Source organism: Petromyzon marinus, chromosome 5 (genome assembly GCF_048934315.1).
Source record: "Petromyzon marinus isolate PM22_M1 ecotype Great Lakes invasive population chromosome 5, UKy_Petmar_22M1.pri1.0, whole genome shotgun sequence".
NCBI lineage: Eukaryota > Metazoa > Chordata > Hyperoartia > Petromyzontiformes > Petromyzontidae > Petromyzon > Petromyzon marinus.
The window spans coordinates 10081788-10153876 of record NC_133671.1 but is presented as its reverse complement, the minus strand read 5'-3'; the positions used below and the strand labels follow the sequence as shown (position 1 = coordinate 10153876).

Genomic DNA, 72089 nt, shown 5'->3' with positions numbered 1-72089 from the left:
TATCCCAACCACGAAAATATGTTGTTCATCTGCAGTGGTACACGTTTGATTTCATCATTTTTTTCAAAGAGATAATGTAATATTTTTAGTGGTGATCTCTGCAAGGCAGGCTATTCATTGCACATAATTACCCCAAAAGAAGAAGGCCCTACCAGGCGTTGTGAAATTCCAAGCCAATCAAGCAGTGGCATTGCAATTATTACAGTACAGGCTCACGGTGAGTAATGCTGAGTCCAAGTGTATTTTTAGTCATATCGGATAAATGCAGTTTATTAGTGTTATCGCATATTACACTGCATTAGATTCCTATTTAAGGCATTTATTGCAGTGTGCGGATTAGTGAATGTGCACTGTAAATAATACTCTTAATTTCCCAGATCACTTTTACTATTGCTTGCTTGTTTTGAATACTTGATTTTTAAAAAAATTCACTAAGTTTGTACGATAATTACACGTTGGCCTTGTCTGAGCTTTCTGTAACTTGTATTTTAATTGGACACTCACGTAGTTTTATATAATGATTGTCATGCAAAGATGCATAGATTAAAATCAATTCGACATTCATGATATAAATCCTGCTTTTCAGAATACAGAACTCCTCTAATCCAGAGTGATGTGTGGGGATTACTCGAAAAATGTTGTCTGCATTTCCACAGGCACCTTATAAAAATATTAAGCAGTGCAGTAGGCAACTTTTGGTATTCTCTCGAACCACAGAACTGACCACTTAATTTATTTTACTCAGGAAACACTTGCGAATCTCAAATGAGCAATGACGTGACACCCATCCTCACTGGTGGTCCTGAATCAGTAATGAAAATTCTAAATTCCCATGGCACTTAACAGTCTATCTTTGGAACAACCACTGTTGACCTCCCACAAAGTGGCACTTATTTCATCAAACCCAGAGACATAGATGACTGGGTCGGATCCTCACCCGGGACATGATCTCACAACCATCTGGTTGTGAGCTAAGCACTGTCATCGCATGCTGGGTTGTAAAAAGTGGTCGCCTGTAAAAACGGATTGCTACCTGTGTAGCATTTTGTACGTTTGCTCCAAAGGTGCGGATGGCAGCACATGCAGCGTTATTCATTCTGATTGTCATCACTGCATCCCATATCCCCTCTCCATGATCGACTGCAGCATCGGTCAGCGATAACGACCTGAGGCAAGTGAACCTTGACACCACAGTAGACACTGGACCGACTGAGTGGCCGTTCGCGACCAACTTTCCGCATGTCGTGAAAGTTGGCAGTTGGTGCCCATAGACACGTACTGGCGAAGACAGATGCAGGTGACTTGTGCCCTCCCACATACAAACGTGGAATGTTTTATAATACCGTAGGGAATGAACAAGCGTGACACTGCAGATGAGGCGCATAAGGTCAAAACGATATTCAGAGATTTATTGCTTTAAAAAAATCGTTACTGGATAATATTAGTTTGAGAAATCAATGGGCCGATGTACTAAAATTTTTTATTTATATGTGAAGACACATATTCTAGTTCTGCTTTTATATACGTGATCTAACCATAATACCCTACGACACATGAGTTTGTCTACAATGCGATCTTTTCGGTGAACATGGTCCGATTGTATAGGTGCAATGCACCTGCTGATAACATCTGCAAACCCAGAAGCATTTGTTTAACAAGCATGACTTTCCTGATGAGACCCAGAAAGTAAAAACCGGTCATGAGTATACTTGCTTAAATAAATACTGCGGTACAATATTGGTCTGGAAAGCCAAAAGGCCAATAGACTAAGACATATTTATTTCTAAGTGGAAACACAGAACGGAGTTTTACTTATGCAGCGCTGCACTGTGTATTATATACGTGGGCTCACACGCCCAATATGATTCATAATTGGCGTCCCTGAAGCAGTAATAACTTTAGCACGTTCAATTCACGTGACACTCGTATTCATGGCTGTGCCGGGTGGAGGAGGGTTTACTCCACATTTTTACACGACTCACCCCCACCCCCCCCCAAAAAAAATGCATGATACTCTATATGTTTTACCCATAATTCCCCACAAGGCGTAAATGAGTTTGCAGTGAATTTAGCTGACTCAGGGCATACACAGACAGCTGCAAATGTGCACGACTCAGATAACAGGAGCATAAAGCAGAGCGCCTCATCAGCCCCCACAGGTCACGTGCCCTGGCGGATCAATGCATGTAAACAAGAACAGCGGAGGGCACCTGCAGTGCGACTGAGTCAAAGGCGGTGCCACGAAATATATTTAATGCATGGATATTTAATAATTAAAATGAAACACTTTAATAAGATGACACCCCTCGGTGTCTATGACATGAGCTGCATCTGTCGCTCGGTCACAAAGCAACACTTGATTATAATGTTTCCCACAATTACAATTGTGTTTGCTTTCGCAGACCTTTACTGCCATGACTTAAAGTTGCAGTTTATTTGATGTGCTCTATTATGTTATTTCAGATTGAGAATCCCTTGAGATGGAACATCTCGTTTGCGAGGGTGTCCACGGTGTCAATTCAAACGTACATAGCAAACACATAACCAAACATACGCAAACATTTTACATCCATAACTTGTAAATATGCCTTCATAAATGAACATCAACCCCAATCATACACATCGATAAGTATGTAATTAAATGGTACACAGCACCAGTTCAAATCGAAAGTACTCTGATGAATTATGTAATTAGATTAGAATGTTGCGAATGACCCATTGATCATAACCTGCCTGCCCTGCTCTGAAGAAGGCACAGACTCTAATGCGCAGATGAGCGCCACATGCCACAATGCCCACATTTACGTCTCCCCCTTTTACGTCGTTTCGCAAACACGTCCTCGTCACTTTTTATTGACACCATGACCCGATTTACGTCGCTCACAGAATCGTCCGTCCTTTCTCGTTATCCGACGAACTCTCAGCCTTCGCCTCCATCTGCCCTGTACACCAACTACTTTGCGTCACGCATATATACATTGAGTGTGTTCTAGAGTGAAATATATCATTGACGTGCCGTATTTTGAGTGCGTGTTTTCTGTCTATAGTGGACTGTATCTTTTTTCGATTCAAAGCTTTCGTGACTGCAATGATTCATCTTCTTTGGTTCTTTCGGTAAAGTCACGTAGAATGAGAATAAAATAATAAATTGATAAAATATTATTGTGTTATTTTATTTTATCAATTTATTATTTTATTCTCATTCTACGTGACTTTACCGAAAGAACCAAAGAGGACTGTATCTTGTTGTACTCTGTATAATCTGTGCTAAAGGTTACAGCTGTACACTTTGAGTGCAGTGTTTTTTGGTCATTTCATTTAATTGCAACGTTGTGGGTACGCGATCCTCCTAAGCGTGCTTTAAGCGATAAGGGTGTCTATGTTGCTAAGAGACGGAATAAAAAAAAAGTGTTCCTGTACATATCGTAGACGTGAAGTTAGATGTTTTAGATGTTATTCGCCACTGCCGGTGACACACGTGCGCGCTCCTGTGAGCGAGTGTGTGGGGAGCGGTGGCGCAGTGGTTAGCGCGCTGCGCAATGACCCCCGGAGGCTCGAGATCGATTCCCGCTCAAGGCGGCCGGGCGTGGTGTTGGTCACCCACCGACACGTGTGCCGTGTCGGCCTTCATAGGTGCTCGCTAACAGCACTTGCCCCAACAGTCTGTTAAGGCTACACAGGGGATCTTTGTCTTTGTTTCGGATATACGTGTGATTGTTTTTAGTTTTTTTTTACTGCTTCTATGTTACCATTGCTTGCTATAACCCAGAACTTCCCGAACTATTGTCAAATATGACCCCATTTTTTTTACGCAAGAAAATGCCTACGTATGTACTATATGTTGAACTTCTTTCGCACCGTACGTAGCCAACCGTGCTAATCGGAGGTGCGGGGAAAGGACAACATACTGAACGTCAAAAAATCCGTTTTGAAGAAATGAGTTTTCAAATCTAGCTTTATAAGTGCAAAGCTCCAGTGGCGTGCTAATATCTAAAGGAAGAGCATTCCAGACGGCCGCAGAAGCGCATCTAAAAGCGCGCGATGCATTGCCCGTGTTTGTTCAATGCCTAGACAAAAGGCCGCGGCAAGGATCACCGCAGTTCGCGTGATGGTTCTATGCTGCTTGACGAGATCAGCAAGGTATTGTGGTTTATTAGTGGCAAAGACGATGTGCGTAATGGTTGCGACCTTATCTGTGCCAGGAGATGGCAGTAACGCTCGTGGATTTTCACTGGCCAGGCAGAAGCATGAAACGGTTGCCTCGATGCATGCACGTCTACATCCCATCTGTCCCTCCACGTAAAAAAAAATACGTATTTTATACGCATCCAGACAGCTACATTGCTTCCTGGTAGTGCGTAATTTCAGGAGCACTTGTTCAACTTTTGCAATAAGGATTGTTTTGTACTCAGATAATGGCTTTTTATCTAGCAAAGCCTCAAACAGGTCCCTGCAGGGTGGGCTGGTAGGAACATTGGAATTTTGCGCAATTTTATTTTTACACCCCAACAGCACGAGATTTCACTTCGTTAAAGTATTGAAAGGGGACGGACGGACGGACACATTAATCTATTGCAGGCTGGTACACTCAGTTTACAACTTCGTTCCTACCAGTATAAGTCTCACTACTTAAAGCAGTTCCTAGTTAGATTTTCTCTCGTGGCCAATTCCTTGTTGGGTTAGTGTTAATATGTTTTTAATCAATGTTTAGCAACAGCTTGTCCTTTGATTAACAAAAATAGCTAAATATGCAGTTTAGTTTTTGAGGTTTGGAGTACTTTTTGAAAATAGGCTTACATTGAACTATTTTAAATGAATGTCAACATGATACATATTGGTGTTGAAATGATAAATGCATTTTTTCATCTCTTACTAGTACTTCTATTATCTACAATTTATATTTACTGTGCTCCTCGATCGATCCGTCATTAGTATTCGCGACCTATTTAATTACATTTTAACGAAAATAAATAATATTTAAATTTAAAAAAAAATTCAAGCTAAGGCCCGCTGAGCTACATAGCTTTTTTTTCACACGCGACCTGGTCCCCAAATGATAAATCAACGAAGTGGCTTATCATGTGGAAATTTGTAGCAGCCAAATACTCTAAACGCCTGTTTCTAAATGTGGAGGGGATGACCCGAAGAAAAATCCACGCGGCCACGGGGAAAACATGCAAATGACAAATATTGTATACAGGCGTAAGGGTTTGGATCGATCCCACGACCTCCTTGCATACCAGGGGAGGGAGTTATCATCTCGCCACATCGGCACTCATGAGAGGAGTAACCTCCCCACGAATGACAGGAGTGATGACTAAGTTGTCCCATTGGTGGTTAGGGTGGTGGCCTGGTTCCAGCCACCGATGATTCAGCTACATTTGATGGCCTCAACCCATTCACATCAATACAAAAGGCATCACACTACACAGTTGTTTCTCGTAATTCCGTCTCGGCAGGCTCCGAAGGGTAAACTGTCTGCATATCCATCATGAGATTAATATGCAGCAAACCACTTACATATTATGTAGGAACACCGTCATTTGTTTAAGGAAAGCCCCCAATGAAATGACTCAAGGTTTTTTTTTCAGAGGCATCATCTGTTGGGGTCATTCCCTGATGTGCTAGAAAGCTTTGCTTACTCTCAGGGCATCACAGGACATGTCCAATGCCTCGTGACATGAATTAAAATCCTTAATTGGGATGTTATTTCTGGACAAAAATCCAAAACACTCATACTCAACAGATGCAAAACAATCCATACAATATGGACCATTTGAATCCAGTAGGTCTCAATTTAATTTTAAATGCACGTGTTGTATAATGAATGTTCTGTTAGAACAGCAAACACTGTAACTTTGACCCATTTTTTGTAATTATTATTCCCACAAGTGTTCAGTTTTAATCTCGCCAAAAAAAACCTGTTTTTTGTAAGAAAGAAAAAAATTGCTATGTTCTTGAAATTCCACTGTAAGCTTCAAAATACTCTGCATGCCAACAACTTAATAAGTCAAATAATATAATAAAATGGAATCATTTAAATCAGCGAACTGTATTTCTAACTTTAAAATTAACAAACTTTTCTGTTTAATTCACCACACGCAAGTGCTTACATTAATACGTAACAAGAGCTGACAGAATAAAATGCGTCATCTATTTATCTTGTCGTTTTAAATACATCGGTGGTTATGCTTTGCAGCAAAAGCACCACGCTGTGTACACGCCCTGGATGGAAACTTGTTTGTAGTGATGCCATTATTGCTTTTATACATATCTGTTCCTGATATGTGATACAGTGTTAACCCCTTCGCATTCGTGTTTTTCTCAGCGTCCTCTGGCTTCCTTTCACATTAATTGGCTTCAAATATCTCAATGCATAGACTACAGAGCTTGGGCAATTGCTGTCAGGACCTGGCTGCCTTCCAGATTGTCTGCGGTCCCTCACTGTTGTGTGATCCAATGTGCATGAAGGACGCTATTTCAAACTCAACATAGTTTTATTTTGATGTTAAGCTTTCGTGACTGCAGAGATTCATATTCTTGGTTATTTCGGTAAAGTCACGTAGAAGGGAAACAATAAAATGATAAAATTATCAAACAGTAAAATTCTCAGTTTAAATCCTGATCGCGGCTAACATCAGTGCCGAGTGACACCTGAACTGGCAATGGACTACGCCCTTCATCAACCGAAACTGACCAGCGTGGTGAAATAGGTCTAACAGCATGGCGCGAGAAGGGGGCCTTCAATCCAACACTGCATCGATGAAGGGCTGCTCATCATTAAACGCTGCAAGTGTTTTTTTTTTTAACACGTAGGCCAGGAAATATGCAAACACTTTATATTAAGCTTATATAGATGTTGCAAATTCGTTTAGGTGTACGATGTAGTTTAGTGCATATACGTATTTTGGATAGTCTTCAAAACATGTTTTTAATTATTAATAATAAATATGTATACAGTACAACTTTTAATGCCCCATTTCATGTAAGAAAATATTAATAATCTGTATTTTTTTTGCATGACTCATTTAATTTTAATTCAAATAAACAGTTTTGTAATAACAAAATATCTAAAAATATACAATACAATAGTGTAATTTCAATTCATATAAAGCGTCTAAATACAACCACATCTCAAAACACTGGACAGAAACAGAGGGCATATTTATTTTATAGACCACTAGCTTTACTACCCGGCTTCGCCCGGGACTTGGGTTCTTGTCTTGGATGCGTGACGTCAGCAGGCACACTGCGTGACGCTGCCGCATGCGGGTGACATCACAGATGTGACGTCATCGCTCACTTGTGCAAAATATATCCATCATTGCGCCCCCCCCCCTTCCCCAAAATACAAAAGTCTATTTTTTTACTTTTTGCATTGTGTACAGTCTGGAAGCTACCCACATGCCAAATTTCAAGTTTGTTGCATGTCGGGAAGTATGCTAAACATTTTGAACAGACACACATAATCACAATTTTCCATTTTATATATATAGACGGAAAGTCAAAGGGAGAAACGGAAGCTCTGGAGCCTTTGACTCGAACAAGGGTAGGTATTCGACAAGCACGGACGGTTGGGGGAAATTATTTCCAGACTGTGGAGGCAGCAGCACAATTAATCAATGAGCCCAGACCAAATATTACATTCGTCAGTACTACCTGAGGTGGCTTCACCTTGGTGGACCCAATTCATTTGTGTGGCCATTCACAGTGAATTGTTATAATAAACCGTTGGAAATTTGCGAGGTTATAGAGTCATTCTCTCTTATTGGCCACACAAAATGCATCGATAAGATGAAAGTTGTGACACCGATTAATGCTCTGGCCCATGGACTAAATGTGTTTCTTTCTGTACTGTACAGCGGCAGGCAAATATCATTGTTGTGGATCAGACCACTGCATTCCACTCCGTGTTTTGAATTCCACTACTGCTCTGGACTGCACACTGTTTTATAGGCATATAAATAACCGCTGTGGTCTCATTACCCAAGTTATAATTCATCCGTAGAGGACCTGCACTAAACTGCCCTGGGTAATCAAGTTCCACCGTACACCAGACGATTGACATGTGATGAGCCACTGTTGCAGAGCGTTAAGTGTCTCTATTTATCCGTGTAAAAGAGCCGTATTTAAAGTGATTAAGATGGTTACCAACTGTTGTGATTTTCCAAGGATCGTCCTCGTTTTGAAGTAGACATCCTGGGAAATGTTGTAAGTCTTCTCGGGATATTAAAAGTCCTGTGTTTTTTTGTCGAGTTGTGGAGTTAAACACCGCTCAGGACAATGTGTTTGCAACGTCGGCCGTTCTCCCCTTCTCCACGATTGTGAGATTTTATTCTTCCTACTCTCAATGGTATGTCCTGTTATTTTCCTGCTTTAGAATTGCCAACCATGGTCGCCTGCAGAAGTGCAAAGTTCTCTCGTGTTGCCTTCAAGAGCCACCCCCTGACATGACGGAAGTGTGGCTCTCTTGAGGGAATTGCAGAAGTATATATGTCTGGTGATAAATAAATAAATAAAAAGTGGAAATGTTACAATAACAACTCAGCAACAGCATAACCTCAATCGCAGCCAGTAATCTTAATATCTAAACAACTACATTGTAAGGGAAGATCTCACCGAAAAGATGCTTCTCCGACAAAAGTAATTTCATCTCCGGATGCTTCGACAGCCAATCCTAAAACATTGCATTTCTGCCCGTCCACACCCCACTTTCCTCGAGTTAATTCCTCAGGAGTTCTCCATGATGCACATGCTATCCTCTTCTGCAGAGAAAACCACATTGGTTGCCAATCTACCTTTATAACGGTACCAGGGTACCATAATTGTCCTATAATGGCGCATGGTACCATTTGTTAAAACGTTGTTTAATACAATAGTGTATGTGAAAGCTGAACACAACTCCTTTGTAAAAAAAAAGACAAATGAATACTGTATTCATAACGCGCATAAAACATTTTTGTTTAAACCTGCAGTCGTATGAATTCCACCATGGACAACTTTTAAATTCAGTACTTTCACGTGTTTCCATTAAGCGAAGCCAATATGGGCCATTGTACTTAAACTGAAAGTGAGACAATGGAAGCGTTTCTGTTTTCAACGCTGCCTCCAAGGAACGGAAAAGGGTGGTGGCGATGGTGAAATTGTAAGGGATAGGAAACTCTCCTGCACGGTCTCTAGGCTCAACAGCCAGGAATAGACGCACGGGTGTGTAAGTAGATGTATGGTTTGCAAGTTGTGTTTTGCGGCATCGCAAAGCCTAGCACATGCGTCGTTAGCATCCGCAGCCGCATGCGACTCTTTAAGGGCTGCAAAGTAAACAAAAAAAGCCACCTAATTATTTTAGATGAACGGTGAACGTCTAAAAGCCGAACAATAATTTGTAATGCGGCATTTACACATCACTGTGCTTGTGCTGTTCTTAAAATAGAGATTACAAAAAATATGGGTTGACGTTATTCGTTAAGTACCATCTTGTGTTCATATTCTTGGTTCTTTCGGTAAAGTCACGTAGAAGGGAAATAATAAAAATGAAACATAATAAAAAAATTATCACGACGTTTCGATTGCAACACAAGCAATCATCATCAGGTGTGAAAACTACAACACGAGCATTTTAGCTGATGATGATGGCTTGTGTTGCAATCGAAACGTCGTGAGAATTTTTAGAATGTTTTATTTTTATCACTTTATTATTTCCCTTCTACGTGACTTTACCGAAAGAACCAAGCACATGAATCCCTGCAGTCACGAAAGCTTTAAATCGAAATCTTGTGTTCAACTTTGTTGTCATGCTGGACCCCTGGCCTAGCATGGCAACATTGCACTGTCGAGCTTAAATCACACTGCCGAGCGAGGAGTCAACTTTTCTCCCTTTGCTCAACCTGATTAACTCGGTGACGTGAACTCAGGATGTTAAGATTTTTCTGTTCCTAAGAAGTCTTGGCAAAATATTTCTTAACTTCATGTTAAACGGATGGAAAATTCGCGTGTGCACTCGTGCGTTAAAAATGGGAAGTAAATTATTCAATTTGCTGCTTCACCCAGCCGCCTCCCTTCCAAGTGATTCGATTAACAATTCATCAATTCGTCAATGAGTAGCGGTCCCCGCAACCTCACAGCATTCCCTTAGGGGTCGTCCATAAATGACGTCACGCGATTTTGGACGATTTTTGCCCCCCCCCACCCCCTTGGTCACACGGCGTCACAAAAAGTCAGACCCCCCCCCCTCAAATATGACGTCACAAAGCTCTGCCCCCCCCTCCCCCCCAATTATTTTTTTTTATAAAACATGCTTCACATCGCTTTAAACTATTGTCATTGTAGTGCGTATATAATGTGGTGCTGCGCTCTGATGTTGTAGGAGAAAACATTTATTAAAAGTCTATTTAATTAAGTAGAACGTGTTGTCTATATTTATTTAATGTTGCGCATTTTGATGTGACGTCACGTTTCTCAACCCCCCCCCCCCCCCATCGTCACAAATATCTGACCTCCCCCCCAGGTGCGTGACGTCATTTATGGACGGCCCCTTACCCCCTACACGCTGACGTCAATCCCCGCACCTACATGACCGGGAGTAAGCTCGCCATAGGGCGATAATTATACCAATTCCATTTCTATTAGCGATTCTCATCAAGGATCTCAAAGCGCTGTACAGGACACAGCAGCAGCAGATGAACATACTTATATTATAAATACATTTTAATAATCCAATTACTAAGTTAACTAAAAGTTTAAGAAACGGAGGCATATAAATGTTATTAAGACGCATTTTTTTAATGTCCACAAACTCAGAGATTGTGATATCTGGTGGAAGAGCGTTACATAGACTGGGGGCTACACTGAAAAAAAAAGCTTGGTCACCCATAGACCAAAGCCTCGACCTGAGAATGCAGAGAAGATCTGCCTCCCCAGATCTTAGGGACCCCTGGCGGGACATTGGTGGTGGGAGATGTGGAAACACTGTCCGGGATGTGACAATGCGTGATTGGAGGCTGGGAATGAGGCAACAGCGATGGGGGGGGGGAAGGTGGGGTGATGGGGATTTGGGAGAGGGGGCCGTGGGGATAGGAGGGCACGTCGGAGGAGGGACGAGAGAGGAGAGAGCTGTGCATGAAGGAGGGAGCTGGGTGAGTGACCAAAATCAAATAAATGGACTGGAAGCCTTACCTCTCTCAGCGTGTTGGTGACTAGAGTTTCCCCGACAAATGTCACAATCATTGGAGGCCGGGGGAGGAGGTAAAAGGTAAATATACCGGTGGGAGACACAAGCCCGTGGGAGCGAGAGAAGGGGGTGCGAGGGTATATACGAGCCTGTAAATAGTATTGAGTTGATTTTCTTCTTTGGTTCTTTCGGTAAAGTCACGAAAGCTTTAAATCGAGAGTTGTTTTTTCCTTTATATCTTTGCACTGGTATATGTATTCAGCAGTTCATTGATTAGTATCGATTGTCAAGCGAATTGTGGCTGCATGAAATATCGAGTGTAAACATGTAGTATTCTTTTCAATTCACAATAAGTGCGTCTTCCATCAGTTAAACCACACTGCAGACAGCATTGACAGAGTCGACCGTGACCAATCATTTCAACTCACAACCTGAAGAGGCACTGTTTATGCCCAACTGAATGGCTGGATCAGTGGTCCATGCAGCAATACACCGGCTATTCTAACAGGTCTCGGTTTTTGTTAGTTATCCGTTTACATTGAGTGGAATTTTCGTCATATAACCCTCATGTCAAATAAATAAACATTGTCCGAGAGTGTGAACAAAGTAGATCTTTAGCAGATGTAGCAGGTCCGCCCTGTCCCTCTATTCCCTAAAGAGGTGGAACAGGTCGGCTAAATAGACAATGAGACAAAGTTCGGAGGCTTCAGAGTAAATACTTCGCGTCGTGTTCTGTCCTGTGGGCCACTCCACAACAGCTGAGCACCAGAGGTTTGTCGAACGGCAAAACTTTATTTCAAAGTGTTGTGCAATAGCGACCACTCACCCTCGGCGCCACAACACCGCAGCTCAATCTCGCCAGCACGGAATCCGGCCAAATCTAAATTGCGGGGACGTGCCTCGCAACTCGACTGTGCACGTGGAGCTCCGAGTGCAATTCCTGATGACCATTGCATTCACTTAAAATTAAATAAAAGCCGCACCTGGCTACACGTAACTTAGATTCTCATGGCCAGTGTAAGGTGAGATACTGCAACCGGCACATTAAATATGGCCTGTAGCGGTAAAGACAGTGGTTTTAGGGCACAACGCTCTGAACCAGACGACCCGAATTTGATTCCCTGCCAACGTGAGTGGCGGGTGATAGCTGAACCGGGCCAGGGCTCCACTTTTACAACCTCACATTGATCAGTGTGGTAAGGTATGGCCAAATCAGCGTGTGACACGATCAAAGGAGTGTTATGGTCATTCGTGACACGCCACAGGAAGTCTATCGTCCAGCAGCGCATTGGCAAAGGGTTTGCCTAGACATTCCACAATCACTGCCAATAGATTTAAAATCTAAATTTGACTATGCTGATCAGTTAATATATCAGCAATCACACTCCTTCAATTTCAAAAGCCCCACTCGTTATTATTGTACAGGATGATACTACAGGACGTAGGTCGTGGCCTCTTACACACTTCCTCCACCTGCAACACCAAACTTTTTTCTTGTTTTACAACAATATCGTAAGCTTTGTGTTTATTACACGAATGGGCTTGTGCAGGACACATAGCTGATGGTCAAGAATAATAAGTGGCAGCTGAGGTATAGAATGCAACCTGAGGATATTCATCTCGATGGAGCAATGAAATTAGCTCATGTACAGGTGCTGAGTGGAGTGCTACATTATAGGCTTGGGGAGACCTTGTTCCAGTAATGGATTTACCATTGCTGCTACTATTGATAATTTATTCCATGTCTCAAGGTTAAAAAAGGCATGCTGTGATATTAACCTTTGTGTGTTGCATGTTTGGCCAGCATATGCTGCCTTTGGCAATACTCCGTGTTTGACAAAAGTTAATTGTCAGACACATAATTGTGACCAAGCTTCTGTCATTACTGCTCAACATGCATATACTGCACTAGAATATGTACAGTATAGTCATAACTTTTTAAAAAAATTGTGGTCTACTGTCATGACAATCACACAGAGATCGACTAAAATGTGAACACAGTTTTAATATTTATATAAGTGCAACATTACAAAGGCAAAAACAAACCTTTCAAATAAAACGCACACCTACATACAAACGATACCCGACTTTAGTGACATTTTATTTTGCTGACCATTCCTAAGAAATTCTATATCAATGTAAATAAAACAATTACACAGCGATGTACAGCAAATCTAAAAAAAAATACGAATCCTTGTAATTCGTGGATTACCTGTGGTCCGTGACCACTTCCATAAATCAGGCATTGCCTTGGCTTCTAATCCAATCACTCAACCAAGTCTCTCTGCGTAATGCAAAGATGTCTCTCACCAGTGATTTATTTTTTTGTGAGAGGTGAAACTGCAGAGACAACGCATCTGCAGTGGCACAAGGAGAACTGCAGAGACACAACGGATCTGCAGAGACAACAACTGTAGAACCAAACGGAGCCGCAAAAAGACAAACTTCGATGCATTGCACAGATTTTTTTTTTATAATTTCATTTCAATTAAAATTGTTAAATCATAGACCAATATGGCAGATTTATCATCGTAGATAAAAAAAATATCTACTATAATTCACAAATGTATATAGGATGGAGTCGTTAGTCACGCGCCGTTCTCCCCCGATCATCACACATTTGATGTGGCTTGACGGAGTTGCGCAGCACTTTACCGGCACAATCTGTGGCACACCGTGCCGACATGAAATATTTTAATAGATTTCAAGATTAACCTCCGCGGTGTGCCACGGGTCACATGATCCACGATATGGTCCCCGAATATTAATGAAGATTTTTGAACTCCTGATGTATGTCATAGCAGTCCTTTACCAGCCGGCTGCTACATGCCATGTCAATCCCCCAGTCCCCACAGTGCAAGATCCTTAGCAACCTATGGGCTCACCATCTTCGATATTATACCAGGTGTGATTTCTTAATACAGCAAGTCGGTATTATTTGGTTAACCAAGCCATGCATTAAAAGCAAAACTACTTCCTATGCAAGCAAAACTATCATTCAAAAAATGTAGCGAAATTAGTTTCACAAAATCTGCCGATGCATGCGGCCGAATGAAACAGCACTTGCACAAGTCCAACCACAAACCCAGTGCATACGCACCTTCATTGTTATTAACAAATATGAATCGGTCATTTTCTATACGATGAAAGAGGTTTAAGGTAATAAATAACAGGGACATTTTCACCAGCGATGTTGAGGGTCATAACGCCCATCGTCTTCTGAGCAGTAGCCATCCCTCGTGTATTCAGCACCTCCATACGGCGCGAGGAATTTCGCTGTAACGCAACTATTACATTGCGCAACAAATTCGATATACAGTTACGAAAATATTCACATTTACGGAATTTCTTTTATCTCTGAATTATTTTTTTTAAAGAATGGGGGTGGGGGGGTCGACCAACGCACAGTCTGGCGTTTGTCCCGATGCACGACTTGCTCCAGATAGCGTTGTACGAGGCGCACTAGTTTCAACCTCGACTGGTTTCCGGCATTATTCACGTCGCTCAAGCTCGCCTTGTTTTTCCCGTTGTGTTGATCACGCCCAGTGCTGTACTCACTGGACAGGATTTAACCATTTCATTTTTAAACGTTCTTCGGTGCAAGTCCAGATGTCTGGAAAGAGGCCATTGAGTGCAAGTGATTGCAGAAGTACAACAAAAAGAAACCAAAAAGCAATTTCCTCCTAACACGGCAATCACCAGCTTCTGGCAAAGGTTTGCTGCATTCTTAAGTGAAATTTTACGTCGTCTTAGGGCCCAATGTTTTTCTGTTAGTAACGCATCTCCAATTATAATTTAAAGTGAATGAGAAAATAGGGTGCGATTTGTGGAATTTCGCTTTAGAGACAACATCTCAGGAAAATCTGTTCTGTATACCGAGGGATGCAGAAGGCAAATGGATGGCCAGTCTTCAAGACACAACTTCCCCTATTGTACAATCCAATTTCCCTTGCCACGTAATCACATTAGACATCTTCTCACCATTCATGACTCAACGCTGATGCACAACCACAACTTCTTGGAAAGTACACAAATACTGAGTGGTAATATTAAAAATGGAAATATGTACACACACACTTTCCACTTGGACACAAACTGAATAAAAAAATATTAATGCAGGTTTACAGACTAACCAAGCTGCAATTATACACACATTACGTAGATTGTTGGGTTTGTGCTGTATAGCTCCGGTGTTTTCAATATTCAGTTCCTGAAGATTCTCCAAGCACGGTCAGTGAAATGTCAGGCATCTAGCTGAATAACACATGTAGCTGAATAACAAATGCAAAAGTACATTTCCTGGTGACTTCCTAACCAGTGACACCTCAAAATGATAAGTCACATATGGCCGGGTGGCTCGGCAACTGTTCCAAGGGATGTCAAGACGAACATCTCTTAAAACTCTAGTTCAGAGCCTGACTTTTATGCGCAGTGATGTCAATCAAATCAGCCCGTTAAATCATAGCAGTGTGTAAAAACCAGCATTGCAGAAGAACAGCACTTAAACGTACATGCAAATGGCCTGTGGGACTGTCCACCAACACCCTCGTGCGCCGTGCCAGCCTTTCCAGGTGCTTGCCTACAGCATTTGCCCCAACAGTCTGTTCAGGCGATACAGGGGATCTTTGTCTGTCTGTGCGGATAGAGGGCAGCACCTGGATGTTAAATTGAGTAGTGTGATGTCTCAAGTCTGGAGCCGTTGCCTGGATGGGTTCAGTTCACCATCAGGAGGCTCAAGCATGCAGCTTCTCTCTGTAACCGATTTCAGCAGCTCGAATGCCAACTAATTTAATACATTAAGGTGATTTCTGTATGGACAATGATATTAAAGCTACAGCTTTCCATGCTTCCCCTACAGTTAAGAATTTAGTACCAGCCATGCTGAGATCCAGGGGCACCTGAATCATTCCCACCACGATTGCCAAGAGAGGCCATCAATGTGTTCACTGTGGCACTAAATTGCCCCCCAAGAATTAAGATTATTAGCCCAGCTCACATTTAAAGATCGACATTTGTAAATGGATGAACCATGTAAGGCAACAAATCACGGTGCACAAACAACGATCATTAATATGCATGTAGTTATTTGTTTTAGTGCTGGGTTAATCAAGACTTTGAGGAATGGGGAGAGCTTGGGGGACGCCTTCATCCAGCAGCGCATTGATCTTGGCTGTTAATGGTGATGAAAGGTCTGCTGTAGAGATAAACTTGAAGTAGTTCTGTTGCATCATCCCCCAGTGGCTTCTGTGGCGTATCACATGATTCTCTTCCGACTGTTGGGAGTTGAAGATGGGCATTTCCTCATCTCAGTCCTTAACTCCAACGGCACAGTTTGCATATTGGCAATAAATGCATACATCATCGCCAACACAATTCAGCTGCAGCACATGATTAACAGACTCAAATGTGAATTTGTTATATATTAATGTTTTCCCGTCCGCAGACATGCAACATTCAGTGCAAATATTTAGTCGACATTGTCAGTGGCCATCCATGGTCTCCAGGCAGGAAATTCTGTTGCCCCAATGCCATGGGCCAGGCAACAGTGGGAATGGAACCTGGTACAACTCAGCAGTGTAAGTCAAGCACACAATGGCTGAGCTATCAGACGAGATCCAACCTTGAGGTGTGTAATAACCGCCACTTTTTCAAATTTTCTTGCTGTGGTTTTCACACCTGATGATGATGATGATTTCTTGTGTTGCAGTCGAAACGTCGTGAGAATTTTATTGTTTTATATTTTTCTTATTTTATTGTTTCCCTTCTACGTGGTGACTTTACCGAAAGAACCAAGAATATGAATCCCTGCAGTCACGAAAGCTTTAAATCTAAATTTGAGGTGTGTTGTTATGAAGGTAATCCTCTGCTGACCATCATTGTGGCTTTGAGTTGAGCACAACATATCATGTATTAATGATGACATCTGTAAATAAATTGAGAAGAAAAATGTATCTCGTGCACAAACTTCACAGCATAGTAATTTGAAATAACTATTTTAGGTATGAAAACGAATATGCTTCTGCTTTTCTGGCAATATATGCTTTTAAGATGTTCAAAAAACAAATAAACACCTATCACAAGGCATCACGTCAGCATTAACCAAACATGCTCTTTTCTACTATTTATGTATGTCCAAAATTATGTATATTACAGTAATGTAATGTATATAACTTTATCGATCCACCGCTGGATGAAGCCCTTCCCCCATGCCTTTTGGACACAGAGGTATACTTGACCATAATTCACCACGGTCAGTACAGGTTGGTGAATGAAGGTGGTTGCCCAGGAACAGTTCAGATATCCCTCGCCGCTGGTGTTAGCCGTGGCCAGGAATTGAACGCGAGTTAACGGGTTCATAGCTCACATTCCAATGGGTTATTTATTGCGCTACCCCTCCACCCCCATATATATATTACAGCGAAAATGTCCATTTGTAGTTAATACATGCACGCGTACGGTTTGTACGTAAATATTACTATTTCCTTATTGAAACGTGTATGCACTCGCGCGTATTAGCGGCGTAGTTACACGACGGCGGTGAAAAAGTGTGCATTTGTAAAGGTGCATATGGCCACTGTGCGCCAATAACTTTCTGTACTTACAGTTACGTACCAGGTATACCTGCTGGGATTTCAGCGTCAGTCGTGGAATCCTTCTCTCCTGCACCATTTTCTTCAACTGATCTCAATGGAATCCCTGCTGCCATGGTGTCGCTGTGGTCTTCGTTTAAGTTCATCTCACCCCGTTTGCTACGCACATGTGCAAGCACGACATTAGCAAGAGCTCCACCAGCAGAACGCGTGAAGCGTTAACGCAGAGTAACAGGCCAAGATGCAATAGGCAAAAACAACAACGTACAAAGTAGCTCATCAATTTGTTAACTAAAGCTAAATGGAATTTTTATTTTTTTTATTTTTACCAGGTAAGGCCCACTGAGCTAGATAGCACTTTTTTTAGAAGCAAGCCGGCCACAAATGATAGCCCAATTAAGTGGCTTATCACGTGGACATTTATAGCAGCCAAATACTCTAAAGCATATTTATAAATGTGGAGAGAAAAAACGGAGGACCCAGAAAAAGATCCACAAGAGAGAACACGCAAACTCCACATATATAGGCGTCAGGGTCTTATACCCATGGCCACCACTGCGCTAGATACCATACGTCTTACTCACTCCGTGAGTAAGTAGCAAGGTAATTCTAGATTTGGTCTTTTCACAGATCAGTGAAAATAAAGTGTGCATGGCTGAAGGAAGGTGATACTCACTTTTTTCTGCAAATAACCAGAACGGTTATTAGCACTATTAATATGACAGCAGCAGCAGCAATACATGCTCCTATGATCCATATCGCTAAACCTAAACATACCACACAGACAGGCACAATGTAATCAAAGCTATTTCACATTCTAAACACGTGCCATACAAAGTAAAGGAATGCACAAAAGAAGGGAGAAATGAAATTTCATGAGGTCATGTTTATAATTGAATCTCAGCATACCTGATGAGCATTTACCATCTTTGAAACTCGATATATTTTAATTGTAATGGAATTTTAGAACATTACACCTCCGAATTAAAATGACACTATCACTTCCACTACCCCTTGTTTTCATCCTTCCACTAAAACCAATCATCCATATGGTCACTTCCCAAATGTGTAACAGACCGATGTCTGCCCACGTAAAAATACTATTCACCATGCATACTTGACTGCTGAAAGTTTCTTGGAAAACTTGTTTCAAAATTGTCACATTTCTTCAGAACTGCTTTATGTGTTTAAATTTGTTGTCCTTCTCCCCCCCGCACCTCTGATTAGCACGGTTTGCCTCGTGCGGTGCGAAGGTTCAGCATACATACGTACGTATACATTTTCCACACCAGAATGGTTGTCTTGGGGTGAGAGGGCACACATGTACAAGGCAGGTTGAGTTGTGAGCTGTGCGTACCCTTCACGGTGATGGTCACTGTTTCGTCCACAGACATCGAGCCTTCAGCCAATTGAGCAACACACGTGTATGACCCAGAATCGTATGAGGTCACGTGTAGGCGACTGAGAATGCGGCCATCTTCTTTCCGTTCGCCATCCTTCACAAGCGAAAATCATTACAAATGAGCCTCATTCATACATATTTTAGCAGTCGTTAAATGCATGCTAACAATTCATGTCCTATATGCACAATCAAATCTCAAATAACTTGCGAATATAAAAACTACGTTAATAATTAATACATTAATTCAGGCATGGCATTCAGACATGATCAAATGAAAGACCAGCAAGGCTTTAGTCACGGAAGCAAGTTCAGTTCTTCGGGATTATAGAATTAATCCCCTCCTCATCCAATCAACCCCATTAAAAAAAACATTGATGAAGGTGTTACAAATCATTACAATGATGGTTATGATGTCATTGATGAAACCATGACTTAAGATGAACAATCATAATGATAATTATCACTAATGTTGTAATATCAGTATTTGTGTAAATTAGACGTTGAACCGGAGTTAAAATGACATAAGATAATACTGGTAGAAACCTCCTGGTTACACCAGCCCACAGGGGATTATTGTGTCCGTCCGTCGTGCATCCAAAAATGGGAGGGGTGGGGCTGGGTGGAGAGGGGACGGTGGGGAGGGGCTGGGTGGGGAGAGAGGGAGGGGCTGGGTGGGGAGGTTGGGGAGGGTGGGGCTGGGTGGGGAGGGTGGGGCTGGGTGGGGAGGGTGGGGCTGATTGGGGAGGGGAGGGTGGGGAGGGTGTGGCAGGGTGGGGGGTGGGAGGGGTGTGACTGGGTGGGGCTGGGTGGGGAGGGGCTGGGTGGGGAGGGTGGGGAGGGTGCGGCTGGGTGGGGGCTGGGAGGGGTGGGGCTGGGTGGGGAGGGGCTGGTCACCCCGTGGTGCCCTTATAAAACTCAACGTTTCACCTACTCACGCCGACTTGTGCCCGCCCTCACAGTCGGGCATATTTGCGGAATACACCACGTGGTGCCGCCGTTGACCCTGGCCATTGACCGAGCAACCCAACGTTCCTACCAGCTCCCTCCGCAGGAATGTGTTAATCAATGATGACATATTGACAATTGTGATGTTCTGATAGCTGAACTAAAATAACACCCAGAGCTTAAATTCTCATTGGATATTTTTCAGGTCGCTGATAGACTTAAGTAAACACATGATTAGTAGCCAAACATTAAGAGGTATACTGGATGAGTTGTGACGGGTGCGAAAATGTTTTCCAGGTTGCAATTCTGGACAGATCCGACTTAAATGAGTCCATGGGTTGTACCTTATTCCAATGGTAGGTGATATTCCCAGATGAGCTTGCGCTGCACGTCATCGTGATGTTATCCCCTTTGTTGACTTCCCCATCGGGAATGCCCATTATTCGTAGTCTCTCAATATCTGGGGTAAAACACAGACAAGACGCACAGGTCCATTTATATTACCACCGATGCATTTATAATGGACACAGAGTGTTGTTGTGTTAAACACGAGTACTTACAATGCACGTTTATCTGGCGCTCTGCCTTGGCTGTGGTCTGCATGGGTGAGGACGTGTAACGAGCCTCGCACTTGTAGACTCCGCCCTGACGCCGATTGATGTACGGCATCTTGAACGTGTTCTTATTACCCGTCTCGGCAAGCAGAGTTTCCCCCTGAAGCAGGAATGAAATTCATGTTTCAAGTTATACATACAGTCCTCGACTTACGAAAACCTGACTTACAACACCCGCACTTAAGAACCAGCTTCCATGCATTTTTTTGTTTTTTAAACATTGACTTAAAACACGAACTCTCACTTGAAAATGGAACCGCGGCACTTTTTTGTTCGGCTGAGCGATCCTCCGCAAGATGCGATGAGTCGGCCTCGTGCCGGGAAAGAGTGTTTGTGTGTGTGTGTGGGCATTTAAATACAGTCGATTACCATATTCCGACTTACGAGCCGTTCGACTTACAAACGGGTCTCTGGAACGAATCATACTCGCAAGTCGAGGACTGTCCGTATATATATTTTAACAAAACAAGTTTCCCAAGTTATAATCATCATGAGCCAGGATCAATCCACTGCTGTATTAAAGCCTCACAAAGCCGCTGCCATCTCACAGTTCTGTGATGTAGTAATATTACACAGTACACACACATGCTGATTTCATCAATCAATTTCCTTGGTTGACAGCGTCTCGGATGCATTCCATTCTTTAGCCGACGGTCCGCCACTATTGTTAACCATCAGCCATCATCTAGTGACAAATCCTGCCCAAACCCACGTACGTTTCTTAAGAGTTGTTTTAAAGTAATAAAAAATAAAAAATATTGTTTTATATTTGTAGTATTTTATTGTTTCCCTTCTACGTGACTTTACCGAAAGAACCAAGAATATGAATCCCTGCAGTCATGAAAGCTTTAAATCAAAAGTTTTAATTTTGTCTTTAACCTCCGTATGTTGCCAAGTCTGCAGAATTTAAATCTATTCCATGCATCTGCAATTTTAACAAAGTTGATGGACCTATTGCCACACCTGAAAAATATTGTTTTTTGTCCATTCATCCATCCATCTGAGAACACTTCACAAGCTTTCATGAAAACTACTAAACCAATTACTTTGGAAATTACCACACAGCTTTGACATACCTATTCTCATATCTGGAGGCTTTTCTTGCAAGACTGACAATAAAAAAGGGTATTTCCCAAAAAGCATTTACATTTTGCATACCAGCACACACGCATAAGAATTAATGCCCATGTCGGTGCAAGCTCACACATTTAACTGGCCCAGCAGGAGAAATCCTTCGCTCAGGGTGCAGTACCCAAACTGCCACAGAACATGCTATTATTGATCACCTGTAAAGCATTTGTTTCATGACCATGCATGCGTATGTCCGTGTCTACTCATTTGTATGTGCGAGTTTTTAATTTCCTAGGAATCCCATTACTAAAAAAAGGCTCCATTCATTGACTGGTTTGCCATCCTGCTACTTTATTTCACCCACAAATTCTAGAAAGCATATTTGATAACAAGCCAGCACCAGAATGTCATATGCATAGGGTCATTCGTTTGCTAAACTACAATCCTTAATAAAACTATACTGCATGAGTGCGCTGAAGCATGGCTAGGCTTTGCTCTCAACCACCCGGGTCACTTGTGACCTCTCTGTATGACAAAAACGCTGTGACGAACTGACAGACCAGATCTACAGATAAAAGTTATTCCATATTAAGGACTGCATTTTTTTATATAACTCACCCTGTCCGTAGGATGGGCTGGTATGGGCTTGTATCACAAATATTAAAAGTCAAAATATGCCGCTCTCTTCTGGTGGAATGAAAGCATAATGCATCTTGAATTCCGTTTTTTTTTACCTGCGTCATGTCATGTAATAAATAGCAACACCAGAGGCCCCCTGCTTCTTTCCAGTCAGAATGAATCGTTAACTTGAGGCCGCCACGGAAGCGAGATTCTAACTACCTCGCTTGGTATGCAGGAGGTCGTGGTTTTCATCCCGACCCTTACACCTGTATATTTGGAGTTTGCACGTCTCCTTCCCCATGGTCGAGTGGATTCTTCCCTGGGTCCTCCGGTTTTTCCCTCCGCGTTTAGGAACATTGCGTTTTACATATTTAGCCGATATAAATTTCCATGTGAGAAGCCACTTCGTTAAGCTATCATCTGTGGCCAGGTCGCTTCTGAAAAAGAGCTATATAGCTCAGTGGGCCGAACTTGGTAAAATTAAAATAGTTAATAGTAACTCTCAACAATAAAAAAAAAGTGGAGAGCTTGCTTTATTGGACGATGGATACATTGTTATTTATAAAGAAGGATGCATACTTTTTAACCAATAACTGGTGGAATTAAATTAGCGGCTTCATTAGCAAAAGAATCAACAACAGAAGATGCCCAGCACACGCACCTGGAAGAAGGCGTAAGTGGGAGGTGGGAAAGCATCAGTGACGCAGGTCAGCGTGACGGTGTCTCCCTCCTTGATGAAGTTCGGAAACACCTCGAGGCTTACACCTTCGGGAGGATCTGCAAGTACGGCATAAAGAAACGGGTTACAAAATATACCTGAAGCAAGCCACTTTTATTTGACCAGGTAAGGCCAATTGAGCTATATAGCTCTTTTTCCGAAGCAACCAGGCCACAAATCATTGCTCAACGCAGTGGCTTATTACATGGAAATTTATAGCAGCCAAATACTCGAAATGCACACACGTCGATTCTAAACCGAAGGACGCCGAGAAAATTCCACGCAACCATGGGGAGAACGTGCAAACTCTAAATATACACAGGCATCAGGGTTGGGATTGAACCCCCCCGACCTCCCACATACCGGGCGAGGTATTTAACATTTTGCCACCATGGCGCTCCAAGAGCCCTGCATCAACTTGCTCACGGCACTGCTGGCAGGATAGTCTCAACTAGAAGGAACTCTTAAAAAGCGCATCTAGAGGGTGTTTGCTCCACTCTTGCATGCTGGACAGACCCTCTTGGAAGAAGGTGGAATACTTACACTTTACTCCACCACACGCGACCTGCCAACTGTGATCGACTCATTTATACTGCCAGATTGACAGAGGCCCGGGGGTTGGGGGATTTTAGTAATTTGGCCATTACTTCAACTGCTACACCTGGAAATCGAAGTGGAGACATCAGATTGCAAAGCAACTGTGCCAACCATGGCACCATCTGCAATATATATTTACTTGTAATTACATCGTATCTGCAAGAGGCAATGAAAGCACGCAACGTATATCTGTTGCTTCAGTTTGTGCCCTTGAGAAACAAGTGGAACATGTCAAGTTTAAATCCCAGGTAGAGATCGACTTGGCACATCATCCTTTTGGTATTTATTTAAAAAAAAAATTGTAACAATTTACAGGAATTTTGTCACAGTTGCATTATAGACTAAAGTGCCCCATATATATTTGTACTGGCCTTTGACCAAGTCACCGGTAATGCACCCGATCTCAGACCTTGCAAGCTAATCAGGTTTGAACTCGGAACTTGCTTGGATGGGCAACCATTATACTGGTATGATAGGCTGCAAGGCTATGTGGTGGACAGCAGAGGGCAGTGCAACAACATCCATTGTTGTCAATGCTTCCCACCTTAACCATTCCACACTGACCTGCATGGTGAAGTATGCTCGAATAAATCCCAAGACCTACATGGCATGGGGAGGCCCTCATCCAGCAGTGGATTGACAAAATGGCTGTATACATTAATTAATGCATCATTTTGCACTCAATTGTATCCCCTTTCACTGGATGCGAAGGTGGCAAACCCACACGACACAGGGATCGGATTTTAAACCAGAACAAAAATGCACATCTTTACAAAGAGCGTTGGGATACCGGTAAAACCTTTCTGAACCCGTGACTGTCCTTGGCTAAACCACGGAAATTAATAGCCTTATCCATGACCCCCAGGGCAAGATATCCAACGTGGTGAATATGCGAGCAGGAAACGTACAGTGAATTGTGACCATCGTTGCCAGCGGAGCCTCTATTTCAGTGTTTCCACCACCGGTCATGACACAGCAGTTGATCAAGCTGCCCTTGTCAGTCTTCTGGGGTCGCATCCTCAGCACAGAGGTCACCGTGAACAGACCTTGATTGTTCTTTGTCACCACCGGCATGACCTCCGCATCTGACCAGAAACAAGTTCAGTCATTCGACAAAGCTCTTGATCAAGCCTTTTGTGATATTTATCTCTCATTCGGACTTAAAAATTGTATACTTGCCAACCCTACCGATGCATCTGCAAACTGACGATTCTAAGCCCTTTTACCGCCTTTGAAAGCAGAAAGCTTTGTGAAGTAAAAATATAAAAAATAAAGTGACGATTGATTATCTTTGAAAATCAGTATGCGGTACAAGGGTTTAAAAACTGGCAGCTTACTACTTACAAACTACACTTTGTCATAAACCAAAATAATTATAGATTTGAAGTTTTCGTTACTGCAATGATCCATACACTTTGGTTCTTTCGGTAAAGTCACGTAGGTAAAAATAAAGTAAAAAACGTGACTTTACCGAAAGAACCAAAGTATAAACCAAAATAAACATAAGTCACGATTTTCCATGAGTTAAATTGATTGTCAAGTATGTAATTTGTGCTTTAGTTAAATAAGTTTCATAAATATTATACAGGACTTGACCATGGTGAATAATAACAGCAACATCGCTACACTTTCTGAATGACAAATAGGAATAGATATAATAAACATATAAAACATTTTCACATGTATTGTATAAATGACATGCTCCTTATTATTAAAAGTCTCAGAATTAAATCAAATGATGCTATGAACACGTAATGCCTGTTTTAAGTATTACTCATTTTCATAACAAAAATACACATTTCCACACAGAACATGAATCGCACACACAATATAAAACATTATTCATTAAAAGGAAGAAAACATATGCAAATTCTTGAACCCTTTCCAACATGTGTCTGTCCTCGGAAGTAATTATCCATAATAACCTAACTTTCCAAGCCGCAAGACGAGCTGACATCACACGACGCATATTGTCATCACCTTGGCCAGAAAAGCAAATATTTTTAGCACCGATTTTATCGGAAAGTTTTGAGCAAGTTTTTTTCAAATTGGTCTGATTCTAGAGGGTAAGCCTCGAATAGCGACACAACTTTATTATAAAAAAAAGTTATCACATTGAATCACCTTGAGCAGTTATTGTGACCCCATTAGACAGATGGAGCCATGAGCTAATACATTACTCTCAATTTTAATTGAAAAGTACCTAATGAAATTACGCATAAAAGTGCAAACACTTTATCTTTCAGACACACTTGGCAGTATATAATTACTACATATGCACAATGAAAATGTATTACCTTCGATGATTGGATTCGAATTTTTAAACCAAACAATCTTGGGCTCAGGATATCCATCTTTAGCAACACAGTCTGCAACCTAAAATAAAAAAAATCATCAATTCAGACGAGGGTAGAGCAGTGGTGCATTGGTTTGTGCACTGCGCTACAAACCCAGCCATCTGACTTCGATTCCCGGCCATGGCAACATTATAGAGGAGAGTGACATCTGAATTGGTCCTGGGATCCCCTTCACCAACCAACACTGACCAGCATAGAGAAGTATGGTCAAACAAACACGGTGTAGGGAGGGGCCTTCATCCAGCAATGGATTCACAATAGGATGTAAGTTTTTATTTCATTATATATTTTCATAAACATTAATATTGTGGGTAGAGCGATTCTCTACAACCCATTCCATCTATACACCTGTAATTACCATGGTTTTTATAAGCAACTCACAAACTGCTACCATAACATTTCATTATCTGCATCAGTTTGTACCAATGCTATCATTGTTTACAGGATACAGTGAAACGTTGGATTGCGAGTAACTTGATTTGCGAGTGTTTTGCAAGACGAGCAAAAATTTTAAGTAAATAATGATTTGATAAACGAGCGATGTCTTGCAATACGAGCAGTACGTAGAGTATAACGCTTTGTCTGCCGAGCATCACGTGATCACAACTGAGCCAATGGTTCTTCTCTCTCTCTCTCTCGCTGCGGGATTGTGGGTAATCATCTCCCATGCTCGGTCTCAGTCGGCGTGCCTCACTCGTATAGTCAACATCCGTGCGAGCGTATACTGTTTACTATAGTACTATAGTGTTGTGACCACGTGTATACTGTTTACTATAGTACTATAGTGTTGTGACCACGTGTATACTGTTTACTATAGTACTATAGTGTTGTGACCACGTGTATACTGTTTGCTATAGTACTATAGTGTTGTGACCACGTGTATACTGTTTACTATAGTACTATAGTGTTGTGACCACGTGTATACTGTTTACTATAGTACTATAGTGTTGTGACCACGTGTATACTGTTTACTACAGTATAGTGTTGTGACCACGTGTATACTGTTTACTACAGTACTATAGTGTTGTGACCACGTGTATACTGTTTACTATAGTACTATAGTGTTGTGACCACGTGTATACTGTTTACTGCAGTACTATAGTGTTGTGACCACGTGTACACTGTTTACTACAGTATAGTGTTGTGACCACGTGTGTGTGCGTAAAGCATTTGTTTTATTTTGTGTCCAAGTGTAGTGACTGTTCTTTAGTAACTGTACTGCAAGTGAAAGTCGTCCTACACAATAACCCTCCTCATCCTCTCCTCTCTCTCGTCTTCCTCACACCAGCCACGATTAAATGTAATTAATACATTTGATTACTTTATATTAAATTTAAATAATAAAAATATAAAAAAGTATTTTGTATTAATCATTTTTATACGAATACAGTATTTTTGGGTTGTGGAACGAATCATCTGAATTTCCATGATTTCTTATGGGGAAATTCGCTTTGCTATACGAGTTCTTTGGATAACGGGCACGTTTCCGGAACAAATTATGCTCGCAATCCAAGGTGGTTTGGAGAAAACGAAAACACAACCAAAATGTGTCTGTGCTCAATGTAACAATGGGATGGCAACTCCTCTGCAGTGGTCAGCCCTGAACCAGTGATGTAAATTACACATTGCCATGGCAGGGGCAAATTTATCCCATAAGACAACCACTGTTTAAGAAAGCTGGAGATATAGGCAAAGTGGACCCCCTGAGTAGGATTTTATTTCACAGCCTTTGATAGTGATTTGAAGACTTCAAATCACACCATCACCCAACAAAATATGCCATTGCACCAACATAAGTTATACTAATGTACAGCTCCTTGTCAATCCAATGCTAGCTGAAAGCCTCTCCACACCATGTTGGTTATGGGGGGTGGTTTGACCATACAGCTGTGGCTGGGAATTGAAGTCAGGTCACCGGTTTCATAATGCTACACCACTACAAAGTATATGTCCAGAAAGGGTTTAAGTCATGTTTTATCAGTATAAAAGGACATACAAAAATTACATCATATCATACATCATTATTACAAAATTATTCAAAGATGATTTTCTATGTTGAGATGTCTTCTAAAAGACGTTTACCAAAACATTAGCTTCTACAATTGTTTAAATTGCAAGATAAATATTTTCTTTACCTTCTGAGACTCCTGCTGAACCATCTCCAAAGTCACTCATTGCGTCATAATTGAACTCTTACGAGTTCGTCTAAAACAAGCTGTGTGCAGTATGCACACAGTGCAGTGATGTCATGTGACACGCAATGCATGATGGAAAGAATGATCCGATGGCAACTAATTGTCCCTTTTGCAGTCCAGAAAGTACCTTTTGCTAATTATCACAATTATTTATTCGCAGCCCTAACACTCTTAACTTTCCAATGAGTTTCTCAGAATTTACACAGGAAGCGTTAGAATGAGTCCACTACATATTGTTACCCATTATGCTAAAGCAACCACTTAACACTCATCGCGCAAGTGCAATTGTGACTCAAGGTTTAAAAGCGACGTTTCCAAACCTGTTTACCACTGCGAGGTTGCATGTTCTAACATCCTCTGTGCCAAAAACATGGACACCTCTTTGTGATTATTACGTTTGGTCTATGCTGCCTTAACTTACCAAGAAACATAAAGGGGGATATACGGCACAGTCTAGGCCACTGGAGACACTTACCTTTTGAAATTTGTTGTTCACGATAAGTGGCTCTGTACTTGGAGACAATTCCAGGCGAGGATTTGCTAGAAAATGAAATGAAATATGCAGAATACACAACACTTAGGATATGCATATGACCAGGTAGCGCTGTGTTTAAAACACTTAACTCAGTAAATGATCCATACTCCATATAGTGGGTACAAATGAGCATCACTTTTATTGTGGGAAGTAAAAAAGTGGTAGTCTAATGGAGAGACTGGGCTCTGCCCACAAAATGTGGAATTTACAACTCTAGCTCGGGGGGCCACCAATGGAGAGGAGCGCCATTCCACTGCTCATTTGAATGTGGAAGACATCTGGGGTTCAGTTATCAGGTTGGCAGAGGATTATTCAAATCTGGCAAAGTGCTACGTCTTGGAGAAACTAACGAAAGCACAAATTTACACCTCTTCATCGCCGTTTAACCGTGCTATGGGGGCTGTACCGAGGCAGCCCAGGACAGCTCAGAAGGCGCCAGGTTGTTTTCCACTGTAAAGCCAAGCCGTGCCATTGACGTCACATGCAGCGAATGAGCTGAGACACGTGTAGATGACGCGGTCACATTGTGTTCTCGCAATATACTATGTTGAAACTGCTTTCACACCGTACGAAGCCAACCGTGCCAATCGGAGGTAGCTAACCATGCTAATCACATGCAGTGACGTCATTAGCCTATCCCCCGGCCTTGCTTGGCCGAGCCAAATTTAATGTCTTGTGAGGACAACGTATCACAATTTGTTTACAACTTGGCACAGCAAATTGCTGGTGGAATACCACAGCCTGCTACAGGCTTGGCTCAAATGTGTACATGGAACAGGGGGGCATTACACTGGGCTAAAAACGTTAGCCTGCTACATGTCTTCTGATAAAAAACAGAGCCTTGAATATCGCGGGTTTATCGTTCGCGGTTTTTACCTATCGCGAGCAACCTCCCTATATACCAACCGAGCTATCGCGTGGGTCAGTTTTGGACTTTCGCGGGCATACTGTACCCGGAAGTACCATATTCTATGGCTGATGCCGCAGTGCAGGAAGGGGCGGGCGAGGAACACGAGGCAGTCAGTGGCACCACAACCGTTGCCGTGAAAGCATCTCGCGGACAAAGACAACCCCCGCAGGACTTGGTAACAGCCTGCTGAGCGAGGCAAGTGCCGTTAGCGAGCACCTATTAAGGCCGGGGCACGGCACACGCAGGGGTAGGTGGCCAGCACTACGCCGAGCCACATTTGTCTTGCTTGTGGCGACATTTATACCCATCGCACCAGGTACTCATTTAAGGTTGAGTCGACCTAGGGGACGCCCATGACCGGTTCAGATAACCGTTACTGGTGTTGGCCGCGAGCGGGAATCGAACTCGGGTCGCCGAACTCATAGCGCGGCGCGCTAACCGCTACACCACCGCTCCCTCCAAGCATCTCGTGGACAAAGACAAAGATCCCCCGTATAGCCTGTATAGCAAGTGCTATTAGCGAGCACCTACGAAGGCCAGCACGGCATACGAAGGGAGTGGGTGGCCAGCACCAAGCCCGGCCGCCTTTGTCTTCCCAGTGGCAATGTTTACACATCGCACCAGGTTCTCACTTGAGGCCGAGTCGACTTAGGGGAGGCCTGGGACCGATTGAGATAATCGTCACTGGTGTTGGGCATGAGCGGCCCGAGTCGCCAGGTTCGTAGCAGAGCGTGCTAACCATAGCACTCCCGTTCCCCACTTGTGGACAAACACACACACACACACAGCCCCGCGCTTTGGATCATCATCATTGGTAATACGGTATTTATTCAGTATTTATTCTATTTGTCTTGGAAAGTTTTTGTGTAGGGCTTTTAGATGTTCATTTCAATTATATTGTTTTAAATTTGGCATACAGTACAGTACTTATTTCAAACGTGATGTGTCTATTTTTGGTCGCAGTGTACCTACCTAACCCCATTATTTAGGTACAGCTTAAGTATTGAATATCGCGGGTTTTGGCTTTCGTGGCACTTTCCAAGAATGTAACCCCACCCCCCGCGTCATTAAATGGTGTCCTGTAAGCATTGTTAAAAGCAGCCAATTTCTGCACTGCTGCACCCACCGTAGACGTTAACTTTGGTTGACTTAGCCTCCGTGGCGGCCAAGGTGATGCTGCAAATGAATTCCCGCTGGTCAACCAGAGACACATTCTTCACAACAAGTGAGACGCCATCAACAATTGAGAGCCGACCCTGGTATAGGGGATCCTCAGAAGGAAACGTCACGCCTGCTTTCTTGAAGTACACCCTTGTTCGTCCCTCTGCTTTGACCTGGAAGAGTGACACAAAGTAGGGGTTCATCAAAAAAGCGCATTTTTGTATGGCAATACAAGACGGTGCAGTTGGTGAATATGTCGTGATGGGAGAAGATACACGTAGACAAGATGTCGTGACATTGAAGAGAGATGCGTAACATGAAAAACCATATGCAGACAAGCTAAACGCTGTTGTGTTACAGAAGATACAAACAACAGAGGTGTAGTGAGATGAAAGACTAAACGTGGACAAGCACGAGAGACAGGCACCAGAGATATCGTAAAGGTAGAGCTGTAATGAGATGAGGGGCGATGTGAGTTGCCCGAGGTAATCCGCAGAGCTAAAATGGGCAGAGATGTATTCATACAAGAAGTGAATTCAGAAAAAACACACACCTTGGAGAGAACAGCGACGGAGCCTTGCCCAACAGGTGGTTCTTTGTTTAATGTTTACAGTACACAACCCTCTCACATCTGACCTTCAACCACATGGCACCTCATCAGAATACAAAACCCACATGCTTCTCAAGTTAGGATATTTTAATTATCTAACAGTTGTGTAAAAGTAATTATATTAATTTATAAATAATGACAACGATGATTTTATATTATCCAGCATTTATGCATTTGAGTGCATATTATTAATCAATATTGAAGTGCAGTAGCAGAAAAACAGTGGGATGTCCATCAGTGCCTGAAGCAAAGCCAATATATCCAGTGCCCCCTTATCAGCAATGTCCTCTTTAATAATTGTGTAAGGGATGCTGAGAGGCGAACAACTCCATTCATAAATATATACTTGGTCAAAAGGTGTGCGAGTTCATATAGCGTGCTCGAATCCCATTGGTGAGTTATCACAGGGCAAGCCGACGTAGGCGCATAATCTGATTAGAAGCTGCGGAACCATTCGCATTGGATTGGCCATTGGGGTAATTTGAATGAGCCCAGGAAATTACGTAGATAGAAAATAGATCACAATTATTGATCTGTTATTTATTTTTCTATCTGCGTGACTTTACCGAAAGAACCAAAGAGTATGAATTCCTGCAGTCACGAAAGCTTCAAATCAAAATTGAGCCCAGAAAATTTTAGAAATGAGGGGTAGGTTGTTGGGTAACCGTTAGAAGAAACAAAGGGGATTGGTGTAGAGTTAAAGAAAGTTCCGGAAAGGATGGGGAAGGAGATACGAGGCGAGAAAGTGTTCAGGGTGGCTGAACGGGGTAATTCCCCTGCAGTGTTATGTGCTCGTCCTGACCACGTAACAAAGGTCCAAGTTCAAGAATAACCCATAATGAAACTCATTGACAATTGTAACAACGACGAATGCATTCACCGAGGAAAACCTGGCTGTTCGAGTAATGTCGGGTGTAGATGGAGGAATCAAATCTGAGCAGTCGACTCCATGCAAGAATGGGACTTTTGGGATGAGAATGATACAAACCCGAATGTTAAAGATTTATCTTGAGGATTTGCATTAATATACAGTCACACTCTCAGGGAAACATACACGCAAAAGTCAGATGTACAATTCATAATAATTACCATATTCTCCAGATTATGTGTGCTCCAGAAAGTAAGGCATACACCAAAATTGTGCTCGGTGTCAATAACACAATACAAACCTGGTTACACACAGATGCCTACCAGATTTACAGAAGCACCCCCCCAACCTTTGCTTTGAAATTCAGGGGGGGGGGGGGAAAGGGTGTCTTGTAATGCACAGAACATGGTATAGTTTGAATATAGTCAAAGGGTACTTACAATGTACCACTGAACAGCCAATTTCATTAAATCAGCATCTGTTGTACACGGGATTGTCAAGTCACGGCCAAGTTCTGCAGACAAGGTATCTTCCACAAAAACAAAGAAAGCGCCACCTGCATACGACACACATATTAAACAAGCAATGTGAAACAGATGGGTAATCGAATGACTTACATAAAACATTCTCCACCAGATCACCATTCATCCCTCAACATCGACCCGTCCGCATTACTTCCACCAGAAAATGTTTTAACGTTTTGCATCCAAAAGGACGATAATTGTTCTCAAGCCGACTCCAGAGCAGGTACAATACATCGTCCTAAGTTAACCTAAATATGTGGTGGTCACTCTGTAAACACGCACACGCTACACGGTACCTACCAGAGCGGGGTCAGTGATAACCCTGACCAAGACCCCGCCTGAGGGGTAGAGGCTGTGGAGTGTGAGTGTGTGTGTGATCCCCCAGAACCCTGCCCCTAGGCAGAAAGTGAGATCAAACAAACAGATTGGTTGGGCTTCCTGTGGCCAGAACCCCTCCTGAGGGGAGGGGGTCCCGAGGGATCACAGATCCCTCGGAACCCCGCCCCTCGGTGGGAGAATCGAATAAAAGGCTGGCTCCTGAGAGAAGAGGGCAGTTCGCCTCAAGCCGAAGTCGAGGAGCCACCTGGAGACGAGACCCTGGACCCCAAGCCCCGACGTCCTTCTAAGGGCCGGGGCTCAGTGCGGTGCCAGAGGTCGAGAGGCTAGGACCCTGAGGTTCCCTCAGCCCGACGTCCTTCTCAGGGCCGGGTCTGGACGGGCCAGTGGTCAGAGACCCACCGGTGCCAGCGGTGGGTCAGCCTCCTTAGCTCCAGCCAGCCGGAGGACTATAGGAGTAGGCTAGGATAGATAGTCCAGAGGCTGTACCTCCACAGGTTGTGGGTAGAAGCGGCCATTTCCCCTTCGTGTTAGGGTCTTAGTGAGTTGTTACAAGATATAAATAAAAGAGTTGCTTCCTACTACGACTCCGTCTCCATATACGACTACTGCATATGTATGAAAGGTCAGGTCAAGACGAATAGGTCAGGTCACAAAAGGTCAACACCACCACCAGTTGTACACTTTTTCCTACTCAAACCACACAGCATTAAGCAATTATAACTGCCACTCTAGAACAGATACAAGCAGTTATAACTACTTAACCAAAGTTTTTTATGCTTTGGTGTTTGTATTGTCCTAGTACTATATTCTTGGTTCTTTCGGTAAAGTCACGTAGTACTGTTCACCTTTTGGTGGCCTATGTTCCAGCATTGGTGCGACAAAGCCTCTGGTGTAAGCGAATCAGTTTCAAGAAAAGTGTACAAATTATAGAATCATTTTTATTTGCATTTTTTACCACAAGTATGTTAATGCAGATTTAATACCTTCTAATATGCGTCTATTTGGTGTTTGAACATTTTAACACCTGTATTTATGACAGAAAGGGTAAAGCCTTTTTTATCATTGAATAATTTTATGAGAAAAAAATGTCCTACAAATAGAATGTGTATCCTATATGTATATCTAGGGCTGTTATTGAAGGTGGATTGGGATCAAAATTAGAAAAAACATTTGCGTGAATTCGAGGAAGATGGGAGTACTTTTGGGGAAAAAAATGTGATCATGAAAAGCTGCATACCAATTTAACTGGACGTTTTCAATAAGTACGTATTACCCACTATGCGATACAGATCAATAACATGGACCGCACCTCCGATTCCCCGCACCTCCGATTAGCACGGTTGGCTACGTACGGTGTGACCGAAGTTCAACATACATAAATGGACACTAAAAAAAAAAAATCAAGAAAACCGTGATAAGTGTGCAAAGAAGCGACACTAAGAAACGGAGAGAAATGCATGGATCACGGAACAAATGCTAATTATAGGCATCAACATTAACTGTTATGGATAGTAAGTGGGCTTAACACACATCAGTTAAAAGGGCTGATGGCCAATGGACAAGATTCGTCGTTGTATGGGCATCTAAAGGCAATAACACACACGACGCTATTAACCCCCAGGGCGATGGAGTGCTGAAATCAATTAATGTGTGCGAGTGAGATCTTCATATGGCTGATGTTGATGTCGAGCAACAACTATAATTTTACATTGAAGTGATATGGGCGGTCGCATCGCAAGACTGAGAGATTGTGATAGGTGTTCACTCAACGGGTGGATACATCAAGACTGCTAATAAATAGGATGAAGGCATCTCACTGCAGTGGTTAGGTCATAGCCAAATGCTTGCATCAAAAACAGGATCTTATGGTGTGGGTGGAGAAGTGAGGAAGTCATACACGCATTGTTATAATTGTCATTTTTAGTGGAACAAATTTCCTTATTTAAAAACTGCATTGCTTGGGAGCTGGGTATATGCGGACTTCCTGTTTATCAGGAATGGCATTATTTCCATGTTATTTTGATATTGAGTCATTTAAAAGAGAAGACATTTTGAAAGGTCATATACGACAATATTTAGTCATGTGCACCGATTCTGTATTCAGAATTCAATCGAACAGAATAAGAACCCTCATGTGTTTATTTCACAGGTATTTTTTTTCATTCATATTTTACAACTAATGTAATTTAACTATACTCAATGATTGAAGAACATAACATTGAAGACCTAAAAGTTTGACGAAATATCAAATGTATTTTATAATATAGCTACATGTCTTTGAATGACAAAATATTTATACTAAGTGATTAGCACATTTAGAATTGTTTCTTCAGGTTATGTTTAATGAAAGCTGTAGTGCAGTGGTATACAGCCCTTTGCCAATCCACTGCTGGATGAAGGACTCCACATCAGTCATGGGGGTTGTGTTTGAAGAGTGGGACAATGATAGCTGTGGTACAAAGACAACATTTGTAAATAAGCTCCTTGGAGACATCCATTTTCAGGAGGAGTTGAGCTTTATTTCTCCCAACGAATATACAGTATTGAGTGTAACGACTGCCACACTCGTAATTGTTATGGCTATCTTCAGCACCGGTGGTTTCCACCAGGTTTAATCTTGAACAATCAAGCCCGGTGGTTTCCACTATGTCGATCTTGAACAGTTGGCCCCGATATCGTCCACATCTCTGGTCGTCGATTAGTCCTTGATATAATCGCTCGGCCCCACCCCTATCGGACAGTGGGTCCACCAATAAATGATAACACGTGTGCTTGCAGTGCCTTCCGGCAATCTGTTTCAAACCATCTCAACGCACCCTTTCAGAACCTCCTCTTGTACAGTTCCCTACATATTGATATTCAGATAGAGGCACTGATTACTGTACTGTGTAAAACACTCTAACCCTACACAATGCTCTATTAAAAATAGCATGCCAATTGTTACATACATTTGTTTGATTTAAAATAAATAGCAACCTTATTATAGTTGTATCTCCGACCAGCACCACCTTGCCAGTGAGCTGGAGCACGTACGCCAAGCCCTCAGGATGAACGGATATTCTGACCGTACAATCCGCAAAGCTGTCTCCCCAGCCATGGGGAGACAACCATCTGAGGAGCCAACCAAAACCATCACGTTGCCATACATAGCAGAGGTTACCAAAAATAATTCAAAAATCTTCAAACAAACACAAGATCCAGGTTCATTTCAACACAGTACACAAAATCCGTGATTTGATCCCATCTGTAAAGGATGGGATTCCTGACATGCAATACCCTGGTGTCTACAAACTGAGTTGTGGCTGCGGCAGCAGTTATATTGGGGAAACGAAACGACATGTCTTGGACCGCGTTCGCGAACACAAGGCAGATCTGAAACACGGTAGGACCAATACCTCTGCCGTTGCTGATCATTGTTTTAACGCTGTGGGCTCACACGAAATAGATTTTTCCAAGACGAAGGTAATCTGCAAACCCACCAGCTATCATCAGAGATTTGTTCATGAAGCCATCCAGATAAATAAACACAGACACAACTTCAACCGAGAAGATGGGTACAAACTGAACAATCAAGGACGTTAAATTTTGATTTAAGGACGTTATTAACCAAGTATAGTCTTAATTGACTGTGACGTTTCCATCCTACCTGCCTATGTCAGCTGTTATTTCCGACTCTCTGTGCCTCTCATCATGTGTACCTCTTGCACTTAGGGGTTTGTCATTGGCACACCTCCGGTGGCTGGGCCTTCTCATCATCGATATGCGAATCTCCGCCAGTGTTTCTCACGTGCAGCTGCACGGCCACACTTTCCGCCCGCATTTAGAAACATGCTTTCGAATGTTTGGCTGCTATAAAAATTTCCACATGGTTAAACGACTTGGTTGAGCTATCATTTTGCGGTCAGGTCCCTTCTGAAAAAAAAATAATAGCTGCAGTATATAGCTTTACCTGCTAAAATAAAGAGAGTTTGTTTATAGTTTAGTTATTTATGTACCTTCTCTCCTCTCGTCTGCGAATATATATTTTGGGTTTCCCCCCCCCCCTAATCCCCGATCCCTTTATTTCACGCCTTTCTTTAATTCTTTATCTTGGCGTGGTCCCTTGTACCTTGCGTGACCCCTATATTCAACCCTGGCGCGGTGGCCACACGACCTCTACATATGTTTCCCATAATCTACCACAGTATTTCCACACATCTACGTTCATCCATATGGATAACATTGCCACCTGCACGATAAACCAAAATGTGAATCGCTTTGCTAAAAATGTATACAATCAAGATTACGCGGCATTTTTTGTATTGCTTGTTTCAAACCAAGGGTGTTTTTTTTTTCCTGGTCAAACCAGAATGGGCGATGCTTGCTTAACCCTCATACACCACTTGAGGGTGACATCACTGGCAAGGGCACATTCCTCATCCGTGTCCGAGGCCATATAAGGCATATTGTCGGTGCTATTCTTAGGAGTATAAAAATCCCCTAAATGTATGTTGAGGTGCCCTTATGATGTAGTCGGGAATTTCCCCAAATACTCTTGACTCATGCCGACTAGAATCGTGCCATGGTATCAAAACAGGTACTGCAAGTTGAAATGCCACAAAACAAGAGGGAAAGAGATACAATATTCGTAACACAGGTCACAATTAAAGTATTGTGGATGAATGATTTACCAGACTTTGAAAGAAAAAAATCCTGAAATGAATGGGAAACTATATACAGGACTCTTAACGTTCTTTTCTAAAAAAAACATTTGTTCGAGTGCACCTTGCAGAATTTCACATCTCTTTTCCAGCATGAGTTTACACCAGCCAGAAACATAGTAAAACTAAACAGCTGCCTCCAATGCTTGGCACAGTGTAGGACCACACAGTCCAAACGTTTATATAAGTGTGCAATGTATGGTAAAATCATTGCATTGCTTATCATTTGTATAAGTTTGTATATTGAAGAATGCTTTGCATGATGGGAATGCCTATAATTATCTTCACATTGCATGAAAATATGGTGACTGGCGAGTGTCCAGTCGTTGCCAAGGTTGGCATAGAGGCTGTGCTATGACACCACAAGGCAGCTTTTGACAAGTTCAACGGCTTAGTGACACAAAAAACAGAGGACCACTTTTTAGGCTTTTGAGTTATTTAGAAAATCTGCCAAGATTATTAGTGACATCCCATAATCTAACCATTCATTTTTCCTCTGGGACCGCTGAACTATGTGACCATCCCCATAGAATTGGCAAAATAAACCAAGCGTCTGGCACGAATGTCCCTGGCAGAAGTTTACCACTCAGAGACAAGGTTTCCTTGGGCTGTGGTTACACATCAGTGGTCCTTTCCAAATTCAGTATTGCACAGTACAGTACCGTCAGAAAATAGCTTTCATGAGAAGTTGCTATTTTTTTTATTTACAGAAGAGCTTCAATAATTCAGGAATCCCTAAATTATCGACTTCTTGGGTAAACTGCAGCACATTGACTGGGAGTGCAAACCAAGATCCATGGAAGTGGGCGAGCTAGTAGCAGCAGACGAGGGCATGCCTCTAACGTGGAACTGCAGGAGTGGAGCTGCAAAGGAAATGCAATATTTTGGCTTTTAAATTTTGATTTAAAGCTTTCGTGACTGCAGGGATTCATATTCTTGGTTCTTTCGGTAAAGTCACGTAGAAGGGAAACAATAAAATAATAAAAATAGAAAACAATTAAATTCTCACGACGTTTCGACTGCAACACAAGCAATCATCATCATCATCAGGTGTGAAAACCACAACAAGAAAATTTGAAAAAAGTGGCGGTTATTTTTAACGTTAGCACCACGGACAGCGATTTGGCAGTTATTCAGATGGACGAGTCCATCTATGTTCGGAAAAGAAGAGGGGGGGGGGAGACGAAAAATAATGGTTGCGGTCTGAAAGCCACCGTAAGCGTGAACAATCAATTAAGACCCGAAATGGTTTATCAAATCCTTCCAATGATTGCCAAGCCAGAATCCATCTTCTCGGTTGAAATTGTCTCTGTGTTTATATATGTGGATAGCCTCATGAACGAATCTCTCGCGGTAGCCAGATGGCTTGCAGAGAACCTCTGTCTTGGAGAAGTCAATGTCATCTAGTCTAGGAATTCCCCAATCCCAGTGGAACACCTCATCGTGACGCTTTTTTTCTCTTCCCAACAGGCCGTGTGTGCATGTTTGTGCAGGACGTTCAATCCCTTCAATGTATTTTCATGGACGGTGTTGGCGAGGATAGAACACTTGCTTGCTTGTGTCAGGGTGTGCGGAATGCAATGGGGAGGCGGTGGTGTGCCAACACCGTCAGTGACGATTATCTGAACCGGTCCTGGGCCTCCCCCAAGGTCCACTCAGTCTCAAACGAGTACCTGGTGTAGCGGTGTGCGGTAAACACCGCCACTGGGGAGACAAAGGCGGCCAGGTGTGGTGCTGGCCACCCACCCACTCGTGTGCCGTTCCGACCTTCATAGGTGCTCGCTAACAGTCTGTTAAGGCTATACGGAGGGGGGAGGGAGAGGGATCTTCGTTCTTTGGAATGCAGTGTGGCATGCCGTGATGACGTTAAGCATCACAACAGACCCACCCAACAGGGTAACGCAGCTACTATAATGGGGTTACACGGTTGTAATGTAAACCAATACACACGGTACAAACTTCATAAGGGCTGCCGAAGCATGGTTGCAATAGTATCGTATGGCACACTGTAGCATTTTACCATGGCAAGTCGTACGTATACTGTAGTCGTAAATCAACACGGCTGGTTAAAGGGTGTACTGTAGTTGGTGATGCATCATTAATGGTTGCAGATCAAAGTTGTTATTGTTTTTTTTTAATATGCCAATCGCATGCGTGTTGCTGTGTGAGTAAATTCTGGCTGAGTCAACCTAGGAGACAGCCTCACCATTGAACTCACGGAATTTATGGCGAAGCAATGGAATTGTTTTAACTAAAAACATTAACCATGACAACAACTGCCTTGTGACACAATAAAAACAAACAATCCTTCCTCATTTTGGCCAACTCTGTTGAGTGCATTCAAACAAAAAGTACAATTTAAAAAGGGAGGCATTTATTTTTTCTGGACCCGGAGGCTTCTTAAAGTTCTGAAGAATAAACCAAAATAGCTAAGATACTGTAACACGCAGCGAACACTACTTTGGCAGGCCATAAGGGCTAAAGTTGTTTACATTTATAGAGAAATATCTGCAACCTCGTGGACCGACACATTCTCAATGACAATGGGAATTGTATATTCAACTACTGTGCAGTAAAATTTTGATTTAAAGCTTTCGTGACTGCAGGGATTCATATTCTTGGTTCTTTCGGTAAAGTCACCACGTAGAAGGGAAACAATAAAATAAAATATATATTTTTTTTATCTTTTATAGGGAAACAATAAAATAAGAAAAATATATTTTTTATTTTTCTTATAGGGAAACAATAAAATAATAAAGATATATTTTTTTTATTCTTTTATAGGGAAACAATAAAATAAAAAAATATTTTTTGGATTATTTTATTGTTTCCCTTCTACGTGACTTTACCGAAAGAACCAAGAATACTGTGCAGTACTTAATAACCCGTACAGTGTGTGTACAGTGCTGGCCTTAACCTAAAGTATAACGCTAAAGCAATGTTTTAAACATTGCTCCCCTTGCACGAGACAACCTGATGATGATCCTTGCACTGTGCCATCAAAACAATGTGCCGATCCACCATCCACTGCTGGATGAGTGCCTCTTGCCCACCCACCCACCCACCAACGCCGTGCGGGTCGTGGTGGGTATTTGACCATACTTCACCACGATGGAAGGCCGAGTTAGACCCCCCCTCCCCCCATATTCAACTGTACAGTATTTACAAAAGTGATGGGTTGCGACAATCAGGTCTATGAAGGAGTGTGTGTCTGTGTGTCTGTGTGTGTGTACAGCAGTACTGAATGCTTTAATAAACTCCAAAACAAACTTTATTTCCTAGAGCACTATTCGTGCAAACAAAAAAATTACAATACGCAGCCCTTTGCCAGGCATGAGCAATGAAAATTGTAATTGTGAGAAAAATAAAAGCACCTTGTAAACTGTAACCACGCGCAGCCTCTGGGCTACTTACCGGACTGAATGAGTGAATGAATATGACCTTCCGCCCGGTCCCATAATTCAACGTGGCATGTGTTTGTTGTTAAGTGTCAAAGTGAACGAGACAAACGATAGCGAGATTTATCCATAAGACGTTTTTTTTTTGTTCGGGTTATATCGCGTAAACATTAATGTTGTGTCGTTTAAACCAGCCACCACCCCGACAGCCAATTGGTTAAGTTTTTTTTGTTTTAAATGTGGCTATTCGTTTGCGTTTCTCTCGTTGTGACTGGATGTTGTAGGAGGAATGTTGATATTCATAGGGTACACGTGGGTGACCAATAAGGTCTGAATTGGTCTGTAATAAGTTTGGACACTGATAACGGGGTTGACTGCTATGTAGTGGTGTAATGTATAGTAGTGTATAGTGTAATGTATAGAAGTGTATAGTGTAGTGTATAGTAGTGTATAGTGTAGTGTATTGTGTAGTGTATAGTGTAATGTATAGTAGTCTATTGTGTAGTGTATAGTGTAGTGTATAGCAGTGTATAGTGTAGTGTATCGTCGTGTATAGTGTATAGCAGTGTATAGTGTAGTGTATATTAGTGTATAGTGTATAGTAATGTATAGTTTAGTGTATAGTAGTGTATAGTGTAGTGTATAGTAGTGTATAGCAGTGTATAGTGTAGTGTATAGTGTAGTGTATAGTGTAGTGTATAGCAGTGTACTGTATAGTAGTGTATAGCAGTGTATAGTGTAATGTATAGCAGTGTATAGTGTAATGTATAGTAGTGTATAGTAGTGTATAGCAGTGTATTGTGTAGTGTATAGTAGTGTAATGTATAGTAGTGTATAGTGTAATGTATAGCAGTGTATAGTGTAGTGTATAGTAGTGTATAGCAGTGTAGTGTAGTGTATAGTAGTGTATAGCAGTGTAGTGTAGTGTATAGCAGTGTAGTGTAGTGTATAGCAGTGTAGTGTAGTGTATAGCAGTGTAGTGTATAGTGTAATGTATAGTGTAATGTATAGTAGTGTATTGTGTAGTGTATAGTAGTGTATTGTGTAGTGTAATGTAAAGTAGTGTATAGCAGTGTATAGTGTAGTGTATAGTAGTGTATAGTGTAGTGTATAGTGTAGTGTATAGTAGTGTATAGCGTAGTGTATAGCATAGTGTATAGCGTAGTGTATAGTAATGTACAGTGTAGTGTATAGTAGTGTATAGTGTAGTGTATAGTAGTGTACAGTGTAGTGTATAGCAGTGTATAGTATAGTGTATAGTAGTGTATAGTGTAGTGTATAGTAGTGTATAGTGTAGTGTATAGTGTAGTGTATAGTGTAGTGTATAGTGTATAGTAGTGTATAGTGTAGTGTATAGCAGTGTATAGTGTACTGTATAGTAGTGTATAGCAGTGTAGTGTAGTGTATAGTGTAATGTATAGTAGTGTATAGTGTAGTGTATAGTGTAATGTATAGTAGTGTATAGTGTAGTGTATAGTGTAATGTATAGTAGTGTATAGTGTAGTGTATAGTGTAGTGTATAGTAGTGTATAGTGTAGTGTATAGTGTAGTGTATAGTGTAGTGTATAGTAGTGTATAGTGTAATGTATAGTAGTATATAGTGTAGTGTATAGTGTAGTGTATAGTGTAGTGTACTGTAGTGTATAGTATATTGTATAGGATGAACGATGACATCTATAAAGGGCACGGGGTAACCAACGTGGCGGTGGTTGACTAACACACGTGGACACACACACACACGGCTGTTATGAGTGCCCGATCTTATTACAGAACGTCGTGGTTCACCGCCACCAACGTGGCCCGGAGATGATTATCTGAACCGGTGCCGGTGGGGAGGGGAGGGGACTCCCACCCCTAGGTCGACTCGGCCTCAAAATGCGAATCAGGCCATGGGGGTGCGATGAGCACGGCGCGGAAGAAGTTCAACGCATGGGCACGCACACATCGCCACCGGGGATACAAAGGCGACAGGGGTGGTAGGGGTGGTGGTGGTGGTAGTGGGGTCTGTTTGAAGGCTGCTCACACGATGGGCCGTCTTTGTCTCACCTGCGGCGAAGGACAGCACGGCGGCCAGTCCGAGTAGCAGCAGCAGGAGGCGGCGCGCGTCGGCCACCACCACCACCATCATCACCGTCGTTATCGTCGTCGTCGTCTCGAACGCTTCCCACGCCCCTCCTCCTCCTTCTTCTTCTTCTTCTCCTCGTTGCCTTCGAAGCTTTCACAGGCAGCCGTGTGAAGTCGCTCCGTCCTCTTTAACCCAAGCACACAACAACAACAAACCCTCTCTCTGTCCCTCTGTGTGCGTCCACTGAGTGAATATCGGCTCCGGCGACAACACGAAGCAGGCTGACTTGGTGACAGTGACGACCATCGGGGATCAAACACAGCCCGTCCGGGAACATATCCCGACGGTGGTGAAGGCGTCACACAACGTGTGCGGCAAAATGTTCTCGCTTCCTTAGCCAAGGGCCCCTCCTACTCCTCCTACTCCCTCCTCCCCCTACTCCCCCCCCTACTCCCCCCCCTCCCTTCCCCCTCCCTACTCCCTTCCCCCTCCCTCCTCCCCTCCCTCCTCCCTCCCCTCCCCCAACTCCCTCCCCTCCCCCTACTCCCTCCCTTCCCCCTCCCTCCTCCCCTCCCTCACCCCTCCTCCTCCCCCCTCCCTCTCCCTCCCTCCCCACCTCCTCCCTCCCCCCCTCCCTCCTCCCCCCTCCCTCGTCCTCCCTCCCCCCTCCCTCCTCCTCCCTCCCCCCTCCCTCCTCCCTCTCCCTCCCCACCTCCTCCCTCCTCCCCCCCTCCCTCGTCCTCCCTCCCCCCCTCCCTCCTCCTCCCTCCTCCCCCTCCCTCCTCCCTCGCCCCCTCCGTCCCCCCCTCCCTCCCCCTCCGTCCCCCCCTCCGTCCCCCCCTCCCTCCTCCTCCCCTCCCTCCTCCTCCCTCCCTCCTCCTCCCTCCCCCCTCCCTCCTCCTCCCTCCCTCCCTCCTCCTCCTCCCCCCTCCCCCCCTCCCTCCCCCTCCCCCCTCCCTGCCGCGTCCTCTGGAAACCCCCGTCGCCGCTGGGGTCACGCCAGTAGACCCGCCCCACGCCCCGTAGGGAACTCAACAAAATTCGGTTTCTGATGCCACTGACTACCGCTACGACAACAACACGTGTGTGTGTGTGCGTGCTGTTGACCTGCGTGCTGTTGACCTGCACGTCAAACACCTGCTCAATACACTGCTGACGAGACACTGTGCCTTTGTATTTGCATACAAAGGCACATCCGTATAGTATTTTTATACGGTTCAAGCAGAGATGTGTTAGCGAGAACTTTTTTTTTATTTTTACAGTATCAACATGATGGACAAAATGAGAATAGGCTTGAGGTCAATCTAGCTTTGACGTTTTCGTGACTGCAAGGATCCATACTCTACGTTACTTTACCTTTTTCTGGCAATAAAACACAAGATCTTCTGAACACCGAATACGGTCAGTTTAACACGTAGGCTTTCGCGACCAGTATTATTCATAATGAAGGTTTTTGGGTTAGTTCGCGTTATTTATAAATGTGTCGCAACCCTCCACCACCCGACACGGCCAATCAGTAAAAAGTGTCACGTTAACAAAATGCCAATTACCGTAGTTACTTCTTCAGCCCACCGGTGTGTTTGAAGCAAGGCCATAATTATAATATATATTGGGGGGGGGGACATATCCCCCCCCCCCCAATATTCAAATATGCTCAAAATGCCCCCCCCAATATATTGCTATAAAATTAGACAGGAAATTCGTTTTCAAGTTTATATTTTTTTCTGGGAGGGGGGCCCCCAGACCCCCTGGAAGATTTGGTCCCCCCCCCAAATGTCAACTCCATGGCTACGGCCTTGGTTTGAAGAGTGAATCCACAACATTTAGAATACGGTGTTTCGAACACAGTAGTGTTCATGTTGATGCCTCTTGCATCATCAGTCTGCATTAATCAGACATTCCAGTGGCAAAGCACGCAAACAAACATGCTCTGATAATAATGTGTGCATTTAGAAACTCATCGGCCTACACCAGAGACAGTCTTCTTTATGGCCTTCTCACTAGTGTGAGACCGAAGACAATGCACATATGATCAGATAATGTTTGTTAGCACGTTTTTCCACAAATATGCGTAGTTAATGCAGACGTCATGCCCTGAAATAGGTATTTATTTGGTGTTTCAACATCTTAATACCTGTTTTATTGCCAGAAAGGGTAAACGCCTATTTTTTTTCATAAGAACTATATTCCGTGTCTCCACGTACTCATCTTTGTTTTATTTATTAATTCCCTCCAGTCTATGTGTTGACTCACCAGACCAACAATAGTTATTCAGCAGCTGCATCCTCTGATATGCTTGAATATAAACGGGCATTATTCAGTAATTAACCTGGCTTCATTTCATCACGGTGGAGTAGTGTCATGTTCAGATCTCAAAAGCTAAGCTTAAGCAGTATGAGACCTGGCGAGTGCTATTTGTGAGTGAACCAATATGCACCAAAGCAGGTGTTGTAGGCTGCTTCGGTGCTACGTTGTTGGAGGACATCGCAGAAAAATCCATTGCCCTGTACTTCTACGCTCCCCGACCTTCACCGCTGACCAGCGTGGCCAAGTACGGTCCAAACATCCATCACGACTCACAACGGTGTAGACAGGTCCTCAATCCAAGAGTGGTGTCACAAAGTGGCTTTCCTCTCACACACCACTTATGTCGTATGGCGGCATTGTTGCAAAGATACACTGAGTGTGTGCGCTAATTATTTGCTTTGGTGCTGCCCAGCAATGGTCTTGATGGACAGGAGATGCCCAGTAAACATCCCAATATGTGTTTGGCCCTACAAGGAACCGTCGTTAGGCCAACATTCCATGTTTACTTGTAGAATATTCCATTTATTTTCTTCATTGCACACACCAAATGTCCATTCGTGATGTTGGCTAAATATCCCAATGGAGGATCCTCCGGACAGAGTCTTGAGACTGAGAGTTTTTTCTGGATTAAACAAAGGGCATGCCAGTAGGGCATCATTCCCTTTCACAATACTTTACTGTATACTAAAGCCAATGTCCCCACGCTCAAATTCGTATGGGGGTGGCGCTGATGATTTCTGTTGGTCTTGCGAAAGTTATGGAAATTCCACTCCTGTGGTGGGGACCCATCTAAAAAACAACTTCTCTAATTGTTGGCTTCAGATAATGAATGTAGTGCAGTACCCACTCTATTTGTATATTCCTATTGGCTGAATAAAATAAAAAAAAACAGTAGCGTAGTGACATCGCAGGATGTCAATGTGCAGTGCCGGCCCAAGAAAGGCACGGCGTGTGGTGTAACGACATCGCGGACACCACAGTGGTGTGAGTGTAGTACCGGTCCTAGAGAGTCACGGTGTGCGATGTAACGACATCGCGGACACCACAGTGGTGTGGGTGTAGTACCGGCCCTAGAGGGGCTCGGTGAGCGCTGATTGACAGCGCTAGATGGCATCACGCTTGGCGTGCAGTGCCAGCCCCTACAGGACAGGGTGTGTGCGTGCCGGCCGAGGGATGAGGTTACTCGAGGCCATGGCACTTTGATTGACTCGGGAGAACACGTGACCAGTTAAGTCTACAAAGGGCCCCCAAGTGGGGGCTAGGGGTGGTCACGTAGTTGGGACCCAGTTCCTTCCCGAGGGTTCTAGAAAGTGGTCGTGGCCAAGGGCGGAGCCGGCCACGCCGCAGATAATATAAGCCGGGTCCCGAGAGGGACCAGGGTTGTTGTTGTTGTTCATTCTGGAAGAAACCCTTCGTCTGAGTTCTCCGTTCAACGAGTCTCCAACACGTGGACCCGGGCCGAAGCTGTTGGTCCCGGTCCGTAGTGGCTAGTTACGTTGTAATTAGTGAAGTTAGCCTGGTGGTCACCACCATAGGTTGTTATTCTGTCAAGGGGAAAGTCACCCCGTGTGTTGGAGTTAAATAAATGTGTTGCCTGCAAGTCTAAGTCTGCGACTCAGTTGAACTCACTACAGTAGTATAGTTCCTCAAGCAGGATGTTGAAATACTGCAAAACAACACAATTAATTGTCATTGTCATTAATTGTCACTTGGTAATCAGTGGTTGAAATTCCACATTTCTGTGACAGGAGTCATGTCCTCTTGATAAGTACAATACTGCTATAGTACTGTACTAGCTGTTAATTATTACTCAATGATCAAAATGTGACATTTACAAAGTCGCTCAAAGTGTCCCCACTATGTAGACTTAAGAAACATGTACTTTGTGATACGAGTGGGCAGCTTTTCATAGACGACTTACTCTTAGGTGTCTTGAATGGTACCTATAACGTGACAATTACGTGTACAGTATACCCAGCAGTTTATTATATGACACGGGAACCCCCACGGTTAGTCGCGTGTGGTAGTGGGGTAAAGTGTGGGCACTCCCATCTCTTCCAAGACGTTTGTTCAGAGTGGAACAGTAGGCCAAATACCCTATAGAGGGGCTCTTTAGAGCTCCATCTTGTGGAGTCCCTTTCGTCAGCAGTGGCGTGAGAAGGCAATTGCAAGGGATTGCGCCTTTATCTACACAGCGTTATAAAAACTGAACAGTATTTTACAAAAGTGATCGGTTGTGACAATTTAATTGCACAGGTCCAATGTGTGCTCGTTTACAACTAGGATAACAAGGCAAGGTGTGTGTGTGTGTACAGTACTGAATAATGTTTTAACAAACTGGAGCCATGTAGAGCCTCTGAGCTACTTTACGGCCTCAATGAATGCATATGACCTCCCGCCCGGTCTTATTGTTCAATGTGGCATGTGTTTATTGCAAGTGTCAGGATGGACGAGACAAACGATAGCGATATTCATATTCTTGGGTCTTTCGGTGAAGTCACGTAGATAGGTTCAAACTAAATAAATAAATAAAATAAAACTACGACGTTTTGATTGCGACACAAGCAATCGTCATCAGGAGAAAAAATAGCGGGAAAGCTGCTGAGGCAGGCTGTTTTAAAGGTTTAAAATGGGTGTAGCCCAAGGATCGTAAGCGAAGTGGGCAGGGGCTAGTGATGTTAAAGTGAAAGATTAGCATGTCAATGTAAGATCGGAGAGCTACCGCCAAATCGAGAAAAACGAGCAACGGTGACTGTGTTGGTGAGACATTTAACCTGTTAAAATAACTACTAACATTAGAAGGTAGGATGGAAACATCACAGCCAGTTATGACTTAAACTGGTTAATAACGTCCTTCCAATGATTGCTCAGTTTGCACCCATAAAGCTGCTGAGGCAGGATGTTTTAAAGGTTTGAAATGGGTGTAGCCCAAGGGTCGTAAGCAAAGTGAGCAGGGGCTAGTGATGTTAAAGTGAAAGATTAGCATGTCAATGTAAGATCGGAGAGCTACCGCCAAATCGAGGAAAACGAGCAACGGTGACTGTGTTGGTGAGACATTTAACCTGTTAAAATAACTACTAACATTAGAAGGTAGGATGGAAACATCACAGCCAGTTATGACTTAAACTGGTTAATAACGTCATTCCAATGATTGCTCAGTTTGCACCCATAAAGCTGCTGAGGCAAGATGTTTTAAAGGTTTGAAATGGGCGTAGCCCAAGGGTCGTAAGCGAAGTGGGCAGGGGCTAGTGACGTTAAAGTGAAAGATTAGCATGTCAATGTAAGATTGGAGAGCTACCGCTAAATCGAGAAAAACGAGCAACGTTGACTGTGTTGGTGAGACATTTAACCTGTTAAAATAACTACTAACATTAGAAGGTAGGATGGAAACATCACAGCCAGTTATGACTTAAACTGGTTAATAACGTCCTTCCAATGATTGCTCAGTTTGCACCCATAAAGCTGCTGAGGCAGGATGTTTTAAAGGTTTGAAATGGGCGTAGCCCAAGGGTCGTAAGCGAAGTGGGCAGGGGCTAGTGATGTTAAAGTGAAAGATTAGCATGTCAATGTAAGATGGGAGAGCCACCGCCACATCGAGGAAAACGAGCAACGGTGACTGTGTTGGTGAGACATTTAACCTGTTAAAATAACTACTAACATTAGAAGGTAGGATGGAAACATCACAGCCAGTTATGACTTAAACTGGTTAATAACGTCCTTCCAATGATTGCTCAGTTTGCACCCATAAAGCTGCTGAGGCAAGATGTTTTAAAGGTTTGAAATGGGCGTAGCCCAAGGGTCGTAAGCGAAGTGGGCAGGGGCTAGTGACGTTAAAGTGAAAGATTAGCATGTCAATGTAAGATTGGAGAGCTACCGCTAAATCGAGAAAAACGAGCAACGTTGACTGTGTTGGTGAGACATTTAACCTGTTAAAATAACTACTAACATTAGAAGGTAGGATGGAAACATCACAGCCAGTTATGACTTAAACTGGTTAATAACGTCCTTCCAATGATTGCTCAGTTTGCACCCATAAAGCTGCTGAGGCAGGATGTTTTAAAGGTTTGAAATGGGCGTAGCCCAAGGGTCGTAAGCGAAGTGGGCAGGAGCTAGTGATGTTAAAGTGAAAGATTAGCATGTCAATGTAAGATCGGAGAGCCACCGCCACATCGAGGAAAACGAGCAACGGTGACTGTGTTGGTGAGACATTTAACCTGTTAAAATAACTACTAACATTAGAAGGTAGGATGGAAACATCACAGCCAGTTATGACTTAAACTGGTTAATAACGTCCTTCCAATGATTGCTCAGTTTGCACCCATAAAGCTGCTGAGGCAAGATGTTTTAAAGGTTTGGAATGGGCGTAGCCCAAGGGTCGTAAGCGAAGTGGGCAGGGGCTAGTGACGTTAAAGTGAAAGATTAGCATGTCAATGTAAGATCGGAGAGCCACCGCCACATCGAGGAAAACGAGCAACGGTGACTGTGTTGGTGAGACATTTAACCTGTTAAAATAACTACTAACATTAGAAGGTAGGATGGAAACATCACAGCCAGTTATGACTTAAAGTGGTTAATAACGTCCTTCCAATGATTGCTCAGTTTGCACCCATAAAGCTGCTGAGGCAAGATGTTTTAAAGGTTTGAAATGGGCGTAGCCCAAGGGTCGTAAGCGAAGTGGGCTGGGCTAGAGATGTTAAAGTAGTGATATTAACCGTGAGGTTTTTTTTTTCTGGGTTAGATCGCGTAAATATATAAATGTGTCGTTAAACCCGCCACCACCCGACACAGCCAATTAGTAAGGTTTGTCACATAAGCAGAACGTGCCGATTCGTTACTAGCAGAGCGCACCGGTGTGTTGGAGGGTAAATTCACATTTACAATTTGAGTACGACGTTTCACCAGTAATTGCAAACAAGCATCATCAAGTGACCGCCAGATTTGTGGAGAAATCCTCCTGTTTACTTCTTAAACAGAGGTGTAGATGTGATGTCGTCACTTTTGAGCCCGTCAGGTGCGAAGGCCAGAGAGAGGCGTTAATGAATGCATATACATTACAATGGGTACCCATTACCGGTTGGGTTATTCAGATATTGATGCGTCAAGAGATCGAGGGCATTACGGGGGAGGCCAAAAAATACTCAGTAGGTCACTCAACCAGTCTACCCACACACAGGAATGCAAACTCAACACATTGTTTAGTGATACTGCGTTGGCAGTGGCCCACAATTAACGAAACAAGTCAACACATTTGTCAATTATGCTATTGTACACTATCTCCCCCCCCCCCCCGCCTTTCAAGCAGTGATTATTGACGAATGTGTTGAAGAGTTGTGTTTTGTGGTACAGTATACAACTTTAGGTTGGGTCTTTTTTTAATTTACATAACGTTTATGGTAGCGACTGGAATTTCCCTTGTTCTTACACATCCCACACGTCAGTCAGGTGGAGACGAAGCCTCGTCGTCACGATTCTCAGTTCAAAAAAAAAATCCCAGACGTATTATTTCCGGCAGGGTTTCCCCAAATTCCACTCCTCGCGACCCACAGGCACGCTCCGGTCGCCAATTCCCCATTCAAATACAAATAATTACAAACTCGTTCCGCGCTGCACGCGCCCGATGATTGTTAAACACGACCCCCACGTGCCGCTCTGAGCAATTAACGCTAACCTGCATTGATCCGATTTAAATTAAGATTGATATATCGGTGTGCGTGTGTGTGTGTGTACACGTATTCCACGTGAAATAGACATTGCTTAGCGCGTCACGCAGGCCGCGTTTAACAATCATCGGGCGCGTGCAGCGCTGAACGAGTTAACTCGTATTTGAATTGGGGAGTAAATTGGTAAATGTGTGGGACTGGTATATCTTAACGGAGACGCTTTTGGAGGTCCGCAATGACAAAGGTGTAATCCCATTCGATTTTTTTTTTGCGGTGAATGGCAGAGATATGTTCAGGAGCTCAATGCCAACGTTGAGTTCTGCCAACCTCCCGAGAGGACTTCAGGGAGTGAGAGAGAGAGAGAGTTCGTTCGTTCGTGTAGTTTTGCTTTCCTCCTCGATGAAAGAAGCACAGTCCTGCAGTGGCTTTTACTCTGTGGTCCTTTGTTTGGTTTGCGTAGCAACCACAGTCGCGTTGCAGTGGCTCGCCTTTAAATGTTCATTCGTGAAGGATGTGTGCGCATCGCAACTCTTGACGTTCTGACGCACCGTTGTCTTCGAGGGAAGTCCTCGGGCCAGGGCGGTTGCGATGTCTGGGTCTCGAATGAGGCGCTCGCCTTGAACGTCGGTCGCAGCGCCCACTCTGTTCGCAAGCGTTTTTGCGGGCTACGGGTGAGATTCAGGGGATGGTGGCAGCATCATGTCGTGAGATTGTAGCCTGTTACGTGCTTTAATGTTGCCTCAAACGCAACTAACGCCGTCATCTCCGTGAATGGTGCCATGAATTTAATTGATATGCAGTCTATTTCCAGAGTTGGCTACTGGTATGGGTCAACTCGGTCCATCATCTGTCAACGGAATGAATACCACTTTACGTGGGAACTCAACAGTTCGTGATGTATAAAAAGAATGCCCCCCCCCACCCCCCGCAATAAGAAAGTTACTTTTTAACTACTGGCTGAAGATATATAGCCCGCTGTATCCCTACATGTGCACACACTGGCGGAGCCAGTGGGGGGTGGGGTGCCACGTGCCCCCCAAATGATCCGATCGAAATCCCTAATTTCGATCGGAACATTGGGGTTTATTAGTAATAAATCGGCATTTTGCGACCTCCACTGCCACTGTGTAGCATATTATTATGTACCAGGGACTCTGAGATGATAGGACAATAGTCCGAGTCCATAATTGACAATAAGTAACGGCAAAGCAGTTCTAAGTGACTCACAGAATTGTGCACAGTTGCGTATACAGGACACGACTTCCCTGAAGGCATCAACACCTTCAGCGAGCGCGATGCCGATCACACAACGCGGTTCGAATTCGACCCTGGATTGATGTCTGCGCCATCGCCGCACACGCGTCGAGTAACAAGCAAGGGACAAGTCCTTACTTACTAACAACTCCTCTATCATTGTTCATTGCTGGAGGGGTTGCCCCCCCCCCCTACCTGAAAATCCCGGCTCCGCCATCGCATGCACATCCCGTTGTTTGTAAATCCACTGCTGGATGATGGCTGTGAGGGATGTGAGTCCAGACTTCCAAGCACAGTTCAGTGCAGGTCGGCAGCTCTGCAATGCTTCCTACTGCCGGTAACGCCTATTTGAGTTTTTGTTTTTGTTGGGACCGATTCAATCACAATGCAGGCTAAAAACTTGCTTGATTTGTGAGATCTGATGAGATCAGGTGTATGTCTCCTCGGTGACTTGGTCATTGGCAGAGTGTGCTGTGTAAATATTAACTTCGTTAATTACAGTACCGTACTTGAATTGTCCTTCCTAAAAAAATGAGAGAGAAAAGAACACATGGAAATATAAGCTTTGCATTTAATTTCTATATTATCGCTTTGGAAAGATGCCTTACACTAGTTTGGGAGCAGTGCTTTCTCCTGATATATCGATCTGTCAAATGAGCAAAACACGAATGTGTTGAGTATTTTGTTATTATAATACTGTCAGATGGGAAATGTGTAAATGTTCAGCGAGTGCCACATTGCAGCTGTGCAGAAATACTTTATAATGCGTCGAGTCAAGTTTAGCTTGTGCGGTCATGTGACCAACTGGCCAGACGCCTTGTGATATACATCTCTATCCGAAATTTTCCCGACTTGCACATGTAAAATGCGTGAGCATCGATATTGCCACCGTAAGATCGTGAGAAGCTTACCAAATACGACACCGACATGATCAGTATGATTTGAGGAATATGTTCAGTACTCTATATTAGTGCAGTACTTGGGATGGCAAACGACCTGGGATTATCACATGTTTTGAGGTGGCCAATACACCAATGGATTATATTTAAGTGGCACGTTGACTGTCGCCCCCTGGTATGAGTGGCTTTTTTTTATCCAGGTACTCTAGTTTCCTTCAACACGCCACTCATTCATGGAATTAGCCAGACATACATATGCATAACTTTCCAAAAGAGTGTCTTTAGATTCAGTGATGCTTCCCTGGATAAACGAAAATTATAATTATTGGCTTGATTCACTTTCATCTCCAACTCTGAAGAAAGCTCATAAAAACACAATGATGCTCTTTTGAAACAAGATATTAAGTCGTAAATTATGTATTAGGGTCTTTCAATGTTAACCTGCACATGTATGGATAATATTAGAATGATGACAGATTGCTGAAAGTGTATGGAGTGGTAATGACAACACCTTGTACCGCCAGTGTGAAGTGGCGTCTTCTTAAAAGATGGTGGCGAACCGTGTGTAGTGCACTGTGGAAAAGTATGTTGCAATTAAAGCTTCTGGTGAAGGATAACTTCACAATGGCTCAAATGTACAGGACGTTAACTGCCCAGTTCAGTGATGTGTCTCTCAAACAGAAGTCTGAGTGCCGCAAAGTGTTTAATACGGAGATGATTCAACTACTGATTATGAATATAGCAGGGAAATTACTAAAACACTGCAAAATAAATAAGCAGACAATGTCTCTTTCACATACCTGTCTCTCCGCGTAAACATTCTAGTATTTCTTACAAAATCCATTAGCCCCACATCCTTCTGGGAGTACATAATTTCAGCAGCATTGTTTCAAGATAAGCAACCGCTTGACCGGTCTAGACATTCGCTCTCTCATCAGCAGAGTCAAGCTTGCTTGAATTCGTGATGGTGAACTACCAATCTTACAGGCAAGGATCCTCTCTTTATATAGCTCCTAGTTCGATGAAAACTGTGATAATACTTCACTCAAAATAACAATTAGCGCCGTTGCTGAGACTATAACTGAATAAATAAGCAGAAAATGTCTCCACGTATCCATCTCTCCAACCCATCAGCCGTACTGGCTAAATAGGTTGTGTAGGAAATACTTTTTTCAAATTTTTTGCGTGGAAAAATGGAAACCGTGAAGGAGATATACATTATGCTCATTTATTTTATTTGTATTCTCCCCCATTATGCTCATTAATATTCTGAAAAACAGTGTCACTTATATTCTTGGTTCTTTTGGTAAAGTCACGTAGAAGGGAAACAATACAATAATAAAAATATAAAACAATACAATTCTCACGACGTTTCGACTGCAACACAAGCAATCATCATCAGGTGTGAAAACCACAACAAATTTTCTTGTTGAGAATTTAATTGTTTTATATTTTTATTATTTCATTGCTTCCCTTCCACGTGGTGACTTTACCGAAAGAACCAAGAATATGAATCGCTGCAGTCACGAAAGCTTTAAATCAAGAGTGTCACTTATTTTACTTCGAATTTTAGAGAACTAAACGTGAGTGGGAAGTCGCGATAACGTTTTTTTCAGTGAATTGGTGTAAAAGGAAGTGCCCCCTCCCCTTCCCTCCCGCAAAAGGATACATATGTAGCCGAGTAGTGGTTTTAACAATTCGGAGGCGACTGTTTGCAAGTGTTTGACAGATTCGATTCCAGGTATTGGTCGTGCATTTTTTTTTTTACACGCTAACTGTATATTAATTGGATATACATATCCAAAGCTGCATGCGAATACTAGAGTAGCAGTTTTACTCCCCATTCAAATTAATTCGTTCCGCGCGGCACGCGCCGATAATTGTTATACGAATACTTGAATAGCATTTTTTTACGCTAATTGCAGAAGTTGCAGTTCCCTGTATTTCACTGGGTGAGTTACCATCTGCGTCCACTTGTTTTGATTGGAGTTATTATCGGCAATCTTTCATTTAAAAAAATCCATGGCATCATTTGCAAATGTAAGTCATTGTGTGATGATGCCATGACCCAAATTTTGAAAGAGACCCATGATACAGGAATCCAAAAACAATAATTTTAAATAAAACATTCGAATCGAATGTGGGTAAGAGTGGTGTAGGGGTTATGGTAAAGCGTTATCTATGTACCCAGCAAACTGATTGTGATTCCTGAACATAACCAACATCAATGGAGTGTGATGTCTGCCTGATTTTGTCCCCCCCCCCCTCCCTGTTTCACCAACCCGCACTAACCAGAGTGGTGAATTACGGAAAAGCCCCCATTCAGTCGTGGACTCGTTGTTAATAAATATAATTTTAGTATTTTAAGTCACCCTTGCTTTCTGTGCTCACCAAGTTTAATAACCAACAACACATTTCCATCTACAGATCAAGCGTGCCACGGTAATAAGGCTGGGAACATGCAGGAAAAGGAATGAAAACCCTGGTTGCCACAATGTGCCGATACTTCAATATATTATACTGTATAACGAAATACCCGCTATACTCTTGTCGTGTCTTTTTAAAATATTGTTATATCATGGTTATTGTTGCTTTTTTCTTTCATGTATTATTTCCTGGCAATATTTCTGAAATAAAGTCAATGATCGAATTTGCAAATAAATCTATATTCCCCATAAACGTAGTTCTTTGATAAATGTGTTTCACAGTAATTAATGGCATGGACATTATTTCTTCCTCATTTTAGTCGATTATTTAATTAGCCAATTGTTTTGTGTAACAGACAGCATTTTTGTTATAAGCATTATATATCATACAGTTGCTACAATAAAAGCATTGTGGTAGACTTTGAGTGAAGTGCGTTGAATAAATGTTACGTAATTTTTCTTCATACTTAAAGTACAGAAAATCAAAGAATACAAAAACAGTTAAACGTAATTATTTGGACTTCATCAGGTAAGGCCCACTGAGCTATATAGCTCTTTTTCAGAAGCGACCTGGCCACAATTGATAGCTCCACATTTGTCTGCTATAAATTCCCACATGATAAGCCACTTTGCTGAGCTATCATTTGTGGCCAGATCGCTTCTAAAAAAAGAGCTATATAACTCAGTGGGCCTTACGTGGTAAAATAAATATAGTTGTTAGTTATAGTATAGTAAGTACTTCACGCTGACCAGTGTGAGTTGAAGAGAGGGGGGCAAAAAATTGCGACAGATCGGTGTTGCATTTCTCACGGGCTTTAATCTCCATGTGATCCTTCAATTCCAATTCCGAGATGTAAAATGTTAGGTGAGAATCATCAGCAGAAGCCATCTGGTATCTGAATGACTCAGCCGCCCACGGCCAGGTCCAATCTCGTTGGTTTTACCAAGAGAAGAGAGACTTCCTAATCAGATAAATCGTTGCATTCGTGGAAGAAAAAAACACATTGCACAATGGAAGTCCTTTCTTTTCCCTGCCAGTTCCTCTATGACCGGTCACTTCACCTGGCATGCCCATGATGGTTACTCACACGTGCCTCTCACTAAATGGATTATCATCCCTGCGACATGTTTGTTTTTGGAACAAATAAACAACGCCACGTGTACCTCATCGCAAGAAGGGCCCGGCTTTGATTCCCAGCTCGGGCATCTCTCTGTGTAGAATTTGTGGGCTCTTCACCTGTTCTGCATACGATTCTTCTGGAATTTCCCATAACATTTACAACGTAAGTGGTGTGAGCCATACATCCCAATGCTGACAAATGATTGGGATTACACAGCAACATCACCCCCGACTGCGAAATCTTAGCAGGACCCTGCTGAAAAAAGAGTTGAGATCCAGTGAGGCTTTTCTGGATAAAGAATAATAATAATAAAATTGCTATTGTTGGTAGTGTTCTCCATCTGCTCCCCTCTAGAGCCAGTAGTGTAAATACCACAATGTTCCGCATCTCCAATTAGCACGGTTGGCCACGTACGGTGCGAAAGAAGTTCTACATACATACAAACATGCTTTGATTCAAGTCCGTAAAAGGTAACCAGACTTGGAGCAGTGGTAAAGCAGTTAGTACACAGTGCAATGAACCTGGCGACCCGAGTTAATTTGCTAGGCATGGCTAACTTCATTGTTAATTGATATCAAAACCGTTCCTGTCCTCTCCCCCCATTCACCAATCCAAGCTGACCAGCATGGTGAAGTATGGTCAAACACTCAAAATGAGGGGCATGGCATGCAAAGGTCTTCATCTATTGGTGGCCTGAGAATGGCTGGAATATAGTTGTATCACTTCGTAAGGTTTCATTTGAATTACCCCTGTGAGGATGGTGACAGTGATGATCATGATTGTGGGGCTGATAAGGATTTAAATTCATAATTGATGACGAAATAAATGCTTAAATCACTAAGCTGTATCACGACATGGGACAACATCGCATTGCAATAATAGGCGAAGGACTGGACGCTGGAACCGCATGTTGCTGACAGAGCTGTCGTACAACATGGACATGGAGAGAGGCTGACGAAGAGCGACACAGGCCATCGCAATAAAGAGGCAGACACGGGGAGAGAGGCGAGACGGACACAGAGCAACAGATTATGCGTCTAATATTTGGATGTCGGTGAAATAGGATGACCGTGCGAAAAGCAAGTGTTTGTAGGTGGATCACGGAGTTCATTAAGTTCCCAAACAATTTCTGGACCTGCACACCATGAGCAAACCATAACAAAATTTACCGTCACGCGTTGCAAAATGTAGGGTGACGCCACGCAGCATCTCCAAACCACGGGGTTGGGAACCACTAAGTCTTTGACATGTGTGAACCTCACAATCCCCACTTGATCTGTGAGGTGGCCAGGAGATGGGAATAGAGCAAGTGCATTGGATCCATCGGTGCGGACCTTTGAGCGTCATCTTCTTTGGTTCTTTCGGTAAAGTCACCACCACGTAGAATGAGAATAAAATAATAAATTGATAAAATAAAATAACACAATAATATTCTCACGACGTTTCGGCCACAACACAAGCGGCCTTCTTTGAGCGTTAACTTCACGCGTGCGTACAAAGAAGCATGCATGGCATGTTGTGACTTGCAGTGTGGGGAGGGGGTGAACGTAATATGGATGAGAGACAAAGCAGAGCCAGAAGGCGAATTTATGAAAAGTGCGTGCCATATTAAAGTGTCAGCGTTATCCATTTGTTTATGTACCAGCCGTTTCACCGCATCGTGTAATTTCCAAAGCCAGAATGGCTGCGTTACTGGCTGTGTGAGCTCGTCGTTGAAGGGGATTTCCAGAAGAAGAATAAAAAAACATTGAAAGGACAGAGAGGGAGGGACTCTGAGATGGAAGAAACGCATTTTTTGGTTTACGCGGTACTATTTATACACTCGTTACGCTTACACACGCGCACACCTCTAAAATAGTTCACGTCTTTCCAGCTTGCCCGGGCGGTCAATTGAGTTAGTCCCAACACGACGTTTCTGACACCGGGGAAGTTGTTCACGAAGACGGAATTCTCACCACCAGCAAAGTTCATAGTTCCATTTATTTTGGTATAGCCCTGTTGAGCCATTCGGCTCTTGAATCGGGTGCAACCGTAACAAACAAAAAAAAACATGAACAAGAAAACATCTTAAAGTGGCTATGTGACTGTGCAAACAGAAAATCGGCACTTACTGGCCCTATTTGTTCACTCTGCGCACGTGAAAGGGCCCTGTTGAATGTCGGTACGCGATTCAAGTTTCAAGTTTTCATTTATTAGGTATAGCCCTGTGAGCCATGCGGCTCTTAAGTCGGGTGCAACCGCAACAAACAAAATTTGAACACAGAACATCTTAAAGCGACAACGCGTAACAGAAACATCCTGGAATAAACCAGCAAATATTCCACACACACAAAAAACGTATTAAAACGCTGTGTGCAAAAATCACAATGTGGTGCAAGACAACAACAACAACTATAAGACAATTTAGATTAACCATATGTTTTTGAATCACCAAAAAAAAGCTATAAAAACAATGTAACAACTGTAATCTTAGGAACTGTAATTTTAAATTTAACAATAAACGATTTACATAACACTTACGACAAAACCTGCAGCCATAGCTGGCAGCACGACACTCCCAGTGTATGATGTGTGAGTGAGTCAGCAGCAGCGTGAGTGAGTGTATGATGTGTGAGTCAGCGTATGATGAGTGAGTCAGCGTATGATGATTGAGTCAGCGTATGATGTGTGAGTCAGCGTACGATGTGTTAGTGAGCACATGATGAGTGAGTCAGTGTATGATGTGCGAGTCAGTGTATGATGAGTGAGTCAGTGTATGATGTGTGAGTGAGTCAGCAGCAGCGTGAGCGTATGATGCAGCGTGAGTGTATGATTAAAAGTAAAGTGATTGTCGCTGCCTTCACGAATCCGTTGTTGTTGAGGGTGTTCAGAAAGTGTAACAACTCAAGGGACACTTTGGACAAATGAAGCAATTGGCGGGACCCATCGCTGCCCCGGGGTGGGAAAAACCGCGTAGCGACACGAGTCTTATTCATATTCATAGCTCTTTCGGTAAAGTCACGTTGAAGGGAAACAATAAAATATATATAAAACAATAAAAAAAATTCGCGTTATGGTCATCTAATGATGACCATAACGCAAACGGTCATCATTAGATGATGACCGTTTGCGTTATGGTCGAAACGTCGTGAGAATGGTCGAAACGTCGTGAGAATTTTTAATATATTTTATTATTTTATTGTTTCCCTTCAACGTGACTTTACCGAAAGAGCTAAGAATATGAATTACTGCAGTCACGAAAGCTTTAAATCAAAAGACACGAGTCTTGTTGCCTTACCGACAACAACAAAGCTAAGTGGTCAATCAATTGGCCTCGTCGAGAGCTACTAGGGGGCACGAAGATTAGTCAAAAGTTGAAAAATTACACAAAACACGTTAAATTCACTGCCTGCGGGGGGGGGGGGGGTGTTTGGGCAGGGGGCTCGCCTTGGCAAAGAAGTTGAGGATCGACGGCTGACCGGCGGGGTGGCGCCCATCGTGTCGATCGCCGCCTGCTGCTGCCCAATTAAAGACCTGGGAGCCCTGGGCTCGGAAGATGAGTGTTCGCACACGCGGCCCTCTGCTCCTGCTGCTGCTGCTGCTGATCACACCACCACAGCGCTTCGTTGAAGGCGAGGAAAATAAGCGCACACGTGAGCTGTGATACAGTACCGCAGTCTGTCTAAATGACCTCGAATGCTAAGCGGGGTTTGAGCCTGGGTAGTGTTGGGATGGGCGGCCAACATGACCCAACAAGGTTGGTATAGACCAGGGGATCGGCACCCTGCGGTTTCAGAGCAGCATGAGGCTCTTGAAGGACTTCTTCGTGACGGTGTTTATTATTATTAAGGACCACCGTCTCGGATAGACATGCGTTGAAATATTGAGGGGTTTGTTTTTTGTTTGTTGCCGAATTGAAAAGAAAGTCTCCTTGTTATTTCGGTTGCCGACCCCTGACCATGAAAGTCCAGTTTACCATGGAAGTCCAGTTTACCATGAAAGTCCAGTTCACCATGAAAGTCCAGTTTACCATGGAGGTCCAGTTTATCATGGAAGTCCAGTTTACCATGACAGAAGTCCAGTTTACCATGGAAGTCCAGCTTACCGTGGAAGTCCAGTTTACCATGGAGGTCCAGTTTATCATGGAGGTCCAGTTTATCATGGAAGTCCAGTTTACCATGAAAGAAGTCCAGTTTACCATGGAAGTCCAATTCACCATGAAAGTCCAGTTTACCATGGAAGTCCAGTTTACCATGAAAGTCCAGTTTACCATGAAAGTCTAGTTCACCATGGAAATCCAGTTTACCGTGGAAGTCCGGGCAGGGGGTCAGTCGCAACCTCTGGCTCCGGAGCAGCATTGCGGCTCTTGAAATATTGAGGGGTTTTTTTTTTGTTTTACCGGATTGTGGACAGCAGAGGGCAGGGCAGCAACATCCACTGTTGTACTGCACTTCTATGCTCCCCGCCTTCAACCCGCACTGCCCAGCGTGGTGAAGTATGGCCAATTAATCATCACGGCCCACATATCGGGCGGGGGGGGGGGGCTCTCTAGTCTCGGGCGAAGCCGGGTAGTAAAGCTTGTCATTCATAAATTGCATCAAAGAAACTGTAATCCCATAACCGACAGTATCTCCCCACGCCGCTGTTCTTCATCAATTTTCAGAGTCGGGCCACTTTCGCCTGTAAGACATCAGTGCGAGAGCCGCCAGACATTTGACACACCATTGGGTTTGGCAGCAGCACGATGGGGCGTTTTGACATGTGCGTATTTTGTCGGGGGCCGCACTAAAGGCCAATAGGGGCCACCAGTGGCCCGCAGGCCTTGCAATGAAGAACACTGCCCCCCCCCCCCCCCCCCCGCTAATTAGGGAACTCCTCGCTGAGTAATTCCCACACTCATTAACCTCCACGTATTGACGGGTGTCGCAGCCAGAGAGGGAGTTGCTCCCCATCCTCCCCTCTGGGGTCGATAAATTAAGTCTCACTCTCTGGGGAAGTCAACAGTGAGTATGCTATGGAAAAAAACGTTGGGCCAGCGTTGGTAAAACATTACAACCACCAGAAGCTGACCACTCAATTATTGTTTGAGAAAGAAATCGCATTGACTTGACTTTACGGCTACAGAATTATGCCAGTTTGCAACACTCTCGGTCACTGCATCGCGCACTTTCAGATGCGATTAAGCGGCCGTCTGGAATGCTCTTCCGATATTAGAAAGCCACTGGAGCTATGCACTTTTAAATCGAGATTGAGAAGTAATTTCTTTATAACTCCTTTTTTGTATTTAGATTGTTGTCCTTCCCCTACACCCCCAATTAGCACGGTTTGCTGTGTACGGTCAAAAGAAGTTCAACATACATACAGGAAGCACTTAGAGGTGGATAAAAGGAGAAGGTAATAAACATTCCCCATTGTTGCTTCTCGATGGAATCGAACCGGTGTATTCCACATTACAAGCCCAGTGTACTAACCATTACACCACGGCAGCTCCCACATTTTGTTTTTATACTGCACAGGACTCAATTCTAACGGTGCTCTGCACACCCTGTGTGACAGATGGGGCCCTAGATATGAGGTCTCTCGATGTTGTTCTCCGTATCCACACTCGGGGAACCGCGTTTACATGCCCTGCTAAGTAGTGTTCGCTGCATGTTACTTCTTAGCTCTTTGGTTTATCTTAGAACTTTAATTAGCCGAATTAAGTAACAACTCAACTTTTAAATTGTTCCTTCCATTGTTGTACTCAACATTATCGTCTAAAACGGGTAAGGGTACTGTTATTTTAGTGTCACAGCCTTACAAGGTGCCCGAACCACCTCAATTGGCTCCTCTCAATCTGGAGCAGGAGCGGCTCGACTCTGAGGCTCTCCCGGATTACCGAACTCCTTACCCGATCACGGAGAATGAGCCCAGCAACCTTGCGGAGAAATATTATTTCGGCCCCTTGCACACATGATCTCATCCTTTCGGTCATTACCCAAAGCTCGTGATCATAGTAGGTGAGGGTGGGAACGTAGATCGACCTGTGAACCGGGAGCTTTGTTCAAGAACTCAGCTTTCCTCTTCACTACCACGGAGCGGTACAGCGCCCGCAACACTGCGGGCACCGCACCGATCCGCCGGCTGATCTCCCGCTCCCACTTACCATCACTCGCGAAAGAGACCCCGAGGCACTGAAACTCCTCCACTAAGGGCAGCTGTTCCTCCCTCACCTGGAGAGAACAATTCACCGTCTCCCGGGAATGAACCATGACCACAGATTTGGAGGTGCTGATCGTCATCCCAGCCGCTTCACACTTGGCATCAAACCGTTCCAGTGCATGCTGAAGATCACAGACTGACGAGACAAAGAGGACAACGTCATCTGCAAAAAGCTGCTCCCGTACTGGATATCCTCCATACCTCGGCAATGCCTTGATATCCTGTCCATGAAAATAAAAAAACCAGGAATCCAGACAAGACGCACCCTTGGCGGAGTCCAGCAACCACAGCGAACGACTTTGATGTAACATCAAGAATACAGATACAGCTCTAACTCCGAAAATAGAGGGACCGGATAGCACACAAAAGCGGCACTGGTGTATCATACTCCCACAGCACCTCCCACAAGACATTGCAGGGAACACGGTAAAATGCATTTTCCAAATCTACAAAGCAGACGTAGACTGGAGAAGCATACTCCCATGACCCGTCAACTATCATATGCGTACTCTATGTATATACGTATGTTGAACTTCTTTCGCACCATACGTAGCCAACTGCTAATAGGAGTTGCAGGAAAAGTATGTGCTGAGCAAAGGAACAATTGATCCTATCTGTAGCCATCACTAACCAGCGATATTAAATTACTTCTCCAGCTCTGTATGTGCATTCCAAACCGCCTACGGTCATTTCATCTTGTGGTATTATCCTGTTAGGTGGGTATTTATGAAGCTAATTTTATCCTGGCATCTCCAACTGCATTCTTCACAGCCGACTTTCTGCATTCAGCAATATGTTCCATTCAAATAGAAATGGGGTCATTGAACGTGACAGTAACTAAAATATGTAAATGATATAGCCCAGAAATGTGTGTAACGCGCGTTAGGTCACTCCACATGCCCCCCCCCCACCCGTCATTAATAATAAAATAATCATGAGCGGGTGGATTTTTACACTCACGCGGAAGAAGGTCAAGCGAAATTTTTTTCCGCAAAGTCGCTTCAAATATGACGTTTCTTTACAGAAAGTCCAGAGTGCTAAATCCGTACGTGACGTCTCTACAAAAGAGACCGCCCCCCTCATTAATAATCATGAGCAGGTGGATTTTTACACGACCGCAGGCCGATCGGAAATAAAAAAAAGATTCACGCAAATTCGCTTTAAATTTGACGTTTCTTTATTTAATGTAATCAAATCAATATTTCTACACAGCAGCAAAGTGTATTTGGTGTCTTAATTTATTTCTTCAGCAAGTGAAACAAAAGGTAAATCAAATTTTTGCTTCTACATTTTGGTTAAATAGACATTTCTCAATGATTTTCCAGATATTGTATTGCAATCCTATTCATTTGAACCACAGCGACCGAAAGCAGAAGAGAATAACGTATCAGAGCAGTGAATTATAACAAATTGAAGGTCAGTTATATACAGTGCTACAGTGAAACGCAGTGAAGTGTTCTATGACATACTTTCGTGCAAGGTTCACTGTCATTCAATTTACGCAATTGTAATGAGAGAGCGCCGTCAAATGTGCGGCAAGGGGTAACCGCATGGCCACCACCGGGCAGCTTGGTAACCAATCCCAAGCGGGGATATATCTGGGCCAAAGGTAATGGGCGGAGTCAAAAGGGAACGTGCGGGAACCTTCGAGAAGGTTCCACAAGGGGGCGTTGCTAGAGGCGGAGCTTAGCTCCGTCGAGAGGGATATAAGCAGGGGCGGCGGAGGACTCGGGGGTCGGTGGGTGAAGCCTCAATTCCGGAACCGCGTCGCTGCAACAAGCCTCTCCTCGTCATCGACCACGTGGCGGAACCCAGTGAGGCTCGTCTCTCCTTCCGGCACGTCGCCAGCCAGCGGCGGGATCGAGGGAATGCGAGAGAGGCGAGCGGAGAGGGCGACTCGTCCCCGGCCGTAGAGAGAGAAGGGAAACATACGGGGAGAGCGGGAGTGAGCTGTGCAAGAATTCCATCAATAAAAAAGACGCCAGTCAAGATCGTCGTGGAAGTCGTTTATTACGCAAGATACAATTATACTCTGCTCATTTTTTTTCGTAAATACTACATCTTCCGTCCTAGGATGAGCAAAGAAGCTAGTATGTAAATGATGAGGCAACTGGATAAAACATCTGTGAAACAAAATCAACTGAAACTCAAACCGACAAATTATCGCTGCTCAAAAAACGAAAACGTTTTCACAACGCACAAAACATTAACTTTGGGTACAAAAAGCACTCGGCATTATAAAAAAACCCACCAGTACCTGAATAACTGCATTCTGGTTATTTTGTCTTCAGTCACCATCGATAAATTGAGCAATGTGATTCACCAACTGGCAGCAGTGAGACAAAGAGACAGCCGTATACCAGTTTTGTACTCATCAGGACTCGTCAGTACAGTACAGTCGCCAATGCTCACTGCTGCTGAGGTTGCCTCTGGAAGCCTCATGTTTACAAGATGACCACAATGCAGTTCTCAGGAACTGGTGGATTTGTGTATTGCATAAGGTGCACGCAGTGCAAGTTGTGTGTGTTGTTAGAACATTGCCATGCATGCATGTAATTGTTGGTAAAAATTTAAACCAGCATTATTATGGAGAGTGAGGATTGGAATTCGGTTCAAGAGGTGGCTCGCGACCCATACATGGCCCAGAAACTCTTTTTGAGTGCCACGCCAAAAAGTGATACAAGTTAGTGAAGAAAGAGATAAACAAGCGATAGAGAAAAGAGAGTTGTCGACAAGGCTTTATGAACTAGTGATTAAATAACTGGTGGACGACAACAGGTTGGAGGGCTTATGGAAAGTGGAAATGGATCATGAAAGAATTGGTCATTCATAAATTATAATAAAATGCTGTGTGGCTTTTATAAGCAAATGTGTGCAATGGTGACATTATTAACATGTTGACATCTGACCGTTGGTATATGATTGGTCACATGTACCCTGTCCATGCTGGAGTGGCTGGGAGTTATTATTTTTTTTTGCCCAGGGATACATCACGTTTTACAACCTTCTAAACAGTATCGCTTCGAAGAAAGGTAGTGATGGATGGATAGTGGTAGAGGAGAGCGTGTATTCGTAATTAATTCGATGACCCATTTGTTTAACCCAGGTGGCTCATTTAATAATATGTAGGTCGAATGTTGATGTAACAAAAACAGCTCTTCGGTGGTACATTGTAAGTACGCTCCAACTTTTCACAATATATAATAATTCTTCTGAGTTATAAATATGTGACTTTGGCATAGACATTTGCAGACGAGTGAATGCACATGAGGATAACTCGTCAACATATATCTGGACACTCAGGTTTTTCCCCAGTAAAATAAATACATTTTTATTACAGTGCAATTACTGTATTAAAGATGACCTTACTGATATGAGTGCACCAGATTCCAACGATTCTTCAGGGACAGGTGGACATCCAGCTGCTTCATACTCCAGTATTTAAATCTGGATGAATCGTAAAACCTAAAAAATGAATAGAAGTTGGATATTATAAACCCACCCATGTACTTATTTGTGAATTAATATAGTTAATATACGTGACCACGTGAAGTGATTAAATTAGCCCAGCATGTGGGTTTTGAATACCTGTGAGATGCCATGAGGTTGGAGGTCACATGTTAGAGGGTTGTGCACTGTAAATATTAAACACAGCACCCACGCTGTTGGGCGAGGCTCCATGCGCTGTTCTCTTCCAAAGTGTTTTTTTTTAATCACTTCTGTCTCATCTGAATAAATCTCTGCCCTTTTAGCTCTGCTGATTACCTCTTATAATCCCACATTGTTGCTTCTTATCTCATTACATCTCCAGATTTTCTATCTCCCCGTCCTATATCGCTGTCACAAGCCCTTATGCACATCCCTCATCTCACTACATCTCTGTTGTTCACATTTTGTATTCTTTCACACTTACATATAGCTTGTTTACATCTATATTATCACATTTATTTCTCTCGTCCATCTCAGTAGATGCGTCTTGTCTAAATTCTTCTTCTCTAATATCACCACACCGATTCACAAACTCTACTGCATTAAATATGTAAAAAAAAATACTATTTACCATCGACTCCAGCTCTTGCCAGATGCCCGAATTAAGGTATTTAATATGTACCTGCATGGAAAATAGTGCCCTTTGATGAACCCCTATTTTGTGGCACTCTGCTAGATGACAGCTGAAGGAAAACAGAGGGTGTACTACAAGAAGGGACAAGTGACCCACCCCTCTGATAACTAAGACTACCGCAATCGGCTATCAATTGTCGATGACTTCTCACTTTTAGTGAGGAATGTTATTCCGCTGGATGAGCGGGAGTTCATCTGCAGCATCACCTTGGGCAGAACGGAAGCCAAATCAACCCATGTTAAAATCTGCGGTGCGTGTCGCTGTGCAGTAATACACTGTTTTTTTTTCTTTCAAATTATGATCTCTATTACAACTGAGCCATGCCGGGGCCATGCCAAGCCAGACCAGTGTGGTTCAGGAGGCACCAGTGTTATTTTTCCACTGCAGAAGCCGAGCTGTGCCGCCAGACGTCACACGCAATGAACAAGTCGAGATGCAGTGCGAATGACGTGCACAGTGTACTGGCTGACGCGACGTGCAATGTACGCGGAATTAGCCTTTCCCCTGGCGATGCTTGGCCCTGAGTCAGATTCGCATGTTTTTGTGAGGCCAGCGTTATCACGGTTTGGCATGGCAAATAGCCAGTGGAAAACCACCGGTGCCATGCAGGCCCCGTGCTGTCACAGGTCGGATGTGACAGTGGTAAAGGGGTGAATAGACTGTTCTAACATCCGGCCGAATTCTAACAAAATCAAACACATTTTAAATTAACACTACCTTAAAATTAAAATAGCCAATATTTTGGGCAGCGGCGCTTCTTAATAATAGCACATAAAGCGTCATTTATCACTGGCAGAGGCCAGTCTCTCCAAATGCTTCAAACTCACAACCATCTTCACGCGTGTTCACGCAACACGGTTTCGCTATAAGCGTGGTTCTTCCATGAAGGAACACTTTTCACACAAAGTGGAATACGTTCCGTTATAACGCGGTTTCTGAGCAGTTTATGATGAACTACTTTCTTGAGCTACGCGGCTGAGCGCCTTGACCCAGTATGCAGAATGATGTGCAGTGACGTGGCGTTGTACCCTCAGTTATTTGTCTCGCCATCGCGCTGCCTGTGCGTACATCATATCTCGCCAAACTTTATTGTCATCTTATTTATGTGCACAATTGTTTTCACTAAATGTGTTTTTGCGCGTAATGCGGCACTTTTCAGGAAAGCATCTACCGCGCCAAACGAGGACTTACTGAGTTATATGCTTAAACTACAGCGCTACCTGGTCAGATAATTACATTGGCTGTTGTTTTTTTTAAGCGTATTATTTCTTTGTTTAAATTTTCTAGCATTTCCCGATCTGAAATTGTCTGAAAGTACACAGCCACTACCCATCGACAACACATTTCAAAAAGTAAGTGATCCAGTGTCATGGCCTATGCCTTCGACCCGCTTTTTGTTTGTTTCTTGGTAAGTTAAGGCAGCATATCCCGAATATAACAGTGACAAAGAAGTCGCCTATTGTTTTTGGCCCTCTAAACATCATTTGAAAATGTAAAGTCATAGTTTTAAAGTCTCAAAGAGGTGTGAGTTTGAGCCATCGGTCACACTTGCACTTGGAAACTGAATGGTTTGTTAATCATGATGTGGATATATTCAATTAGCAAGAGCCTCTGGAAACAATACATATAATCAGCACGGAAAAAAAAACACATTGTTGTAAATTTTAATAATTAACGTTAACGTAATTTTGGGGAAAATGTGTTCTTGGAACAAGTCATTATCTTTAACTGACTTTGTAATTTCACCCCTCATAGAGTGAAAAAGATATGGCTTTAACGCTTATGAACATACTGTACACGGGTGTGTTGTGGTGCTGCACTATGAACTCAGCGACCTGGGTTATATTCCCAGTTATGGCCAACACCAGTGACAAGTGACCTCTGAAGTGGTCCTAACCCCCAACAGGTTGCAGACTTGCGTTGCTGAAGGATATCCTCAGCCCGAAATTGCTTGGTTTGAAACGTGGGAACGAATCAACGAAAGCAGAGGTAATAAACGGGCACTGTACATATGTAATAAATATTATATCAAATGTCTGTGTGTCTTAAAGACGAGATGTAATTGTGTAACATAGAAAATGTGTTTGCGCTTTTTTTCGCAAAAAAATTCGATGCTTCCCAACTAGGCTTGAGCGTTTGTATTAGCTCTATCCGTCTGCCTGTAATGGGGGTCACAATAACTGGTAAAGATGATCCAATATTAAGTCGATTTTACATTCAATTTGTGTTGCTATTAAAGGTTAACCCGTTAGGAATCCATCCAGAATTTATAAAAGCGTTTCCCAAAGCTTGCCGATTAAACCAGTGCTAAGGGATCCACTTTGCTGGCCAAAGCAATAACATGTGGCGCGTGACATAATCCCGTAGTGCAGCTTGGAATGTTATGGATAATGAAACACTTCCGAGGACAGATGCATGTTGGAAACCATTACATAAATGTGTTGTCTTCCTTAGTATCAATGTTACAACGCGTGTAGGATTCACAATCGCTATGGAAACATTAATAAAAATGGATTTTAAGAATGCGGAACACCTACCATCTTCGACGATAAATAGTTTATTTCATTTATTTGTCACTGGTAGAATTGTGCAATGTTGGTATTATTACTCATCTTAATCAAGGACTGTACGATATCTTTTTTTATTGAAATGAAGCACAAATCACGTGACTTGCCATCCCTATCAATTTAGGCAGTAGGCTGACAAATGTACCTTTAAACAACACTTTTTCAAAACTTATCACCGCTTTTTATAGCACTTTTTCAAAACTTATCACCGCTTTTTACAGCACTCTCTTTCAAAACTTATCACCGCTTTACACATTTTTTTTTGCTTGGAGGCAATTTTTATTTGAAAATGCATATGCGATAATAGGGGTTTTCCACTTTTTTCTGGCAACAAAACTGAAACCTTTTTACAAAGATTCATGTCTGCATTAACCACAATACCTGCAGTCAAAATGCAAACAAAAAAACATACTATGATAATATATGCATTGTCCTTGAAACTGATTGGTCCACACCAATGCATATGCGGTAAAACAGTTTTAAAATGTTTAGGCTAGCTCTTTAATCCTCACGGTTGAATAATGTGCACATGTTGAAATCGTGTCAGAAACATCGCCGTCAACGTGATTAAGAGTTTTGGTGAGTGACTGTACTTGTCTCTGGTCAGATGTGAAGATCAAGACGAATGGAACAATATTGGCTTATTCACAGTGAGCTCCGTGCTGAAGATCCGACCCCAGAAGAGAGGCACAACGAGCCCGTTCCACAGCTCTATCATGACCCCTGATGGAGCCGTAGAATACATGTCCTCGATAGAGATAAGAGTAATTGTGAACAGTACGTTAGCTGTTATAATATGAACTATAAGTGATATCTTGGCCCGAGGTCGGGGATAAGGATGTAAAAACAAAAATTGTGGTTTGGCCAGGGTCAGTCCTGGGTTCAGAAAAGCTGTCCTGGTATCCCAAAGCTTGTGTCGGAGTTGTTTTTTTGCTGGTTTAAAATTATCCGACTTTAGACCTCACCAGACATGAAGGTGCCGGTGAACTGGACGTTCGCTGCTTTCTTAGGATCCAGGGTGCATGAAATGGAATGAAGTTTGAGTGAAATAATGCATCAATTAGTAGTTGTCAAGCCCTTTTGTCAATCCGCCAGGCGGTGGTGGTGCACGTTTCTAGTCCAGCACTGTGGAGGTAGCGAGGGTCGGTAGGTCACACAAATGTTGTGAAACTCCGTTCCCGTGGGCTTCGAGATACCATACCCCGCGGCTTACTAGGAGAAGGTGGTACAGCAAATGTGGACTTCACCTGTTCCGTCTGTATGAGATAGTGTGTGCTCCCTAGCACAGGTGGGTTTTCTCCGAGTGCTCTGGTTTCCTCCCACGTGAAAAAAGTCATTAATTGACTGAAAACACCTAAATATATAGGGGACTGCAGAACTTAGGAACTTGTTGGCACAAACTCAACACCTGACTCCCTTCCTGCTTGTCTGTAGTCCCTGGTGCATCTGAGTTGTTCCCTGTCTTTGAGAGTGAGCCAACATAGTGCACATTACAAGTTGAAATTATTATGCAACTGCTGGATGAGGGCCTCCCCACACCATACATGTTGTGGGGGCTATTTGATCATATTTCATTACGCAGATCAGTGTGGACTGGTTTAGGTGGGAAACATTAACAGTGGATTTTGCTGCACCACCCTCTCCTGTCCATCACATAGCATTACGACCTATCAAATGTGTATTGCTGTCAATCCATCTGACAAGATCAGGTGCATTGCCGGTGATTTGCTGAAAGGCCAGTATTAATATATGGGGCACTTTGTCTTCAATCCAACTGCTATAAACATCCCAGTAAATGAACACGTAGGCTTTTCAGACTGATATTATTCATGGTAAAGTTTTGTGGGTTACGGTCGTACAAATGTAAAAGTGTTGTACACCCACCTCCACCCAATACACCCAATTAGGTTTTTCACGTGACCAGAACGTGCCAAGTTAAGACTAAATAAAAGGATGACATCTTCACACTTCGGGGAAACGCCAGATGATGCTGGTTGTAATCACCACTGAAACGTAGTATTCAATTGTAAATGTTGTGGGTTTGCTGTCTAACACTCCGGTGTGTTCAAGTAGTAATAAATCGGCACATTCTGTTCACGTACATCCTTACTAATTGGTTGTGTGCGGGTGGAGGTGGGTGTACGTCCCTTTTACATTTAATATCA

The 72089-nt window shown here is 43.2% G+C and overlaps 1 protein-coding gene across 2 annotated transcripts; it reads right to left on the bottom strand.

Moving 5' to 3' along the window:
- Positions 1 to 13152: 13152 nt before the first annotated feature.
- Positions 13153 to 43808, bottom strand: LOC116939046 (CD166 antigen-like). 2 transcript variants are annotated; one of them, XM_032946926.2, is made up of 13 exons: positions 43369 to 43808; positions 32802 to 32917; positions 30849 to 31056; positions 28753 to 28817; positions 26023 to 26101; positions 24634 to 24810; positions 23072 to 23187; positions 20665 to 20818; positions 20449 to 20564; positions 19115 to 19253; positions 18434 to 18524; positions 17770 to 17916; positions 13153 to 17090 (listed from the first exon to the last, which is right to left on the bottom strand). In XM_032946926.2, the coding sequence occupies exons 1-12, from the start codon at positions 43448 to 43450 to the stop codon at positions 17772 to 17774; spliced, it is 1488 nt and encodes a 495-aa protein (XP_032802817.2). In that variant the 5' UTR covers positions 43451 to 43808; the 3' UTR covers positions 13153 to 17090; positions 17770 to 17771. The 2 variants fall into 2 exon arrangements, with proteins under 2 accessions (XP_032802817.2, XP_032802816.2); XM_032946925.2 differs by having other exon boundaries at positions 17780 to 17916.
- Positions 43809 to 72089: the final 28281 nt, after the last annotated feature.

Excerpts from the sequence above, each read along its gene's own strand:
- LOC116939046 (XM_032946925.2), bottom strand. The coding sequence starts at position 43,450 with ATGATGGTGGTGGTGGTGGCCGACGCGCGCCGCCTCCTGCTGCTGCTA. Across the intron at positions 32,918-43,368 it reads CGTGCTGTCCTTCGCCGCAG|GTGGCGCTTTCTTTGTTTTT; the intron begins GTGAGACAAAGA and ends TGTCGTATGCAG. Across the intron at positions 17,091-17,779 it reads AATCCCAGCAGGTATACCTG|ATGTCATCATTAATACATGA; the intron begins GTACGTAACTGT and ends ATTTATTTACAG.